Genomic DNA, 72089 nt, shown 5'->3' on the forward strand with positions numbered 1-72089 from the left:
TAATCCCTTATGCCATCAGTCTCGAAATTTTGGGCTTGGACAATCTGTAACTGTGCCACCTGTGGTCGGACCTAAGCATAGTGCGCAAAATTGTCTACTACAATATCCTACTTGTCAACGACTACTTCAGCTTCAACCACAATAATACACAGGCAAACAATTGATACAAACTCAAGGTAAACCGTCCAAATGCTCTATCTGACTCCATTATTACATCCTCAAACCCTCACAGTTTCAACTTTAAACTGTCTACTGTGGACCTCACCCCATTCCTAAGAGGGGGCGTGTCCTACTATCCCCATTTATTTTTATTCATTTCCTTTGTTCATGTCCATGTTCATACTTATACTTGCTATCTTGTACATGTTTGACAAACTAATAAATAAAATAAAATTATGATTCATCAATTGTTGTTGTAGCTTATGATTTATGACCGACACGTATATTCACCTTCATTCATGATTTATGATCTATGACTTATCACTTTGTTATTTGTATGTGTGCACTGAGAGCTTATGCACGGACACAAATCCCTTGTGTGTCCAGTCACCCTTGGTCAATAAATACTATTTCTTAATGGCGGCCCAGTTTTGCAACGTTCAAAATTCCAATGTTGAAAAAAACTTTATGATCAGTCCTTTCACCTTTCACTTCATAACATCCCTGCAGTCATAAGATTGAAATTCAAGCACTTTGCAACCAGCAGCTGTCTGCAATCATTGCAGTGTCCTGCAGTCATGCAATCATCATTCGCACAGTTCTAACAAGGCAGCTTCCAACAAGCAGATTAAAAGGAATAGCCTACAGTAAAATTGCAAGTCACACTCAGGTGATATCCCTCTTAACAACCATACCACTTAGCCATAGAATTGCTAGTCCTAGCTGTGGTCCTTAAGCAAGGAATCCCTATAGATTAGAATTGCCAGACTGATCCGCCCAACTAAATGCCCTTCTCAACATTTCAGCAGGACTGATCTGCTTGTTGCATTTTGCATAAACAATGCTAATTTTCACTAGATAGTAGCTAAGACATACAACTGCTTGCCCACTCTTTGCTCACTGGATTTTTTTAAATTAGATGTTCTCATTCAACAAAGTCTACCTCAGCTGTTGTTTTAGACGTATAATTAAGATACAGTGCCATATAAGCCATTTTGAGTGGGTCAGAAACACAAAAAGAAATAACACTGGGAAAATATTTTGTGACTATATTTTCTGTTGATTTAAATAGCTAAAAAAAAGGAATCATTTCTTTCTCCATGACTTCTGTTTCACTACAGTAGTAAGTGGGAATGCAGTTCTCAAGAAGGTACCATTTCAGCTTGAGCAAAAGGAAAAAAACATATCTTAACACAGAGGTTATTTAAGCCATTCAGGATAAGAAACAAAGATCAATTGTGACAATCTGACATTATACGTATTACTTGAACTGGCTCACCAAGAATGAAACGTAGTTCTGTTATCCAATTGGATGAATATTCTGCATAATTGGTTAAACTTCGGCCTTGCAAATACCCATTACATGAGCAGAATATAAATGCTGACACAAATGAAAAAAATGGTGTTGATTTTCCTCCACGGATTAAGAAAGGAAAGATGAATGATCTGTAACATGAAAAATATTTTTTTTACTTAATTATAATTTTGAACATTGCAGAAATATACAGTAATTCACCCACATGCACAGGCATATTTTCGAAAGCAAAACTCTATTATTAGGTCACTTTCCATTTAAAAAAACCTCAAAAGATGAAACATTAATAGTAAATACACATACATACATGTATGCATGGCATGCACATACACATTTTGCACTAATATTTAAGTTTCTGAAATATGTAGTGCATATTGTAGAAGCAGGAGACCCTATACCTGTGATGATGAACCATGGCACGTGTGCCACAGGTGCCACGCGGAGCCATATCAGTGGGCACATGAGCTCAGCTTCGGCGCACATGGGTGTGCTGGCTAGCTGATTGTTGGGCCTTCTGGACCCAGAAGTCAGGAAACAGGCTGTTTTTGGCCTCTGGGGGGGGGGGGAGGCCATTTTTGCCCTCCCTAAGCTCCTAGAAAGGCTCTGGAGCCTGGGGAGAGCAAGAAATGGGCCTTCCAGTCAAACCAGAAGTCGGCAAATGGGCTGTTTCTGTCCTCCAGAGGGTCTCTGCGGGGGTGGGGAAGGCCATTTTCGCCCTGCCCAGGCTCCTAGAAAAGCTCTGGAGCCTGGGGAAAGTGAAAAATGGGCCCACTGTGCCATTGCGCACCAAAAGCAGGTGGAGCACGGGGGTTGCATGCGCAAGGGGAGGGCACATAGAATTATGGGTGTGGACACGCAGTGCCCGACCTCCCCGTGCTCCCCCCCGCTTTTGGCACACAATGGCAAAAAGGTTAGCCATCACTGCCCTATACTATGACTGTCCAGTTTCTTCTTGAAAACCTCCAGTGATGGAGCACACAAAATTTACAATTTCATGATTGAATGTATTGTTTGGAGTGGAAAAAGAACTCTCATCTCAGCCTTCAAGGAATGCTTAATAACTTGTCAACAGTTACTACAATAATAGTAATTTTGTCAAAATGTTGATACAACTAGACCAGCCTGACAGAACAATTTCAGTCATTGACTAATAACAATACAATCAATAAAATGAACAACACAAAACTATCTCCTAATAAGAACTATTAGCAACCATTTTGGGACAAAGTTTAGGCTTAGTATAGCAAAATTTTCTACTTTTGGAGAAATACATTTATCTTGGTTATTTAATAGATAGTGCAAATAAAAGCTGAGTGTCCTAGAAATTTAAATAAAAGAGGGGTAATCAATTATGTGTGAATGCCCCTTTGGAACTAACAATAAACAGAAGATGAGCGATGATTTCTATAGCACCCACATAAGGGCAGTATGGGGTTTCATATGGGTTTTTTTCTACATTTCCATTTCCAGACTTGCTGGGAGGCAAAACAAACATTTTTGGCTGCCAGAAAAAGGAGATAATAGAATCACAGAGGTCTCAAAGTGAATGGTTTGTTCCCTGTAATCAAGAATTTGCTGAAGTGACAAAAAAAATACAATATAAAAGGAAACTGGACAAGGAAACTAGGCTGAGCAACATTAGTAAAGAAGTTTGGAAATGTGGAAAGTTCCCCAAGTCTTGACATCTGACAAATCCACCATATTTTGAAGAAGGTCCTTACATATGAGCAATTGGCTATATGCATCAATAGGGAAAACCATTAATAAGATATTTAGTATAGTTGCAAAATCTAGGTATCGGTTTTATGTTTTCCTGGTACCATTACTCACTCTAATATACTTATGATGCAAGTTAAACAAACAAAAAGTTCAAAAGTTGTATTTCCAAGCACATCTAAATTATATTAAAGTAACCAATATCATTACAATCCCCATGGCATGTCAGAACGTTTGAGCACCCCCAATATTTGGAAATTGAAAGCTGGAAAATTTGATAAGCCCTAATTTGCAGCATGAACAATCATGTCTCTGTAGGAGACGCAGATCTGTATCTTATCTCTTTTTATATGCATCTGTTGATGACTGAGCTCTTCTCTCGACTGTACTTTTTATAGTTTTGAAGAATAAAGTGACAATGATGAAGAGAAGGTAGTGGACAGTAATCTAATCAAGAAAAAAAAGCATGATCCTATTCCAATCAACAAAAATTTAAATAAAGCCAGGATTTAACTTCAGATGTTGAGCTTCTTAGTTAGTTAGTTTCAGCCCTAGCCAAATCCATCTCTGGTAGATGTTGTCATCTATGTTCTCTGCCAAAGGTGCTGTTTTCAAATTCTGCCTATAAATAATTGACCAGAGCCTCATGGGCTGGGGTTATTCTGGCTGATCTTTTTATGTAAAACTGACCTCTATAGCACCTAATTAACCAGTCCCGTTACTGGTTAAACTCATTCAAAGACAATCTCCTTAAAAAAAGCAAGAAATTCCTTTAAAAATAGGTTTTTCAAACCACGCGGCAGAGAGAGACAGAGGCGGAAAGGGAGGGAGAGGGAGAAAATAGTTCAGCCAACCTGTAAAAGTAGTGGACGAGGAAGAGTCCCAGCAGAAAGCGGTTGGGCCAGAAGTTGAGACGGTCACCGTCGCTACACAGCACGAGCATTACAGGGAAAAGGAAGGAAGGCGCTTCTTGCACCATCCAGGCCAGGTTAGCAGGAACAGGGCAGCCGTAAGAGGCTGAAGCGTAGCGGCCGTACGGTGCCCCGGCCCCTTGGAGGACGAACACCACCGCCAGAATTAGAAAGCCCACCAGGGCGTAGCTCATCTGTTTCAGCAACTGCTCCTCCTGCGGACCGGAGACGCGTTGCCAGAAAGCTCGGGAGCACAACAAGCTGCACGCGAGCCCCGCCGCCGACTCCATCGCCACCCAGAAAGAAAGCAGGTAGCGGAAGCGCTAACGCCGCCAGGCTTTTCCTTCAGCACCACGGCCGCTTTGGAAGCCAAGAGCGCCTGTCACTCTCTCTTTCTCTCTCTCTTCCCAGGCTCGGCTGGGAGACGAAAACATTCCGGGCATCATCTAAAGATCTGTGGCGATCCGCGGGGTGGAGTGAGGTGGGGTGAGGTAGGAGCGTCATAAAGGCAGTCGGGAAACTCAGACTCAAGGGGCGGAGCTTATCTCCAGGACTTGAAAACGGTAACAGCGCTAGGAAGTGTCAGTTCAGCCCGTGAGAGTTTGGCTTCGCATCCCTTCCCTTCGTTCCCTTTTCACGGTCGATGAATTGCTCGTGCTGCTTCGAGTTCTGCCGTACCTACGGGAAAGCAGGACACCAACATCTCGCATTATTATCCACTCGCTGTTGTTGCTCAGGCTCTACAAGAAGGGGAGATTTAGCCCTTGGTGCTACCCAGAAGCGAACTTTGAGCAGCTCTCTCTCTCTTGGATTGCTTAATGATCCGGTTCAGTTGTGCGATCCCTCACTGAAGCCGCACTTACCTAGTTTCTGCCAGTAATAGGAAAGTAGTGGGGTTAGGATCCACTGAGGGAGGCTCATAGGGAAAAGGGCCCCCTTGCATCTGGTTCCTCTGTGCTTGCATTGCCCAAAGAAAGAGGATGAGTGGGTCAATAGTCTTGCAGAAGGAAAGAAAATGTTGCTCAAGGAATCCTGAGAGTTAAAGTCCACAAGTCATAAAAGGACCATAGTTCCCCACTCCTCTTCTAAGACATGGGTGTCCAATCTTTTGCTTGCCAGGGCTACATTGAATGAAGAAAGGTTTTATTGGGCCGCTCATACAATATGTAATATAGTTAAAGTTTATAAATAACAAATTTCCTTTAAAAGTCTAGAATCTTGTGGGGCCACATTATGGAATGGACAATCCTGTTTTAGGAGGTCCTGCTAGCACTGATCTATTGGTTATATATATTTATTTATCAGTACAAATACAACACAAATATAAAAAGGCAACATTAAAAATAAAAATATGGTTTTCTGTCTGCATGGTCTTCTGTGATAAGCCGAAGGACAGAAAGAGGGAGTTGTAACACAAATACATACCTATTTCCCTGGCTCAACTGATAAGGAGGCGATCCTGTGGCTTAGTGGCTGATAAGGAGGTGATCCTGTGGCTTAGTGGCTAAGACTCCTGTTGCAATTATTAATCAGCCTGGTGCCTTGTGGAGACATACTTCAGTTTATACAAAAGACTGACACATAGACTTCAAAGAAACACATTTCTCTCTGGCTGTCCTTCAGCAGAAGGGAGTCTATTGCAGATAATATTTTGACATTCCTTTCCTGGCCGTAATGAAGAGGAGGTATTCATCTCTATCTCTGGCTGTGTAACTAAGTTTTATAATCACGTGTAGAGTGTTGCTATGTATGAAATCATAATTTTCCCTTTTGCTATTCCTTTGTTTGCTTTCTGTAACCACCCACTTTTGTAACCAATAAAATGAGCACGTAGGCAAAAGTCTGTGTGCTTCCATCCCGAGAAAACTTTCTCAGAATTGGTTTGTTTCATGGAAGACCCTCCGGTGAATCTTATGCCTAAGATATAATACAGCCCAGGTTCGAATCCCAGTAAGGGTATGGCTAGCTGATGAGAGCTAATTAGCTCGAAATAGATCTATACTAGTCTCCCTTTATTTATTTATCAGTACAAATACAACATATATATATATATATATATATATATATATATATATATATATATATATATATATATATATATATATATATATATATATATATATAAATCTTGTAGTATTTTTAAAAGGGTCTGAATCAGAGGTGGCATACTGCAGGTTCTGACCAATTCTGGAGAACCGGTAGTGGAAATTTGAGTCCTTGAGTGGGGAGGGAATGGAGATTTTACAGTATCCTTCCCCTGCCACTCCCACCAAGTCATGTCACGCCCACCAAGCCATGCCCACAGAACAGGTAGTAAAATTTTTTGAATCCCACTACTGGACTGAATACCTTTTGAATCTACAAGTGCTGGATTTCTTTGATAAGTTGTCCTACAGCAGCTTCTGAGCCAACTCCATATTTAGAGATAATATGCCCCATATTATCTTACGCTAACACCAAAAATGGTTCTTCATTACTGTTAAGCTTAACTCATGATTTTTCCTACTCCTGTTTTAGAATCTGCTCATGCTCCTGAATTGCAAATGCAGTATGATTGTATTTTCAGTAAAACTCTTGGATGTCACTAAACAATCAGAAATGCTGGAATATCTCATTAGCTGAATTATACCACAAGGCTCATGATTAAAACAAAGTCTACTTCAGAATGAAGTATACAATTTTACTGATTCATTGTTAAGTACACAATTTGATTCATTCTTTGTCCTTGCAAATATTCACAATTTCTCATCCAAATTGTGAACAGCTTTCTTGTTATAATGTGGCTCAGTGCTTCCTCTAAATTTGGTATTGAAATATGGTAATTTCATCGTAGCTCTATAATAAAGAATTATAATTATTTAACATACATCCTCTTTCTCTATTCTATTTTTTGAAGCAAAAAATTAAATTTGGCATTTATAGGATAAATTTTGATGCATATTAAAGAAATCAGATCAAACTTTGTGGTGATATAAAGACTGACCATGGCAATAAAAGATTTTATTAATTACAGTGGACAAAAAAATAACTCTGATACATATGCCCCAAAATATCTCTTCATACTGTGAGATCAGGAATTAGTTCTTAGAACTGTATATGCTAGCAAAAGTCAAGCAGCCTGGTCAAGTCATTACTAAATTAGACAGAACTTGGGAGAATTGAACTATTATTGAGTTTGTTCATTTATTTATATCTCACCTTTATTGTTTTTAGAAACAACTCAATTTCTCAGAAACCAGGTTCAAACCTAGAATTTATGATATTTAGTCTCACCTGGGATAAGGTACAGTGCAGGGAAGTTTCTGATCCACATTTGTGAATTTGCCATAGCGGAACAGAGAAGAAATCCCATCAATAACCTTGATATCTAGGCAAAAGGATGGAAGGTGCACTAGAAATAAGCTCTGCAATTAGCAACGCAACTTGGAGTTGCAAATCTTGCAATCCACACTCTAAACATAGGGTTGAGTAAGCCAATATGTCAAAAAGGTCACTCAACAGCCCCACCTAGTAATGTAATACCATCGAAAAACAAAAGAGATTTAGTCTCACCTGGGATAAGGTACAGTGCAGGGAAGATTTAGAATTTATGATATTTAGTCTCACCTGGGATAAGGTACAGTGCAGGGAAGTTTCTGATCCACATTTGTGAATTTGCCATAGCGGAACAGAGAAGAAATCCCATCAATAACCTTGATATCTAGGCAAAAGGATGGTAGGTGTACTAGAAATAAGCTCTGCAATCAGCAACGCAACTTGGAGTTGCAAATCTTGCAATCCACACTCTAAACATAGGGTTGAGTAAGCCACTATGTCAAAAAGGTCACTCAACAGCCCCACCTAGTAATATAATCCCATCGAAAAATAAAAGAGATTCATGCAATGAGGGTATTAGACCTTCCCAATTGTCAGGATTCCCATGCCTAGGTAAAAAGAATGTTTCTGCACAGACTTTGGAGAACATTAGAAGAAAATAAAAACAGACTTATTTCCTACAACTTGCATTGATGACTGGCTCAAGCACCTAGGAGAGTCAGAAACATTTTCACACCAGACTTGATCAAAGGTTATTGAGAGATGTCTTTGGTAGACAGTGATAAGGAGAACCCAGCTTTCATCAACATTTTGATTTATTGATTTTAACAACTGTATTGATCTTTGGAACAAGAAAAGTGACTTCCAACTTTTCTCGGTGCAGTAAAATACAAAATGCAGTTACAATCTCAGCTTTTTACTTTACGTATTTAGTATACAGACATTTCGATAACAACAAATTAATCATCAAAAATTAAAGTTTCATTTTTTTCTGTTTCAAGCATAAAAGTCTAGAAGTGGTTTCCAAGTAGAAACAAAACTAGACAATTCTTTCCTTTAATTAACGCTGCTAATTTTGCCATCTCTGCCAGCTCCATCATTTTTTCCATCCATCCTTCCATCGTGGGAATTGCCATATTGTTCCATTTTTGCACATATAAAATTTTCACTGCAATCAGCATATTTTTTTCACCTTCAAACATGATTTTCTCACCAAAGTTTCATGGTCTTTTAGTTTCTTCATTAAATATTCCATAGAACTTTTTCAGTCTTGTAGAAACAAAACTAAATCATCAGCAAAATCAGTTTATATATTTCATTTTTAACTTTTTAATACCGACTATTTTTTCATCTTTCTAATATCTCTATTCAAAACTTACAAGACTAAAATAAAAAGCAATGGAGATAAGTGGGAAATGGTTGTCTTACATCTTTTGAATCTCACATGGCTTAGTGAAATCTCCATTGACACTATGCTCATTTGCTGAGATGTATAAATCTATACATTATAAGTCTAGTGATTCTTATATTCTTAAATTGCAAGATCTATTTCCAGACTGATTAGTTGTTTAATAATGATGCAAGTCATTCCAGAGCAATGTTAGAGACTCTGACAACCTAAAGGGGGAAGTTCTTTTTATATACATCTTAAGAGCCCTCCTAACATCCAAGGTGTGCCACTTCTTTTCCAGTGAACTGGAAGGAGTCGGACAGAAGTTCGGTAGGATCAACTCCTGGGCCCTGTGGAACCAGGTGTACACCTTGGGAATGAAGGAGGCAACTAGACAAAGTACTACCCTGTCAGGGTGGAAGATACAGAGGTCCTCCCTCACAGAGAGGGCCTGAAGTTCTGAAATCCTCTTGGCAGAGGTGATTGCTACAAGGAACGTCACCTTAAGGGTGAGAAAGAATAAGGTTACAGTGTGCAGAGGTCCGGTGAGTGAGTTCTTAACCTTGGACAGATCCCAGGTGGGGTATCTGTGCACCACCGGAAGTCACAGGTTGGTTGCTCCCCTTAAAAAGCGGTGTACCATGGGATGCTGTTACAGGGATTGTCACTTCCCGCATGTCAGTACCAAAGATAGTGCCGGTACCTGTCTCCTAAGTGTGTTAGGAGGTCCAGACCATCCTGGAGGAATTCCAATATGTGAGGGACTATCACAGCTGTGGGAGAAACCCTTTTCTCTGTGCACCAGGAAAAAAAAGGTCTGCCGGTGGAGTTATATATACATACCGTGGAGGGCCTGCCGGTGGAGTTATATATACATACCGTGGAGGGCCTCCTGGAGGCCTGGATGGTCTTAATGACCCTGGTGGAGAAATTGTCCTCCCTCAGGACTCTCTAGTCAAGCGCCAAGCGGTCAGCTGGAGGCATTGAGGTTCCAGATGGACCAATGTCCCCTGGCTGAGTGAGATCCTGTCCTGAGGGATTCTCCAGGGTGGAGCCACTGACAGGTCCACGAGATCTGCAAACCACGGCTGTCTGGGCCAGTGGGGAGTGATGAGAATGATGTCCGCTCTATGTAATATCACCTTCTGAATTACCCTCGGTAACAAGGGAAGAGGAAGGAAGGCATACATTAGTCCTGGAGGCCATTGGCACCTGAAAGCATTGACCCTCTCCGCTCTCTTTCCCCAGGGAGGGGAACCTGGCATAAAATCTCCATGATTGGGCATTGTCCTGTGCGGCAAAGAGGTCTACAGTGGGTAGACGTAGGTGGTCGTGATCTCCCGGAATAGGGTCGAGTGCAGGCGCCACTCCAAGTGGTCGACTGCCTCTCTGCTGAGCCAGTCCGTCTGCACAGTGGTGACCCCAGAGATTTGTTCGTCTACATTGGAGAGGCACAGCCCTTTCGCTTCCTGCATGAGCACCCTGGATTGTGTGTCCCCCCTGACGATTGATGTGGGTCTTGGTGGCCACATTTTCTGTCAGAACCAGAATGTGTCTGTCGGACACCGATGCTTGGAACCACCGCAGAGCCAGGTGGATGGCCCGCAACTCCAACGAGTTGATGCTCTGTCTCTGTCCCTGTGACCTCACTGATATTGGGCCATCTGCGATCGAACCCCCCCCCCTGCTGGCGGGCAGTCCTAGACCCAGAGGTTGGGGGCTGAAAGGAAGGCTGGTTGAAGTAAGACGTTGGACGAAAGGACCCCCTCCTGTTAACAGATGGTAGGATCTTCCTCTTGTCTTTGGTCTTGATCAGGAATGGGTTGAGTGTCTCACTGAACAGGAACTCTCCCTTGAAGGGTGACAAGGCCAAATGCCACTTGTGTCAGGCATCAGGTTTAACAGGAGGCCCTGTTAAAGAATGAGGCAGTGGGTTGAAGCGTGCACTGCCCATGCAGCAGCCTGATGTGCCCTCTGGAGTGTTTGTTCTGCCCTCTTGTCTGCTGATTTGAGGTTTTCCTCAGGTTCTCCTGGCATAGTGGCTGGGGTATGTAAGGCTGCTACTGGAGCATACACTCTAGGAGGTTGGAATATCTTTGAAAAATCTGGAGCCACGTTTGTCAACAGCCGATGGAGTAACTGCTGTCCCTGGGGAAGACCACTGTCATTGGACCACATCAAGAAACAGAGTGATGGGATAACCTCTGCTGCAGCGGTTGACTCTGAGAAGTGAGTGGTTGTTGGATCAGGAGGGTTGGTAGCATCTATCTGCATGGAAGTAGAGCCCAGCTTAGCTGCATTCTGAGCCTTAAAGAGAAGCGACCGAAACAGGTTATACTGAAATAGTCTCGTAAAAGCCAGTTGATCTGGCCCCATTTCCTCATCATCTGAGAGTTGCAGCTCTCTTTGCCCTTCCTCTTCCTCCTCAGAAATCTGAGAGGGATCTGGAGATTGTGGCTCAGTAACGCCTTCAAAGTCTCTCTGGCCACGGGGGTGAAGCCCGGCGTCAAGGCCAAAACGGAACTTAAATCCCCTGATGCACACCTAGATTGTTGAAGCCCTGCTGCAATACTTTGCTTTATAGCCTCTGTAATAATGGCCTGCAGGTCACCTGGAGCAGGCTGGACAGGATTAATTTCAGGCAGATGCACAGCTGATGTGGGAGTGACTGTGGGCTCACAAGGAACTTTGTCCCTCTCAGAGGTTTGACTTGAAGAGGCTACAGGAATACTCAGGTCTACAGAGCCCCATAGTGCTGCACTGTTGCTTAGGCGGAATAGAAGAGAGAGGAAAATCCTGCTCTCTGGCTCCCTCTGTTGACAGATGAATTGCAGCTAGTGAGCCAGGATGGCCTGGCTCTGCTCGCCCTTCTGGCAAAGAAGACTGCCTTTTCTCAGCTTTAACGCAGATCTTTTCAAGAGCCCTTAGCCTCCTGCTTTCATCTTTTTGGGCAGCCTTAGATCCTTTAAAGACGCAAAATATCCTTAAAATAATAGCAAAACCCTTCTAACAAAAAGGTGGCAATGGAATGTATTACTCCGAAGGATTACATTGACAATGCTTTAACTTGGATTACTTCACAAAGACCGCTTGCTCTATGATAGTAGGACATTATTTTATCTCGGCATGCAGGATAAGCCATACGAACATCCTATATACAGAAAATGCACCGACATTAACATGAACGTTAAAACAAATATCAGGATAGTTAAACAACATTCGCCACTTGCACCTCAAAAATCAACGTTCAGTTCCGTGATTTTCACTCAGCAAACTTACACAGAAAAAGTACAAGGTCGAACAAGGACAAGTAACCTACCGATGCCTCCCTTTCCCTACCGGTCAGTTAGAACTGAAGAAAGTTCTTGGATGAGAAGAGAAAGGTTTTTCAAAGAAGAAGAAAAATAAAAAAAACCTTTTGGAAAAGCACCTAGAGACAACCATGACCTGAAGGATTGAGAATCTCCATAGATATTGATTTACCGATGCACACATACTTTTTTTGCGTTTGATTTAGCATCGCCAGATTAATTTCTGAAAGGAAACTCGGAATCTGGAGGTCGTTGGAAATCGTGCATACGTCTGCAAGTAGTTTGAGGAACAGGAAACGAGTAAGCGCCTGCGCGGGATGTTACACGCACGCGCGCGACCCATCACCGAATGGGGAGTTTGCTAAAGCGACGGTTTCAGCGCATTGGGTGTGCAGCGGTGGGAATTCTGACTTCGGGCTTGGGCCTGTTTGGGCCCCAAGCCTTGTGGCGGCAGTGTCCGGGGTTCGTGATGGGCCGCAGGCAACGTCGAAGACAGCAGCAGAGCCGCGAGGGAGGCTCCCAGGTGAGTGGCGGCCTTTTGGCCCTCCTTGCCGGCGGGTTAAAAGCGCCGGGTTTTTCGCAGAGCTCTGGTTCTGATGCTCTTGGCCAAGAAAGGCTAAGTGAGCGTCCGGCTTCCTTGCTTCCTCCGCTTCTGCGGGGCCGACACCTTGCGTGCGACCGCTCTGTGCCGATGAGGAATCCCGGTCGTGAGCATGGGACTCGGTTTGAGGCTTCCCTCCTCGCTTGCTCCCCCAGGGCTGGTCCGATGGTGGCTATCCGGATATCGTGAAGGAGAACGCTTCGTTTGAACACTACTATGGGCAGCTTGGCATCGTGCCTCAGGAGGAATGGGAGAGCTTCCTGGCTACCCTGCGGGAGCCTCTGCCAGCCACCCTGCGGATCACAGGCTATAAGAGGTGAGCAGCCTTTATTTGCTGTCTCTTACCGGTAAGGAGTCGGCACTAAGTTCATCTAGGTTGATGGGCCAGATGTGGTTGACATCTAGCCGGGGCACCACTGGAACATATTAGGGCTGTAAGAATTTCCAGAATAGAAAGTTGAAATGCCTCTGAAGAAGCCAATGGCAAATTGCTTTCCTAGGTTTTGGAAGGGAAGGAAGGGGGCTTCACGTGAGATGGCTGGTGATAAAAATGAAATACATGCATTCAGTTCAACTGGAGTGAGATTATCTCTCACCTTAGAGATTTGGGGAAATGCCACGTGTGTTATGTTTTTGTGTGGATGTGTATACTTGTTTTAAATATTTTAGTATGCTTAAAGGGAATTGGAGTGTGATTTTTTGGCTTTTCATCTAAAAGTGTACATCGTTAGTTTATATCTGTTTATGCAATATGTAGGTTCAAAGGCAGAAGGAACTTTCAGTCATTGTATATGTACAAGTATTTTAAAAAATTATATTTGCGTGTTTCAAAATTGAAAAGTAAAAACATGACTTTACAAAGTAAGATCTGTTTGTTTTTGGGGGGATGAGTACACTTGTTTTGAAAAATATAAAAGGGAACTTATTATTTAAGGGTTTAAGTTAGCTGAAGCAAACTGCACTTGACAATTTTACAAGATTGTGATCTTTACAGAAAACAGGAGGCAGCTGGAAAAGTATATGTAGGGGAAGGATCTCAAATTCAGAGATCAATAGCATAGAATTGTAACAAAAGTAAGAAATTTGGTGATTATTAAATATTGTGGTAATTTGGAATTCAATTTGAATTTTTGGCAGCCAGTAAAATAAATGTATGATGTGCTTTTTATAATATTGTAGCTGAAACTAGATAAGATTAAGAATTGAAAAGTAATTTGGTTAGATTGTGATTCACCTTGTTCTGATTGGGTTTCTTTTCATTGTGCAGCCATGCCAACGAAATTCTCCGTTGTTTAAAAGAGAAGTATTTCAAGGAAATGGAGAATCTGGTGGTAGATGGTCAGAAAATTGAAATGCCGCAGCCATTAAGCTGGTAAGTTTGTATATATAATTATTGACTGGCATAATAATTATTAGTAATATAGTTTGAGTATTAACTATGTATAGATTGCATATATTTGGAAGTAGCAATATGTTAATGACATTTCTGGACAATTATTCATGGGCAAAACCATGGTTTATGCTTACTGGTTTCTCTGCTTAACTAATGAGTAATGAAATATTTCCAAAATGTCCATATTTCTATTTTAATGTTTTCTTAACCATTTTTTTGAATTTGTGGATAGATTTAAGTTCTATAGGAATATTAACAAAGAAAAGAAAGAACGTATCTACAATTATCCACACGATGAAGTGTCCCAAATTTAGGCAGTTGTTATTACAGTTAAAACCAAATTACATGAAAAATTGATCATTAATTAATGACAAGTACTGTGCCAATTCCCATTCTATGGTAGAAAAAAATCCGGCTTTAATTTATATGTATGCATACTCCTTGTACTTATTCACATCACGTTAGAAAAGATTGTATAAAGCTCAGATAAATAATTAAGAAGTAAACAAAATGCATTAAAGACAATAATTAAGAAAAAGAGACAGGAAATCTAACTAGATCTATTTATTTATTTATTTTATTTCTTTGCACTTCTAGACCGCCCCCTCTCCCAAAAGGGACTCGGGGCGGTGTACAGTCCACACAGCAAATACATCATCCACAGTAAAATTCATTAAATAGAAAAACAGATGAATAAATGAATAAATATGGAGGAGGTTAAAAGAATTAAAAGAACTGTACAGCAAGAATATAAATATGGCTTTAAAACCCCTAAAATCAATTAAATTTAAAACAATGCCCTTAAAATACCAGTTAAAAGTATATTTCCAGGAGGTAACAGTTATAACAGTTATAATTATGCCAGGCCAGCTAGTCGGAACAGGTGAGTCTTCAATTTTTGTCGGAAGGAGCGGAAGTCCGTGGTGGTTCTAATATCAGGGGGGAGGTCATTCCAGAGGGTTGGGCCCATCACAGAGAAGGCCCTACTCCTTGGCGCCGCCCGCTGGCATTGCCTAGTGGACGGCACCTGGAGAAGCCCCTCCCTGTGAGAGCGAATTGGCCGCAGGGATGTATGTGGGAGGATGCGATCCCTCAAGTAACTAGGTCCTGTGCCATGGAGCGCTTTAAAGATGGTGATCAGATCTAGTTGACATTGTTTACTATATTTTGATACTTTGTTACCTTGCAAACCATCTTTGCTCTCATCATGTTACAAGCATATAGTGGCTTCTTTTTTTGGTATTCTTTGATTTTTCAATTACACAGCAAGCATCATCAATACTATCTCATGTTCCTTGGCTTTTTCTAAAGCCAGCTTGAACATCTGACATCTCTTTTTCTGTATAGGGCTCTAATCTATTGGATGATCCTAAACCTTATTTTGGTAGCATACAAAATTAAAGATATTGTGCAATAGTTTGCACATTTTGTTAAGTCTCCTTTGTTGGTATTCGAATGATGACCATTATGTTCTTCAGATTTGCTGGCATTCTTGATTAGAACCTTTGCTAATTTTGCTTCTGTTGCCATATTTGTTGTGGATATTCTATCTTTTCCTGCACTAGAAGCTCTAGTAATTAAGGAATATCTTCTAAGGCAGTGATGGCGAACCTTTTCGGCACCAAGTTATTTAGTTTAACTTGGAATTTGTTCATACTCCTGTTAGCACTTGGCCATTTCTTTAATGCTATAATTAAGCTCCACCTTCTTTGGCAATACAGATACTTACCACCATTTGTTCAATAACTGTTCAAAGTTCGATGGGCTAAATGAAGCGACTTATGACTGGTCACTGAAGTTATCACTATTGCAATGCCCCCACAGTCACGTGATTACAACTTGGTGCTTGACAAACCATTTTTACTTAAGACCAGTTGCCAAGCACTCCAGGATTATGTGGTCATCATCTGCAACCTTTACTGTCAGCTTTCCCAGAAAATACTCTGAAAAATCCTCACACTTTCCTCAGTATTATGTTAAGTGCCATCCAACTGAGGGCATCATCATCTGGTACAATATTGGTAATCATTGAATATTCTGTTATATACATAGAATGGCATGCTGGTCTAGTGGTGAAAATGCTCACCTCCCACTCGGAAGGTTGAGAGTGGCAGATTCTCTTTCTCTCTTTGGGTGCAAAGAAAAACAATCTGTGAACTCTGCAGGGTATCAGGAAGGTCATCTGACAGTAAATGCTCAGCTCCATCTAGTCACTCCAACTCTACCCCGAATTAAGACATTACAGGGTCATAAAAAAGTTTTATGATGTTATAAACATGTTTTTTTCTTGGTAAAAATATACCATTGTATTTTTTAAAAAATTGCTATTGCGAGTTGGGTAACCTACAGTTTTTAATAAATTATTTATTGTGTGAATGGTTGTCTTTGGCATTGCCATTAAAGTGATAATCTGCCAACAGCGTTGTCCTATAGGTGCTGCTTAACATAGGTGCCTGCTTGTTTTACCCGGGCAACTAGTATGATCTTAGCCAGGGGTGGGATCCTACCGGTTTAACAACCAGTTTGCTGAGCACACACAATCCACTCTGCCGCGTGACTCAGCTGAGAAGATAAAGGTAGGTGGCGGATGGGCCCACTTGCTCATGGGAGCAAACTGGTTTGCTCCCAGCTGATCTTCGGAGCTACGAGTTTGCCCAAAGCGGTCTGAATTGATAGAATCACACCCCTGACTGTAACTCCTTGAGTGACCCTGCTGAAAATGTATAGTCTAGGCCAGTGACGTGCGGTGAGGTTTATGGCTGGTGAGGCTGGTGACGTCATCAGGAAGGCGGGGAATGGGACCACGTGTGCTGGAGGCTGAGGCTGCCTCAGCCTCCAGCACACGTGATCCCATTCCCCGCCTTCCTGAGCGTGCTCCGCCGGATCGCGCTCCGCAGTCCTCGAAAGCGACTGGGGAACGACGAGAACCTTCCTGCCTCTGCTGGACTTTGCGCGCTCCTCGCGACTGCAGTAGACGTCCAGAAGTGGCAAGGGCTGTTGGGCTGGAAGCCCAAACCCCATTAGCCACAAAAGCCGCTTCTGGACGTATATTGCAGTCGCGAGGAGCACGCAAAGTCCAGCAGAGGCAGGAAGGTTCTCGTCGTTCCCCAGTCACTTTCGTGGCTTCGTCATCCGGGAGCGCCGACAACATTTCTGCCTCCGCACCTTGCGGGCGCGGACGGAGGTAGCCAGAGTGGCGCCGAGGCAGTCCGGCGGCGAGCGACCGAGGATCAGGCTGCCTGATCCTCCATCGCTCGCTCGCTCTTTCGTCCGCCCGGACCGCCTCGGCGTCGCTCTGGCTACATCCGTCCGCCCGCGCCTGGCAGCTGCGGAGGCAGAAATGTTGTTGGCGCTCCTGGATGACGAAGCCACGAAAGCGCCTGGGGAACGAACCTTCCCCCAGTCGCTTTCGTGGCTTTGTCATCCGGGAGCGCTGACAACATTTCTGCCTCCACAGCTCCCGGGGGCGGCCGGACGGATGTATATAATATTAAAATATTATATATATAGTATATAATATTATATACTATTATTTCATGAAGAGAGGTGAGGCGAGGCGAGGCTCTGCCTCCCCTGCCTCCCCTGTCCGCACGTCCCTGGCCTAGGCATACACACCTGCACTCATCTTTCTGCCATGCATAGGCTGCATAGCAGGACTTGGCGGGGGAAGGAATATGTGTGATGTACCATACATACTTTTAGGTAACTTGTACTGACTTTATTCAACTTACTTTTATGCTTCTCCAGAGATTAATCTCGTGGGTAAAATTATCATTTTTTAAAAAACAAAGATTGATTCCTTGCAGCAATCTATGCACTTAACTTCTACTTTGCTGCAAGCATTTGCTTGTCTTAATTTTCTTTTTTCATTTTCCCATCTGTAAGGAAAATTAAGCAACTAATTTTCCCCATAACATTTTTCTTTTAACACATTAACATCAATATTCTTAAGCACATTGAAGGGAGGTTTTTTTATGCAGTCAATTTAAAATGCAGTTGCAATTTCTTATGCCAGTTCAGACATTCTGTGGATACTTTATTCAAGATGCTTTATTTTATTAGGTATCCTGAGGAGTTGGCATGGCATACAAACCTAAACCGAAAAATCTTGCGGAAATCTCCCCAATTAGAAAAATTTCATCATTTTCTTGTTAGTGAAACTGAATGTGTAAGTATTACCTCACTTGCTGTTTTTACTTTTCATTATGGGCTTCATATGATTTCTTGCATTCAAGAAACTTTTTATTCAGAGTTTGTGGGCAAGCTATCTTTCATATTTCTAATAAGTTTGGAATAGAAACACTATTGAAGTATCATTTCTTTAGATAAAAAGCCTCCATATTATTTTTAAATCCTAACCCTTGAATTTTTTTCAAATTTGAAAAAAAAAGATTTTGTTCATATTAGTACTTCAATATCTTACATTTCTGACTAACAGACTATATAATAATATAGCTCGTTCATAGCCTTGTTGTAAACAGTGCTTTATTAAATTTCATTTTTGAAATGTCAAAGTTTTGTTTTGAGAAGTAATTATGACAATAATTTGACTTTGAGATAGGGTTTAATATTGGGAACATGCGTAGTCTTTTGAACTATCTTTATATACTGTATAGAGCCAGTTTAGTCTAGTGGTTAAGGCATCAGAATAAAATGTGGGAGAGCATGAGTTGAAATCCCACCTTAACCATGAATGCCAGCTGGGTGGCCTTAGGCTAGTCACTCTGCCTCAGCCCAATTCACCTCACAAAATGTGGTGAGAAAAATAGGAGGAAGGTGTGTTGGAAATGTTTACCATTTTGAGTTATTTTTAAAATAATAGAAGGGGCAATATAAATAAATATGAACAAATATATATATTGCATGCAAATTGAGGCTTTGGAAATGAATTTTCCACACCCTTCCTATTCAAAGACTAGACCTTCAGCATTGAAAATACAAATTAATGGCAGCAGCTACTCAGTGGATTGAAGACCTTATAAATTAATTGTTTATGGGGGTTGATATGTATGGATATCACAGTAAAAAAAGACCATATTGTGGCTAAAATATTGAATAAAACTTCATTTCTGATCATTTTTATTTTATCATCTCTACAAGTTGAGTTCATCTCTTATTCATTTTGTGGAAACATATGTATAGTTTTCTTAGAAGTATATGGAAGTTTTAACCTCTTAGAGATTTTTTTAAAATTGACAAGTCTAGTCTATAATTTTGGAATTTTCTGGAAGTTTTCAGGGGATTATCTAAATTTAAGATAAATAAATAAATAAATATATCTTTTGGGTAGATATGGTTTAGGTTTGTTCCATGTATATAAATATAAGATGAAAGTGGAATTGTACACTGTATTTATTTTGTTTTAGGGAAATATTAGTCGTCAGGAAGCTGTCAGTATGATCCCTCCATTGCTTCTTAATATTCAGCCTCATCATAAGGTATTCTTGTATTATGATCTATGAAATTATTTTGTGGAAAAAGCATAAAGGAACATACACATTGATACTTAATACTCCACATCAGTATTGAATATCTTTTCTAATTTGGTTAATCAAAATTCATTGTAAAAGAAATGAATGCAATGTAGCCTTCTCTCTGCTTTAAATATCTAAACATAAAATTTTACACTTGTCTTATCTTTGCCCTGATTTAACAGGGAAATGTTTGATATGTTTCATTTTTATGTTTGTAATTATCCATGTGTTGAAACACCTTCCATCTATCTTTTCTCCAATCTTCAATGTAAAGTGCTATTTCACATTCAATTTTTTTAAAAAATATAATGTCTTAGAGGGCTGGAGCTTTCCAGTACACCTATTGCTACCTTCCTATTTTGTTTTAGGTGGCACATTTAGAAAAAAAATGTGCCCCAGACTTTCCCCCATTCTTCTCACATTCTTTCTTATTGTTGGCTTTTTCTGGGTTAGGGTTAAGATGAGATCATAGAAGGAAAAAAAACAGTGTTCCATACCATTTCTAAACCAGGAGGTTCAGACACTTATAGGTTAATTCTATTTGGTCAAATTATTGGGCGGTCTCACAGTATTTTATTCATTTTAAACTTGAAAATATATTAATTGTGGATTCCGCAAACATGTAAGTACAGTAGGTGCCTTTTAAAACATACTTGAATCTCTGATATTTTTTTCTTTGAGATAATTATTTTCAGCTATAATGACTAAATCAGAATTAGAATGCCAGTACTGTAATTGAAAAATGATAATGTCTTGAAGAATTTAATACTGACTTGCTGGATGCAAGACCCTTAATTCTGTAAGTTTCCTTCCCAAATCTCTTTACAAATACTGTTACATATAAACATATATGCTTTAAGTTTGTTAAATAATATTAATCTCTCTTTCTGTTAAATATCTTAATCTTGATAGATTCTAGATATGTGTGCTGCACCTGGATCCAAGACTGCCCAACTTATTGAGATGCTTCATGCAGACATGAGTATTCCTTTTCCAGGTAAGTGAAGGAAAAAATTAATTTAGTAATCCAGATGGAAGCAGCATAAAAGTAGGTGTAATAAATAAATTTTAATTATGGTGTTTTGAGAAATGCAGTTGGCTTACTGAATTGATTATTGACGTCCTCTTAAAATCCCATCTTATTTCAACATGTATCTTGCACTGGACTTATCACTATGTGAGTAGGTGGTTCACTCACCACTAATGTGAGTAAACAACATTTTAATAATGTTTACTCATACTACTAAAGCCAGGGGCAAAGTTCAGAAGCAGATAGACAAAGCAAAAGAAATTTCTGCAAATAAGAATTGCCTAATGAAACTGTTAATAAATCACTAGTTTCTGTATGAGACATTGGTTCTTATTATGTGTTTGTTACGGCATCGTTGGGAACCTTTACACACATAATGTTAGATGATAAATGTTGTGGATGTCTTTTTCTGTAATAAAATAATTGCTTATGCAACCACCATCCAGTTGCTTTTTCATGGAATTTACTTGCTATTTATACATACGTATCATATTGGGCATCCTGTGCATATTAATAATATAAGAGAGTGTGCATGTGTTCATTGTTTTCATTAGTTGTTTGTGCTAGAACTAATTTGTCATTTGAGAGAATGTCTTTTTTATGGATGATTTGTCCGCATGAAAGGACAAGATTTAGAATTTTTGTTGATAAATTTTTGGTATTCTCCAATTTGTCACCATTTTCTGTATATACAATTTTTTCTGTAAATTGTAGGTGTAAATTCCCATCCATTTTTTCTATCAATATTACTATATTGATGTTCTCACGTTTTAACATTTGTATACTGTCTATTTCTTTGGATTGAAGGCAATTTACAGAATAACGGGGGAAAATGGTAGCTGTGTCACTGCTAGCACTCATATATCCTATGCAATAAAATGGTCCCAAATGTTTGGATATGGACAGAAGTCTTCATTCTGTGAGGTACCTTGTACATTTAGGTGTGTTTGGCCTTAACTTGGCAGGCTTTCAAGAAAACATTAGAACCTATACTTTTTAACCTGGTGTTTCACATCTAGTTTTGGAGATGAATATTGGATGAGCATCAGTTGTGCTTTTGTTTCATAACTGACATTGCCAAATTTTGTTCTGTGCTAATTATTTTGTATGCTAGATCCTTTGAAAAGATAATATAAAATGTTATAAATTAAAGGTAACTCTATAAAATAATTATTTTTTCTTGATTCCACGTAGTTAATATTTTGATCTTATTTGGACTAATAGTTATTGAAAAAAGTAATTCTCCCATGTCCCAAGTGATGATTCTATTTTAACCAGAATATTTTCTATTTTTTTTCCCTAGAGGGATTTGTAATTGCAAATGATGTAGATAACAAGCGTTGTTATCTGCTAGTTCATCAGGCAAAGCGGTTGAACAGTCCTTGTATTATGGTTATAAATCATGATGCCTCAAGTATCCCTAATATACAGATCAATACTAATGGGAGAAAAGAGATCCTCTTCTATGATAGAATATTATGTGATGTTCCTTGCAGGTAAGTTAAACTAGGTTAAATTTAAAGCCAATATGCTGTTTGTAGCAATGCTAGTCTAATGCTAATATTTACGACAGCAAATATGAATAAACACAGAGGTAAAAACTATAAATAAACTGTTGCAGCACAACAATTATGGAATAAATGTATACATCAACTTATAACTTAAAGGAAAATTGTTCTACAGATCTTAAAACAAAATGATCTACAGATTGCACAGTCAATCCTCATTTAATAACCCTTATTGGAACCAGCAGGTCAACAACTACAGGTAGTCATAGCTTATGAAATTTCTGTTGCTACCGTGCTTCCCCCAAAATAAGATCCAACCAGAAAATAAGCCATCACTTGATTTTTAGGATACTTGCAATATAAGCCCTACCTCAAAAATAAGTCCCAGTTAAGATCGTCAGCCAGATGGACACATTTAGTATGTACACATTTGTCTGTTGCAACACACAAGTTCGCTGGGGCCATCATGGGTGGGCGGCTGTCGGGAGGCTCGTCCCGTGTGTGCAGTGGAGCTGGAAGACAAGGGGCCAAGCATGCAGGGACTATGGCATGGCGCTACCCCTGCCCCACCACCTGCCTTGTCTTCCCTTATGGCAGCACCAAGAAGTAGAAGCACAGGGAGGTACGTGACCTGGCCCATCTGACATACTATGCAGCTGCCTGTCTGTTGCAGCTGCAAGCAAGCAAAGACAGATGCGACAAAGTGGCTGGCTGGGCATGCAGTGCAGCCGGCAGTCTGGATCGTGTTCCTAGTCCTATGCCTTTGCCTCTGCCTGCTGTTTGGAGGGCTGGACAAGAGGTCTCAGCACTTGGACTCACCTGTGCTGTGTGGGTTGCGCAGCCCCAGAGTGCACTGGCCAAAGGGCCTTGGCCTGTGGCTGCTGCCGGATACCATTGGCCCCCACGCACGTGCTGCCTCCTTTGCACGCTTGAGAGGGCACCCGGCTGGGCTGGGGCCAGGGTGGCAGGGGCTGGTCCCTCTTCATTTCTGGGGTGGCTCCGTGGGCCAGATATGGGCCAATTCAGCCTGTGGGCTTTATGTTTGACGTGTCTGTTGTACATGTAAAAATAAGACCTCGTCTAAAAATAATCCCTAATGCGTCACTTTGGTGCAAACATTAATATTAGACCCGGTCTTATTTTTGGGGAAACACGGTAATTGATGCGGTCATAAAATGTGATGTCTCATGATCTCCTTACTTAGCAATGGCAATTCTGACAGCTCTCAGTTGCCATCATTAAACAAGTTGTTTAGCAAGGCTTTCATTGTGCTAAAGTGATTAGGAAATAATATACTCATAAATAAAAAGGAAATAGTGACTACTGCTGTATATTCTATGTAGGACTACCCTTGAAGAGTTTTTGGAATCTATAGATAGTCCAAACTTCAGCTGCACAAATAATTATGCCTGAGTCTTTTAAGTCTTTTGATGCTAGTTATCTACAAATGTTTGTAGGACTGCCTGTCTCCTTTGCCTGTATGGTAAGATTGTGATAGGGTTGGCATGCTTTGTATTTCCCCTGTTAACAATGTCATCTTGTTGTATTAGAAGATTTGCTTCTCAGTAATATTTTTCCCTGAACTGACTTGCCTTCAAGAAAGCTTTCTTATATCATCTGTAAGCCACCCAGAATTGCATAAAGCGCTGGCCATTGAAATCCAACTTATAAATAAGTTAGTTAATCAACACCAGGGCTAATTGTTCTATTTCATTTATTTTGTGTCAGTTAAAATTCACCTATGCTTCTCTGGAAACCTAAACACTTATAAACACTACAAACTGGTTGAGGAATGAAGAAGGGGAAAATTAGAAATCTTAATAAGCATAAGGTTGTTTTATCTTACATCATGGAGAATGATTTAGAAATAACAGTTAATATTAACATGAATTCTTTTATTTCTTTATCTTTAAAGATTTAAGATATCGATTGGAGTTTTAATAACCCCTAATCATGGCTATTTAAATACTATTGTATACAATATCATTTGTGTTTTACACATCATAAAATATTAACTTTGAAAAATATAATTACTTAAAAATGCACTACTGTCATTTCAACCTATTTGTATAAAAATCTTATATTGCAACTAGCTTAGAACGTGTAACTTTCATACTATCTTGGAATTAATGTGAAAATGTCTCTTTTAGTGGAGATGGAACCCTGAGAAAAAACATTGATATATGGAAAAAGTGGAGTACACATAATAGTTTGCAACTACATGGGTAAGAAAATATTTTATTATATATTTCTTTCAACTTGTGGAATGTAATTAAGAATATGATTAATGTCTTGACTTTTTTTCTATATACAAGAATAAAAACTTGGATTTTTTATATTTCCACTCTATTCTGTTTGGAAAACTCCAGCCTAAGGACTGCATTGTGCCCAGTTCTCCCCATGTATAGAAATTTGTAATGTCAGGGTCTCCATAAGTAAGTTGACATAAAAATATGCCTCATTTGCATGAATTCCCAGACCCCCTTTAAAAATAAAATATTCCAAGGTATATATTTTGGATAAATTTCAATTTATTTTTATTTTTCTGATTGCCCATTCCACCAAAGGCCACACATTTTATTCTAATATTTCTAATGTGGGAAGTGGACATTTAAGCTATTGAATCCAATCTGCTGCTCAGTGCAACAATCCAAATTAGACCCTATTTGCTATTTGGCAGATTACTCTCCAGCCTTTGCTTTTAATGTATCCAGCTAAGCTAAGGGAAGGTTGCCCCTTCTATTGAGCTGTGATGACTCAGTGGTTAGAACTACTGCAAGCTACTTCTGCTGACTGCTGGTTGCAGTTTGGCAGTTCGAGTCTCACCGTCTCAAGGTTGACTCAGCCTTCCATCCTTCCAAGGTGGGTAAAATGAGGACCCAGATTGTTGCAGTCAATATGCTGACTCTGTAAAACTCTTGGAGAGGGCTGTAAAGTACTGTGAAGCAGTATATAAGTCAAAGTGCTGTTGCTATTCTCTAGTTAATTAGTTGTGCCCCCAAACTTCCCTTACTGCTAGAAGTTTTGCTTTTTATAAAATTTAAATCCAGTGTACAATATCCCATACTCCTGATCATTTTCTGCACAACATACATACTTTTGGGTATTTAAAAGAGTGCTATCACTTAGTTTTTTTCCTCAAGAGTAAAAATGCCAGCCTCCTTCAGTCTTTCTTTAGAGAGCTGTTTCTTGGCCTTCATCCTCTTATTTCTTTCATTTTGGCTGAACTCTTCTTAGCATGGTGCCAGGAATTACTGACCAACACAAAGTGGAACATTTTACTTCTGATTATTTATAACTCTGCTTCTGTTGATACATCTAAAAAACTACTTTTGTCTTATTCGGTAGCCATATTACACTTAGATTCAGTTTGTAATATGCTGTTCCAAGATTTTTTATTTTACAGGTATTTTCTACTCTTTACCTGTGCATTTGATTTTGTTTCCTAAGGGCATAATTTTATGTATTATATTTCATATTTTTAATTTTTATATTCTAACCCCTTTGTCTAAATGTGGGATGGGCATTCTGAATGGCTATATGTGACCCTTATATTACGTTGCATAACAGTGGTTTAATTTCAGCAGCAGTTTAACAAATTGATTTAATTTTAGTGGCGTGATTTGGAGTCATGAGTAGAATGAATGTGGCTTTTAAGAAACCTCCCTTTTCTATTCCTACCCTTTCAATCCCCCCCATCCACCAGAAAAAGATAGAAAAATCAAGCCAGATAGATTCCTGAAACTCCAAAAGGCCAGGAGGACAAAGTTGTGGGCTCTAACTACTCAATCACTTGTTAACTATGCTGTAATCGAGTAAGATTATTTCTATCTTCTATGGTATTAGCTCTCCTATCCAATTGCATGTCACTTTCCAATTCGGTAGATATTTTATTAAAGCCATTAACATTCCCCACTGGAGAGAAGAGAGCTAGAACTAAGCCCTGTGGCACCTGTTCTTTCTAGTTCATTAAGGAACTGTTTTATGAGCATTCTTTGAATGCAATTATTGATGATGCCATATATTCAAATATTCATGTTATCCAACAGCAGTTATTTACTTGATTACAATTTCACAGTTTTATTTTGTGAAATGCTTTATTGAAAACAACAAATACAATTATATTTATATTTACTACAGAAGCTACCTACATGTTAAAATGAGATCATTTTAGCAAGGTTTGTTTCCTGATAATTCTCTTATTTTTTTCTTGTAGTTAAGACAGTGTGTTCAATGGACTTACAGCCTGATTGTTGTTGTTTTTTGATCTCTGGAATGTTTCCATGCATTGATTTCAGAGTGAACAAATTGGTTCAGTTCTTACCTGCCACAGAAAATTAATAGGACAACTGTAGCCCCAAGGACACAAACAATATAATTAATTTCAGATTTCATGCCCTGATAATTAAGTTTTGAACAATGTGTTCTATGCAGACTACAGCTGAGGATTGCAACTCGTGGAGCTGAACAGCTGGCTGAAGGAGGTAGAATGGTGTACTCTACCTGTTCATTGAATCCTATTGAAAATGAAGCTGTCATTAGTTCTCTGCTGGAAAAAAGTGAAGGTGTGTATAGTTTAAAGGGGAAAATGGTATTTTAGTAAAGCTTACTATTTTGCCTGGACCTGTAGGGCAATGTGTTGATTGAAAATCTGGGATAGTTTAATATTTGTTATGTTGGAATTCTAATTTTAATCTAGCTGCTGCTAGCTCATCTTTCTAGAAATTATAGCTGAGTAAATACAGGCGGCATGATATTTTTTTTCTGATTCTAATCTCAAATGAACCAGTTCTGTAGGAACTGATTTTTTTCATCCGGGATGCTTTTAAATGTCAGAACATAACCTATTATAGTTGGTAGCTGGTCTTCACTGTTTGAATGCTATTCAAATGTGTTATTAAAGAAGCCATATAGATTTGATGTGAAAGCCTTATATCATGTTCACTTTCTACATCACCCTATGTTTGTTAAGATAACATACGTACCAAGGATAGTTGCCAGTCTACAGTGCTTGTTTGCTTCATGGATATGTTTAAGGAACCTTAATAATTTCAATATATACTCTTTCTTGACAATTTGGGTCAAAGTTTTAAAGGTTGGTCAGAAGTGTTTAACTTTTCAAGGCATATAAAAGATTTGAATGGGATGTATGAACAATCAAGAAAAAGAATCAGGAAAGGTGTATAAGAATGATGTTCAAATAAGCAAGGGATTTATAAATCCACTGTGGTTTTAATTTTCCAATGTATCGTTAATTAACTCCAACTGAATGTATTATATCATTTTAAAAGACAAAAAATCACTACAAAATCTACACAAAGTATGCATTTCAGCAACCAGGATCAAAGCAGTATGAATCACTGAATGAGACTATGAGCTATAATAACTTCTATCCATATTACTAAAGATAGATTCTGATTTTTAAAATCCGTAAAATTTAAACTGAGTCTAAGCATAAACAGTACAAATATTGTACATGGTACAATCCATGGGTGATTAAAGACCAACCGTAAAAGCAAAATTCAGCAAATATGGTGAATAAAAAAGAAAAAGAAAAATCCCTGATACAATAAAGTAGAGGAAGCACCAGTGGCTTCTAAAAGCCATAGCTATTGATAGGAATTTTGCAGCTTACCTTCTGAGACTTGATCACATAAAACAAGAGCAGTAATCTCATACCCACAGGAGCAGTTAAACTTACTGACAATTACAGTTATGAATGTTGATCATCATTGAGTATTTAGTGGGAATTTTAACAGCACATTGGTGCAGAGTCATCCTCCTTCATCTTTGCACAAGAGAGTGGCTTTTACAGAATGTTAGTGCCTCTGCTAATTGTTCCTCTAATAGGTAGTTCCCCGTTTGTGTCAGAGTAAAGAACCTCCTACAAGGAACATGTACGACATGAAAACCTACTGGTGAATTAGGTTTTGGGGTGGGGGTGGGGGGGCAGTTACACTATTGAAATCATGAGAAGTCCTGATTCTCTCAGTGTGGACAATTAAGTCCCAATTCTCTGTTTCAGTTCACCCAGTTTATCTAACCAAGGGTGAAAATGGCATCGAGGAAAGGCCTCAATATGTTAAGTCATTTTTAATTTATCTCTTCAGGAAAAAACCATGCCTGTTCATCAAGGTGAAGTGGAGAAGGGAAGTTTCCTAAAAGACTTGCTTCTGGCAGAATTGGGGATACAGCCTAATTCTAAACATACTAAAGCATACAAATTTGAATGATGGAAGAATGTTATAATTTTTTAAAATTTTGATTGAATGATTTCTAGGGTCTTAATGGATGTGCAACCATAATCATGATCAGATCTGTAACTTTAAGTAATATAATGGCTGCCAGGGCATAGTTATTTTCAAACTTACTTGCAAATTTAACAGTGACAAAATATGCTTTTGGGGGCTTTTATAAGCAGCTCTCTCTTGAGTTGACCAACTGGTAGGATTATGACTAATCCTAACCTCAATCCATTTCCTGTAACCTAGGAATTATTTATAATACAAATTAAAATCATATCAGGTTTACGGTACTTTTAAGATATGACGTTATTCTAGATAATTGAAAAATAATTTTCATAGCTTGGTTATCCACTATTCCAGTCAAATGACTTTTCCAGTAAAATGCATATAATGTTGACTTTTTTTTGAAGGTGCCTTAGAACTTGCTGATGTCTCTTCTGAGTTGCCAGGGTTGAAAAGGTTGCCAGGCATTACAAAATGGAAGGTAATTTTATAGAAATATGTATTGTATTTAGGGATTCATATCAGATGTGAACAAATAAAATTTCCAAAAGTAAATAGGTTAATTAGTTATCCAGAATGAAATCATTGGTATGAATTGCCCTTTTCAAGTCTCATTGAGGTTTCTTTGTTGCTTAAACATGCTGTAAACAGTGATGCATTAATGTTCTGCTTAGGCGAGCCAGTTTGGTGTAGTGCCGTGATGGCGAACCTATGGCACGCGTGCCACAGGTGGCACGCAGAGCCATTTCTGAGGGCACGCGAGGCATTGCCCTGTCAGCTCCAGTGCGCATGCGCCCACTGGCCAGCTGATTTTCAATAGTTTTTTTTTTTAAATCTCCAGAGGATTCCCTGGAGCCTCCAAAGGGCGAAAAACAGCCCAATGCAAACCAGAAATGAGGAGAGAGCTGCCAGAACAGGGGAAAGACAAGCAGCAAGGAAAGAGGCTTTTTTCACTCGTGCTGGCTGCTCTGTTCCTCCCTCCCTCCCCTGCTACTAAAAAGGATCCTGCCCGATCGCTGGAATCCAAAGGGAAATGAGGAGAGAGCTGCCAGCACGGGGGAAAGACAAGCGGCAAAGAAAGAGGCTTCTTTAACTCGTGCTGGCTGCTCTGTTCCCCCCCCCCCCTGCTACTAAAAAGGATCCTGCCCGATCGCTGGAATCCAAAGGGAAATGAGGAGAGAGCTGCCAGCACGGGGGAAAGACAAGCGGCAAAGAAAGAGGCTTCTTTCACTCGTGCTGGCTGCTCTGTTCCCCCCCCCCCCCTTTGCTACTAAAAAGGATCCTGCCTGATCGCTGGAATCCAAAGGGAAATGAGGAGAGAGCTGCCAGCACGGGGGAAAGACAAGCGGCAAGGAAAGAGGCTTTTTTCACTCATGCTGGCTGCTCTGTTTCCACCACCCCTTGCTACTAAAAAGGATCCTGCCCGATCGCTGGAATCCAAAGGGAAATGAGGAGAGAGCTGTCAGCATGGGGGGAAGACAAGCGGCAAGGATAGAGGCTTCTTCCACTCGTGCTTGCTGCTCTGTTCCCCCCTCCCCACCTGCTACTAAAAAGGATCCTGCCTGATTGCTGGAATCCAAAGGGAAATGAGGAGAGAGTTGCCAGCAAGGGGGAAAGACAAACTGCAAGGAAAGAAGAAAAGAGGCTTCTTTCACTCAACGTGGCTGCTGTTGCCCTTTTCTCCATTTCAATGCTACGCCATCGAGGTTGCCCCACCCACCATTGCCCAGGTCCTCGCTTCTCCCAAGCATTTCTTTGCCTACCTGATTTCCAGCTCCATTGCATTTCTTGCCATCTCTCTGCAGAGAAACAAAGTTTGTGAGGTTGAAAAAAACCTCAATCAATCAATTACAACTTGGGGGGGGGGGAGAGATCTCACAAAGTTGGAATTGATTGATTGAAGGGGTTTTTTTTAGTCCCACAAACTTTGTTTTCCTGTCCAAAACGGCAAGAAACATGATGGGAAAATGCTACAGAGGTGAAATTAAATAGGCAAAGAAATGCTTGGGAGAAGCGAGGACCTGGGCAATGGTGGGTGGGGCAGGCTCCATGGAGTGGTGCTGAAATGGAGAAAAGGGCAACAGAGCAGCCACCTTGAGGGGAAAAAGCTGCTTTTTCTTATTTCCTTGCTGCTTGTCTTTCCCTCATGCAGATAGCTCTCTTCCTCATTTCCCTTTGGATTGAAGCGACCAGGCAGGATCCTCTGTGCTAGCAAGGGAGAGGGGAAAACAGAGCAGCCACCTTGAGGGAAAAAAGCTGCTTTTTCCTCTTTCCTTGCCGCTTGTCTTTCCCCTGTGCCAGCAGCTCCCTTCCTCATTTGTCTATTGACTGTAGTGCCCAGGATCCTCTTTAATAGAAGGGGGGAATTTAGCAACTGGACTCACACCTGCCATAGTAAAAACGGCCCAATCTTTACACAGGAGAATGATGGGAAGGTTTTTTGACACAGGAGCGCACTTGAGTATCCCCCCCACCCCAATCTCTGCCCGTTTGTGGCAGAGCAACTTCTCCCCTCACTGGGTGTTAGCCAAGGGGAAGCAGCCAGAGCAGGGAGTGGCGAGGAAGCCTTGTGCAAAAATGTGTGGTCCACACACAGGTGAGGGGGGGCATTAAGTTATTTGGGTGGGCACTCAAGTTCATGTGATAGCGCGCACGCATGTGCTTTTGGCACCCGAGGCAAAAAAGGTTCGCCATCACTGGTCTAGTGGATAAGGCAGCAGACTGAAATGCAGGACACCATGAGTTCAAGTCCTGCCTTAGTCATGAAAGCCAGCTAGGTGACTTTGGGCCAGTCATTCTCTCTCAGCCCAACCTACCTCATAGGGTTGATGTGAGGAAAATAAGAGGAGGAAGATATGTTGGATATGCTCGCTGCCTTGAGATATTTGTGAAAATGATACAGGCGGGAACCAATTTTTTTTTTTTTAATGGAGTGGGGACAGGGAAGGCCTTTGGTCATTTATATAAATACTGTGGTGGGAGAAGGGAGTGGGAAGCACCTCTTGGCTGGAGATCTTTTAGCAATAATATCACCAAGAGGGTATATTTTCTCAAGATATCTTTTCCCAGATCAGTTTAACCATATTACAAGGCAACCAATTTCTGTATAATTTATTGATGATAGGGTAGTCACTTGGCCCTTGTTACATTTCAACATTAAATTTCATGAGAGAAAGGGATGTGCTGCTTTGATGAGCATATTAATAGTAAGATTTGAAAGACATTGTATTTTCCCACCTAGGTAATGACCAAAGATGGTAATTGGTTTGAAGACTGGAAAGAAGTACCTCCTAGCAAGCATACACAGATCCGCCCCACAATGTTCCCTTTAAAAGATGAACAAAAACTTAAAGCATTACATTTGGAGCGCTGGTAGGTAACATCGTAATCATATTTATAAGGTGGTGTTGAATTCAAGTTCATGTTAACGTTGCCAAGTATGTGTCCAAGTGGGAGACATTTACAGTTAAAAAATTAGGATCAATAGATACATTTTAAGGGTTTAATGAAGTCCTGTAGTATCAGGAACACCTACTTCCTATCCTCCTTCAAAGATATGCATTGAGATGTTTCACCAAAAAGAATGCAAAACGTTAGAGAATTTTTTAACAAGTTGGGTGGAATAGGATTCAATATTTTACATTCTACTTTTGTCCAGCAATTTCCAAATTCTTTATTAGTACTGCAAACAATTATCCACATTAAACTGCTTAACAACCCAATAAAGATTTATTTATTTATTTATTTATTTACCGAGCTTCTAGACCGCCTCCTCTCCCAAAAGGGACTCAGGGCGGTGTACAGTCCATGCAAAATATATCAAAATACAATAAAAAGTTGAATATGTACAGTTGGAATGGAGGAGGGTAAAATGGAATTAAAAGAACTGTACAAAGCCAGTATATATAAATATAAGTTTTTAAACCCCTAAAACACACACAATGAATTAAAAACAATACCCCTAAAATAACCAGTTAATAGTACATTTGCCAGGAGGGACAGTTGTAATTATGCCAGGCCTGCTAAAAGATATATTACTTGAGAGCATATTTTTGCCATGACAATAGAGAATTTAGCAATAGTACTAATGATGTCAACTTAGGTAAATAGGAGGCTGATACAATAGTAATTTGGTCTCCTGTATACTCTGAATTATACTCTTTATACTCTTGTATTCTAAAATACAAGAATTTCATACAGTTGTACATGATAACTTTTTTTGTCTCCTCTGAAGCATAACTCATTCAGATCAGGGAATTTTGAGTATCTCCTCAGTAGAATTGATTGTAATTCATTATGCCATACCCAAAGGTCCGCCCTCAGTTTAGTGTAGATGAGATATGTTTAATTATTTGATCAGTGCCCTTGAAATCTAGGTTGTGCTATTTCAAAGAAATACAGGAACCATGCTTACTGAATGAAGCTGTTCTGGGATGGGAGAGCCCACAGGTCAGCTGTAATTATTACTAAGTTTCAGATCCTGAGTCCCCTTTAATAAGATACATAACTAAAGCAAGCAAATTGGTTATACAAAATCATGCAAAAATTTGATAATGTTTAAAGGTTTTTTTAATCATTTTCTGATCGCAGATTTAAGTAGAGCTCAAGAATATACCTATTGATACAAAATCCATGTTGCTTATCTAGTTTTAGAATTTTACCACATCACCAGAATACTGGAGGTTTCTTCATTGCAGTATTAATTAAAAAATCACCTATGCCATGGAACAAACGTCAGCCCAAGGTAATGTTTAGTATTATTAAAAACATTTTCTAGTATGTTTTAAAAGGATAAGAGTTTAGAAATACCATGAAATAATTATGGATTTCAAATAGCATGCTTCACATGAAATTGCTTTTGAAACTGGATCATAGTTGAATATTGAAGTTGTGATGGAGAGAGATGAAAAACCATCTATAGAAAATTCACCACAAATAAATCCATTGGGCATTCTGAGCCCTTGGATATATATTTAAGCAAAAATAAACAGATTTAATCCAGAACCAAATATGATTTCCTTGTCTAGTCAGGCTAGATTTTTAAGCCTTATACAAGGAATAGGGCTTAAAAAACAGGGAGATGAAATTGGAGATTGGTTAACATCTAGCAAAAGTTGCCTGCTAATGAGAGATCCAATAAAACGGGCAGCACCAAGCAACTACAAGAAACTTGCAATATTTTCAGATGCACCTTTTATGCCATGTTGCAAATAAATGTTTAAATATTTAATACTGACCAGTGCTATCAGTTGGTATTAATTTTCAAATGGCTTTTATCTTTTTTATTTAAAAAGTTTTGAATAAAATAAAAATATAATTTTTGAACTGAATAAGAATAGGGAAAAATAATAATAAAATGAAAAAGAAATAAAGCAAAAAAAATCCATAAAGAAGTAGGTTCTGATCTTTTTAACAGTATAGTCCATTTATTTTTACACTTTCTTGTGTAAGAAAGGTTGTATCAATTTTCCAATGTGTTTTGGAGATAGCAAATAGAGATGATTTTTCTGGAATTGAAGCATTGTTCTGTTTTGGAATAGGTTCAGAATAAGCTGCCTCAGAAGACTGGAGATTTAATGCCTGTAGATGCAGAACAGGATCCTTTAGAAAGTGAAGGTCCTATAATGCAAGATGCAAAAGATGGAGAGACATCAGTAACCGAGAGTGTGGAGAACAAGAAGGATGGAGTTTGTGGGTAAGAAATTGGAAACTAAAGCTGTTGTTGTTAACAGACGTGTGCTGATCTATACTGGTACTTGCCCTTCAGGATAAGAAAATTGTTGGATATCTGAGACATCTAAGGAAAACTCCAAGATCACAATAGATTACATAGAATTATTGATATGTTCTTAATGTCTAGCCTTTTGAAAATCATGTAGTTTTCTGCTAAGAAAACGAAGAATATTTAAAATTCCCTTGATGGTGCAATACATGCTATATGCATGAGAATAAAATCGTGAGAAGTGTATACAAAACACATATTGTAATAATTGGAATGATTTAGCCAAACAGTGAATACACTTTACTTACCACATAAAACCATAATTTGTTTTACCTGGATGTCTGAACCATATCTGGCTGATACCTTAGGTGTCAGTCTCTTGCTCATTCCAAAATAATGCAGAACAAGAGCAATTAAGAAAGTCACCATTCTTCAGTCTAAAACCCTTCTCTTCAGTTACCCTGGCAACCATCCTCTTTCCACCACTAACTACTCCATAGCATAAGGTAAAGGTGAAGCTCTCTGAATCTCCAAATGTCAAACATTAAACCACATACCAAACAAGTCAACAGTTCGCTTATATTTATAATTTATAATCATCAGTAATTATATTATATACATTTATAATATCAGTAATATACATGGTACCATAGTAAACATACAACCTGTATAAAAATGGGTCAGGCACAGAGCAATACATATAACAGATGGTAATAGCGAACATGTCATTGAAAGTTTCTGGAGTTTCAATTAAGCTGTGATGGTTGTAAACATGGGCGTTGGTCACAGAGTTACTCTTTTATCACCGTTATAACTAGAAATATCCAAGGTAGTCATTAAATGAGGATTACTTATATATGAACATGGACAAAGTCTAAAATGGAATCTTCAGAACATTTCAGTACAGATAGTCCGTGTTTAAAAATGGTATTTGTTAAAGAGCTGGGTGGCACCATGGTTAGAATACAGTACTGCAGGCTACTTTGATGGATTTAGAGGTCAGTCATCTCAGAGGGTTCATTCCAAAATGCCTCCCTCCTTTTGGAGGGTTTATTCTTTTTATACAGTTTTTACAAGCAAAGCAATGAACACATAGCAACAGGATTATTATTGGCTTATTCTCCTTGTTAATCTCTAAGAACGTCCCACCCAGGGTAGAATCTCACATAACTCAATAATTCCTGGTAGTGCCTGTTGTTAATTAAGTGAGCTCATAGGTTAAGAGGTAACCAGCCACTGAGATCATGGCAGTGTGCTGCGCATGTCTTTACGTAACCTGTCCTCTATTCCTACACTACTTCTACCGGCTGCCAGCAGTTCGGCAGTTTGATTCTCACCGGCTCAAGGTTGACTCAGGCTTCCATCCTTCCAAGGTGGATAAAATGAGGACCCAGATTGTTGGGGGCAATATGCTGACTCTGTAAACCGTTAGACAGGGCTGTGAAGCGATATATAAGTCTAAATGCTATTGCTAATTAGGATTGGAAACTCCATTGCTGGTAGAATCAATTGTAAAATGTGATGTCATGTGACTGCAGTGCCTTATAACAGCAGTTCCAGTTACCGTTGTTAAGCAAATCTCACACAATTGCTTGGTATGATGTTATGTGATTGCCATTTTTGACAACCTAATGCAGTAATGGCTAACCTTTTTGGTGCCAAGTGCCCAAAGCGTACATGCATGTGTGCATGTGCATGAAACCGCAAAATGCAATGCGAGTGCCTCCTGCATGCGCCAGGCACATGCAACCCCATGCATGTGCGCTCCTGTAATCCTCCCACGGATGCACACGCATCCCCATGCATGCCCCCTGCCCCCCCTCTACCAACCTGGAAGCCCATTTTTTGCTTCCAGGTTGGCGTAAGAGGTTTTCCAAACCCAAAATGGGGCACAGAGGCCCCTCACATAGTGGTCCTGCACCCTGTTTTGGCTTCCAGGTTGGTGCAGGAGGCGACGGCTGGCATGCCCGCAGAGAGGGCTCTGCATGCTACTTGTGGCACGCATGCTATAGGTTAGCCATCATGGACCTAATGGCTTCCCTATTTATGTTGCATGTCAGAAGCCGGTAAATGGCCATCACTTGACTGTGCATGTATCTGTTGTAATTGCAAGAAGGTTGTCGAGCCTCCTAATTGTGATCATGTTACTAGGAATCCTACAATGGCTGCAAATACAAGGACCATCCATAAGTCTCCTTGTTCGCCGCCATTGTAACTTTGAAGGGTAACTTAACAAGTAGTTGTTAAGCAAGGACTACCTTTACTGCCTTCTACTAAAAAGATGTTTATGAGACTAAAATAGATATCCTCCGATTTCTGCAAGTAATGTGTTGTGTTGTACTCTTGGAAAATACATAGTTGACCATATAGTTCAAAGAACTTTGGATGAAGTGACTCACACAAATTGAATAAATAGATCTTGTGTAATATATTTAAGAACTCGGTGTTATGTGAAAGCCATGTTATAATAGAAGAATCTGTAGCAATACTAACTAATCTCAATGTTAAAAGGCTGTTTTGTTCTGCATTTCCTAGGAATTCCTAGGAAATGCCATGGTAATAGACTGCTGACCATGAAAAAAGATATAGTTACGTTGTTGAAAGTGTATATTATTGGCAGTTACTATTCTGAATAGCAATAATAACAAAAACGTTACAATTAAAACCTGCTGAATCAAGCGACTTCAATATACTAAGGCTTTTCCATGTATGTTTACTATGGAGTATATAGGCTAGCCTCTATTGATTGAAATAAGAGATGTTTGGAAATTGCAGAGGTGGGGGGAGAAAGTTATTTAACAATACCAGAACAACGGTAAGCTATGGAGATTTCTGTTTTTCTTGCAGACCTCCACCATCTAAAAAAATGAAGCTTTTTGGATACAAAGAAGATCCATTTGTTTTTCTTCCCACAGAAGATCCTTTGTTTCCTCCTATTCAGTAAGATCTATTTATATTTTCTGTATACTAGTTTGCTTAGTAAATTCTAGAGCTTATGAATCTCATTTAACACATTGAAGAAAATAAAGTGGAATGGAACATAAAATATTTCTATATGAAATGTGTTAATTGGGTGATGTTGGACCAGTCAAACCTACCTCACAAGATGGTTGTTGGGAAAAATAGGAAGGCGTAATATATATGCCTTCTTGGACTCCTAGAATGAAAGTAGAAATCTAATAAATAGATGGATAGTCTGTTGGAACTGAAAGTAAATTCTAAAGATATATGGGGATATGGTTGAAATCTAAAGATGGCTTGATTATCTTTTAATATATATTAAATCAAAATCTCCCCATAGTCCTACTGTTTTTAATTATTTCATATAAGATTCAGTCTGTTGACTGGGTGATTCCTAGGAGGATTTTTTTTAAATAAACAGAGCATCAATAAAACATTAAAAGTAAAAAACATAATAAAGGACAAATATACAAATGAAATGCCATAAGCCAATATTTTTAAAATGCATACTTTGTGCTTTTAATCCTAAGGGATGATACAAAATTTTAAACATCTAAGTAAATATTTCTGAAAGGATTTTTTAAAAATCATAGCTCTGTATCACCGCCCCGAGTCCCTTTGGGGAGAGGGGGCGGTATAAAAATCGAAATAAAGGTAAGGTAAACATGCTTTCTGCTAATAAAAAAGCATTATTTGTTATGAGAAAAAGCATGGAGACTACGTATCAGATAAGAGCTTCTATTTGGATAAATCTATTGTTAGATTTATCTAGCCAGCAAAAGTGCCCTTTCTCTAGTGCATTCCATGTATGTAAGACTGCTATATCTGTTGCGCAGTTTTCATGATGATTTGGTCCCCATATTTTTAGACTGTATTGTAATTCTGTCACCTCCAATTTTCATGGTACTGTACGTTTGCTTCATAAATAGGAAGCTATACTTTGTGTTCACTGAATCCAAATCATTTGATTTTGAAAAGAAAGAAAGAAAATGAGTCCCAATAAAGTAGAATGTATTTTAGTACTTATTTTAAATATACTGCATTTACTCATTCAATTACAGTTGAGTAAGTTCCATTAACATCTTTTCTGAAACCTCCCCCCCCCCACCTCCCTTCCCCAGAATTATCCATGTTATGTAAAATTGCAATAGGATGATTCTATGTAATAATTGTAACTATTTTCAGGAACTTTTACGCACTGGATCCTTCATTCCCTAAGATGAATTTGCTAACTCGTACTCAAGAAGGAAAGAAAAGACAGGTGTATATGGTTTCCAAGGAGATACGGGATGTACTGTTGAACAACAGTGAAAAGCTAAAGGTTTGATTTATATTTATGTTTTCAGTAAAAAATCCTTATTCAAAATGCTATTAAGAGGACTTGAGAATCTTCTCTTGAAAATTGCTGTCTTTCGTTACAATTTATTCCAAAGGTGCACTTTCCCTATTAATTTTAGTGCTGTTGTGTAGAAAGGTTTTTCGCAAAGCTATTCTAAATTCCAAATTGTCTGAGCTGCTACTTGCAGAGACAGGGTCCTCCGTCTCGCAGCAAGCCAAGGGGAGAGCAAATTGGCTCCACTTTCCTCCTGTGTTCTTCGGGAGCTCTGACCGATCCCTGGAACTGCGGGGGTGTCAGGCTCTCCTTCTCGCAGCTCTGCAGGAAGGGCTGCTGGCCGGAGGCTGCGATCAGGTTGCAGGCTATTAATTCAGCTCTGCAAGCCACGCCTGGTCACAAACAGCCTTTTCAAGCTGCGGCTGAAGGAAAAAAGCCGTTTGCAGCACATGGAGCCTTCTGATGGCCATTTTGGAGGCACGCTCGTGGAAGCGGCTATTTGTAAGCCCCGAAAATTACCACTTGCCAGTGTTGGGCAAGCACAATATGTATTATATTCAATATATATATTTAATATAATATTGAATACTTATTGAATATAATCCTTATGTGATTAATGGAACTCTATTAAATGTCGGTTATATATATATATATATATATATATATGTATGTGTATATATATATATGTATGTATGTATGTATGTATGTATGTATGTTGTATTTGTGCTAATAAATAAATAAAGGGAGACTAGTATAGATCTATTTCAACCTATTTAGGTCTCATCAGCTAGCCATACCCTTACTGGGAATCGAACCAGGACTGTATTGCATATTAGGCCGATGTAATTGTCACTAAGCCACAGGCTCTCTTCCTTATCAGCTAGGCCAGGGAAATAGGTATGTATTTGTGTTACAACCCTGGTATGCCCAAATATGGGAGGGAGCTCACTACTCCCCCTTTCTGTCCTTTGGCTCATTACAGAGGACCATCCAGGCAGAAAACCATATTTTTATTTTTAATGTTGCCTTTTTATATTTGTGTTGTATTTGTGCTGATAAATAAATAAAGGGAGACTAGTATGGATGTAATTGTCATTAAGCCACAGGCTCTCTTCCTTATCAGCTAGGCCAGGGAAATAGGTATGTATTTGTGTTACAACCCCTGGTATGCCCAAATATGGGAGGGAGCTATATATATATATATAAAATTGTTGGTGCTGACTCCTGGTATTATAATGCTTAAGTATGCTGAAATATCCTACTTTTTAAAACCCCAAATAGGTTATTAATACAGGAATTAAAGTGTGGTGCCGCAATAATGATGGAGATGGTTGTGCCTTCAGATTAGCACAAGAGGTAAGAATGAATGCATTATTATTACATAATATTTTTCCATAATCCTCCTGGAAACAATAGCAACAACTTGCAGTATTAACTTTTGTCCTGTGTTATTGCTGCATATGCTTTTATATTCACTTCATTACATTATGATTGTTTTTATTATTACTTACGTTACTGTCACTCTTTTGAAGAAACCTAGGGTAACATAATACATGATAGTTGGCAGATATCTTTCTTTTTCTCACATACGAAATAGCCTTGGAGTTCAACAATTTAAAGTAGAAGTTAAAAGTATTCCAGGTAAGTATGGTAATCAATCACAGTGTCACAAATAAGTAACATAATCTTAATATTTTTAGGCCTAAGAGACATGTTTACTGATGAAGTTTTGTTTAGCAACTTCAAACTGCTGGAGTTTTTTCTTTGAAGTTATCTTAAAATAAATTAATGGTTGAGACAAAAACACTTATCTGTAAACAAAAATGGAATAGACTTAAGACTTAAAAGATTTAAAAATAGCAATGTTCGTTCATTCATTCCTTTTATTATTATACCTTTTGTCAAGTATATAAAACAATCTTTGGGGTAAGTTAAGCAGAGAAAAAATAACTAGCTGGAGGTTCCTCAGTAAACTCATGTGGATGGACCTAAAATATAGTCACTACAATGCTAGTTCATCTCCTTAACCATTGCACCATACCACGTTAGAAACCATCAAAATAATATTTCAGTTTCCTGGAACAGTGTCTTGGAGTAAATAGCAGGAGAACTTCATAATAAGATTTCTTTTTAAAGAGAAGTTTTATTTTATTTATTTATTTCCTTTTATTTAGGAAATTTATATCAGCATTAACTGTTTCGTGCTATACAGTGTGTTACATCTTACATACATTTGTAGTAGAACTGACCTCTGTTAACAATGCTTAAGTGTTAAACCAGGACTAAAGTTTAAGTGGCAGTGGAGAGTATTGCTTCTTTCATCATAAAGAAATAGTCTCGGTTTACAATCACAATTGAGCCCAAAATTTCTGCTGCTAAGCGAGACTGTTGTTAATTGAATTTGCCCCATTTTAGTATCTTTCTTGCCATAATTGCTAAGTGAATCACTGCAGTTGTTAAATTAGTAACATGGTTGTTAAGTGAATTTGGCTTCCCTATTGACATTACTTGTCAAAGATGATCACATGATCCTGGGACACTGCAAGCATTGTAAATATGAGTATTGCTAAGCTGTTTAATTTTAATCATGTGACCATAGGGATGTTTGCAATGGTTGTTTGAAAAACAGTTGTCAGTCATTTTTTTCAATGCCTTTGTAACTTTGAATAGTCATCAAATGAACCGTTGTAAATCAAGGATTACCTGTACATGCTAATTGAGAATACCATCTAGTTTAATGAAAAAGAAAAGAAGGACTAGGGGAGACTTGATAGCAGTGTTCCAATATTTCAGGGGTTGCCATAAATAAGAGGGAGTCAAACTATTCTCCAAAGAACCTGAGGGTAGAACAAGAAGCACCTGAGGGTAGAACAAGAAGCAATGAATGGAAACTAATCAAGGAGAGAAGCAACTTAGAACTGAGGAGAAATTTCCTGACAGTTAGAACAATTCATCAATGGAACAGCTTGCCTGTTCCAGTTGTGAATGCCCCAACACTGGAAGTTTTAAGAAGATATTGGATAGCCATTTGTCTGAAACGGTATAGGGTTTCCTGCCTAGGCAGGGGGTTGGACTAGAAGACCTCCAAGGTCCTTTCCAACTCTGATATTGTATTGTGTTGTATTGTATTGTATTGTATTGTACTATATTATATTGTATCTCTGCCTAAATTGCTGTATATTTTTATTGAGGTAGTAGGATTGTTGGAATAGAATGGCAATCTCTTGAGGTTTCTATGTTAGATTTTTAAAAGTATCTTCATTTCAGTGTTTATGGCATTGGACCACAAAAACCAGGAGACTGTCAATTGTAGTCCTAACTTAGATGTGAGTGGGTGACATTAGGCCATCACTGTCTTCCAGCCCTAGGAAGAAAGCAGTGCCAAACCACTTTTGAACAAAAAACCTTGACAGGAAACTGCTGGGACTTGTTTAGGCAAATTTATGCATACGTGCTTGCTTATATGTATGTATGTATATGTTTAATATGAAAGTAATAAATTTGAGGATGTTTTAATTAACACTGTATGGTTAGAAGACTATACAGTTGATGTATTTGATTAATTATCTGTATATTTTGTTCCATACTATTGTATTACACAGCCAGAAAGTGTTGGAAGTTCCAGTCTCTTACTATATTCTATTCAGATGCTGAAAATCTTTCCTTAAAAATAGATTTCTGTTTTGGATTTCGAAAGAAATGGCTGCGTTTTAAAAATCATGTCTTTCACTTCCAGGGCATATATACATTGCATCCTTTCATCAGTGCCAGAACTATTAAGGCTGGCATAGAAGATATTAAAATTTTGTTAACTGAAGAAAATCCATTCTTAAGCAGGTTCAGTAATGAATCACGCAGTCAACTGAATGGAATGGGTAAGTGAGCATTCTTGCTAACTAGTACCAGTAGTTATTTGAGATTCAAGATTTGATTTACATTGTTTATTTAGTTTTAGAGAAGTTGATTTCCAGCTGGTTAACTTTTTTTATATTAATGGTCAAAGCTGATGGCCACTATTCATTTATGCCCATTTGTCAGAAGGTAGCTCTTGAACCCCTCTGAAATCCTTTTTGCTATCCCATCGTTACTGTTTGTGTTTTCACTTGGTCTAAATGACTTGTAGATTATTGCCATCCATGATTTTTATTTTCTAAGAATGCCTCAGAGACTAATGTTGGGCCCAAAGTTACTTTCGGGACTAAAGATAACCCAGTAATTAAGTTAACTATGTGAATGGGAGCTAGTGAAATTTAAAGATTCCTCTATCTGGTGAAGATCACTATCTAAACATTTTTAATAGCAGCTCAAGAATATTAATAATTTCCTAACAACATCTGCTTTGATAGAAAAGATGGTAGTGTTCAGCAAACTATATAGGGAATAACTATATTTGTATAGTAATAATCTGTTGCTTTAAAACATTATACTCTGTTTGTTTCAGCTATGGGGAGCATAGTCTTGAAATATGAACCAGACCAAAGGTAAGTAACCTCTGTGTTCAGTTTATACAAATGTGTTTATTGATGTAGAGATCAGTGGTGGGTTTCAAAAAATTTTTAGAACCTATTCTGTAGGAGTGGCCTATTTTGTGGGAGTGGTTTGGCGATCATGTGACCGGGGTGAGAGTGGCTTGGCGATCATGTGACCGGGGTGAGAGTGGCTTGGCGATCATGTGACAGGGTGGGAGTGGCCAACTTGATGTCACTCAGCAGGAGATGTCATGGATTGGGTAAAATGTGGTGAAGCTCACTTGCTTAGCAACCAAAATTTTGGGGTCAATTGTAGTCATAAGTCAAGGACTATCTGCGTTCCTCTGCATGGCAGCTTTGTCTAGTAAACTCCTTCCCTTTCTGGCAATTTTCCTCTCTGTTAGAGGCACCAAAATAATCCAGACAATGTAAGGTTTCCTGCTGTAGGAGGGGGTTGGACTACATGACCTCCGAGTAGCCTTCTAGCCCTAAATTGCTGTGCGGTTTTTCTTTCTTTCTGCTAACAGAAACCTGACTGAGGCTCATTGCACATTCCTGCCAGATAGAGATAATGAGATAATGACCCTAGAGAAAGAATGGCTTCCATTCACAAGCAGAGAATCATCCAAACCCTTTTAGAAACACAAAGCCCATATTGCACAAGCCCCAAAGCTTCGAAAACATAAAACCATATAACATATAACCATATAACCAATTTGTTGTTCCCTGCACCTTTTCAATTTAAAGCTTCAATTTAAAGTTATAAGCATTAAGATTTGTGGACTTCAACTTCCAGAATTCCACAGCCAGGCATGTTCAGTTCCAATTTAAAACGACAGCATTTGTTTTTCTCCTTTACGAAAGAAATTTCCATCTTTCTTTTTCTTTCTTTCTCTTTCTCCCTTCCCCTCCTTCCTCCCCCTCTCTCTCCTCTGTTCCCCCTTCTCACTCTCTCAAACACACAGAAGTTGGATTGGATTTATCTATCTTCCCTCTCTCACTCTCTCTCAAACACAGCGTGCACACATAGAAGTTGGATTGGGTATCTCTCTCCTACCCCCTTCCCTCTCTCACTCCCTCTCAACACAGCGCACACACAGAGAAGTTGGATTGAATATCTCTCCCAATGGCTTGAAAGCAGCTCCTCTGCCATCCCTCCCATTCCCCCGCTGCCTTCCCCAAACACCTCCCCCATTGCAAATGCAGCATACTGTCTGGGTGGGAAATGCCTGGAACACATGAAAGCCCACCCACTCACCTCCTGCTGCAGGCTAGGGTGAGAGGAGAGCCAGAGAATCCGGAGGAGAGCCTTCTGAAAGAACGGGGCTGGGGTAAAGTGTGTGTACTACAGCATGCCCCTTTGTCTGGCTTCCCTCCTCCTGTGGTCTCCTCAGTACTCATTCAAGCTCTCCCTCCCCAGTCTGGTTTGATTGCAGGTGGAGCCACGCTGCCTTTTCAAACCTGTAGTCAGTGAAGCTGGGCTGGATTTTTGCATAACTTTATCCAGCTGTCGGGGTAGGGGGAATGACTTTCTTCCCAGGCCCCCGTCCGTTTCTTACCCTCCCCCCCCAAGCCGGATAAGGCTATGCAAAAAGCCAGCCCTCACCGGCGCCTAGCTTCACTGACTGCAGGCAGCATCAAACTACATAAGGGAGGGAGAGAGTGAGGGAGAGAGCTTGAACGAGCCAGAGCCCTTCCCTCCAGCCTTTGCCCAAAGCCCCCACTGCACCAGGAGGGTGAAGTTTGAATTCCTCCCCCCCCCCTCCGACCCACGCATACCTTTTCCAGCTGCTTCAGAGAGGGCTTCAATGCTGCTGTTGCTTCGGGTCCTCTGAAGAAGCGCCGCCCTTGCTTCCTTCTCTTTGAGAACCGCCTTGCAAACACGGGCAGGCCAGGGGAGCGTACTGGTACAGGGGTGTGGCCATGCTGCTGTGGAACGGGTACGCAAAAGTACAGCAAATTTCTGACCCCGGTACACCTGTACTGGTACGTACCGGCTGGAATCCACCTCTGGTACAGACCCTTTTGAGTAGAAACTGAACAGAAATAAAAAAGGCTTAATTTAATGCTTTCAAGAAACTGTGATTTCTAGGAATCTAGAACAAACAAGCCAGTAGTATTGTTTAAAATTACTAATGAATCCTTTGAAGAAAGTAAAACTGAAGCATCAATAGATTATGCATTTGTCTATTTGTAGCAAACAAGATTCCCATCAGTGCTCTGTTTTGCTGTGTGGTTGGCTTGGCAAGACATCCCTTCGTGCCTTTGTGCCCAAGAATGAGAGATTGCATTATCTGAGAATGATGGGACTTGAGGTATTCAAAGCAAAAAGGAAAGAAGAAAATGTAGAAGGTCAGCTGGAAGCAGCATCAGGGCAAGTGCTAGAAGAAATGGAACTTGAATATAAAACCAAAAACATCGATCAGTTAACGACAGTAAAAGAAGATGAATTCAATGGACAGCATGAAAAAATATTATTGGAAGCCCGCACAGTAGAAAACCTTTCTTCCACTGACAAAGATGAAAATACCAGAAATATGCAAAGCAAAAGTAATGTTGACATTATGGGGAAAAAAGACTAAAAAGTCAATTTGCATTGACTATTCATGTGCATTTTTTATAATTATGTACTGCAAAGCATTTAAAATAATTTTAATAAAGCATTTCAGTTGTTGAGAAATGTGGTACACAATTATTTTATAAGAGTTTTTCTCCAATCTTTTTAGTAAAAATTGTTTTAACCAAATGAATAGCATATTGCAATCGCTTCAGTGAATTTGTTTCTATCAATGGATTTGAATCACTAAAATGATAGGTCATTTTAGAAATTAAATAGCTTTATTGATACATTAATATACCATAATTTATAAATATGATAATCTTTGGGAGATAATTTTATCTTTCATACACTCTTAGTCATTGTTATTGTTCCTCTGAATTCATGTAATAAAAATGAACTATGTTGACAGTATACAGTAGCCTAGATTTGAGCTGTGTAATTATAAGTCCTAAAATTCAGTTTCAGTTCAAAATTTATGTATTAGTTTTATATCATTTTCTTTTCCCCAAATCTGGATTTTACACCTGATAATTGATTTTAGATTGGAATTCGGAGAAACATCTTAAAAATTAATGTCACTATATTCATCCAAAATGTGGTCATTTTTTTAATGATTGGTTCCACTAACTTTGGGTTGCCACAGTGTATTATGCAGCTTATATTAAAATCACATGTTTCTGCTTACCCAAATTAATGCTAAGATTGTGTACTAGTTTTGTACCACTTTATGCTATGATTGCCTGGATTTTGTATCACCACAATTAAATGTCTTGGTTCAGAGGATATACTTAAAACCCTCAATCTTACTGTATTCACTCAAAATTTAAGCCAGAGTTTAATATTGCATTGGCCCATCAAATACAGGTTTTAGTTCATACAGGCTAATACTTCTGTTTTAGCCACAATAATGATTAATCTGATAGTCAGTATTTTTATGTAGCACAGCTATAGTACCTTATTTTTCATGTTCTTTTGATTTCTGGGGTTTTAGGGTTCCTTCCCCCTCAAGCCCTCCAATCTACAATATAACCTCCCTCCAGATGTTGAATTATATCATTTCTTGAACAATTTTGTTCATTAAATGAAACAACATTACCAGACACATTTAATAAATCCATTCCTTCCAGATTGGACTTCTAGAATATTGCTAATGGAAGTAGCTGTTAAAAGTACATTCCAAATAATTATGTATCTTAACACTGACGTTCTAGTCATTTAGGTTTTAATGTTTGCTGGTTTATTTTAATAACTGCCATCAATTCTTTGTGTGTTTTCATTTGAATTGAAAACTATTCACACATCCCCAACCACAGCAAAATTGCTAATAAGTAAATGATAACAAATAAGTGCTATTTACACTGCATTAAATTGTTTCTACGCAGGTGCTAAGCTTTTGTAGGGGTGTAGTTGAATCAAATACAAAAGTGGGTTTGGTAAAAAAAAATCTACTAATGAAATGTAGGTGATTATTTGGGGTCAGCCCATGTTGGTTTTGAGGTATTCTATAGATCATCAGGACTTCACAGTTGTGTGTGTGTGTGTGTGTGTGTGTGTGTGTGTAAGAGCAAGTGTACATAGCAATCAGTAAAGTTTTATTGTTATTTTAAATTCACTGGGTCTCCATGTATTCCAAAAAACTGGTTGTGACTCAGTGTTTGGTTGAAAATGTGAGGGCTCTGAGTGACAAGCCATCAGCTGAACCTGGGACCATGTGTAACACTGCCCCAAGGTTTTTGTGACTACTCATCCCATAATTCCCCAAACATTGAGAGATTGTCAATGCCTTAATTCATTCATTGTTTATTCTTTCATGTGGAAGGGCAGGGAGTCTCAGGTTAGGCAGAAATTGGGCATGAGAAAAATGGAGCTATCAGAGAAGCGGTTATGGTTCTCTAGAGGGTAAAATCCAGTATCTTCCTGCCATTTGATCAAACCCATCAATGTTTATGCTAACTTGTTTAAACTAATTAAATTAGACTAATCTAACATTATTGTATTTTCAAAAAAATATGTAATATTTTTCATAAAACTGCTTTCTTTCGGTTGATTTTTATTTACAAAAAGGGAACCAAACTTATTTGCTGTAGCAAAGCAAACAAAAGTAAATGTAAAATAAAATCTAAGACTGGAATTTTTATTATGACAATTTTTTTTTTTTGGTCTACAGCCCACTTGGTGGCATAAGTTTTGCGTAAAAAGAAGGTAGGGTAAAATAATAAAAACGTAATTTATATCTGCTATTGCTAATCTGCCCAACAATAAATAGATGAATCAGAGATCTGGATATAATTTAAAAATGACAAGCCAGTATTCTTGTAAATTCAGTTTACAAATGAAAATAGTTTTTGTAATCTAGGACTACTCCAAGAAATAATAATGGGAAGGCATGATTAAAAATTCTAATTCTAATTCTCTTGAAAATGAAATGTTGGCTACATCCAGTGATTTTTCAGAAGGAAGTTTCATCTATATACAAACAATTTTAGAGAGTTTTGGATTTTTTAAATCATTCTTGATTTCAAATATTATATACTAGCTGAATGCCTGTTCTCTGCTACGAAACTATGTGATCAGGCTTGATAAATTGACACAGCTTGAAAATAAATGAGTAGTTACTATTGGCCTCTCCTCTACCCTTCTCTCCCTCAGGCTGGCCCCATTGATCCTCTCCTATCCCCTTCTCTCCCTCAGGCTTGCCCCACAGAGGCCTCTCCTATCTTATCCCCTTCTCTCCCTCAGATTGGCCCCATTGATCCTCTCTTCCTCTTTAGCATCAGAGCATTTTTCCAGTGGGGAGGGGGAGTAAAATGTCTAAACTCCCAGCCTGCAGGCCAGATGAGTCATTCGCTGGCCATGCCCACACCCAAGTGGCAGTTGGAACAGTTCTTTTCAGGTGGGGTGGGGGAGTGGAACGTCTTAACTCCTTAGCATCAGAGCGTCTTAATAATACTATAAGAAATATGTGCCAACTTTCAAATTTGTAGGCTTTACGGTTCTGGAGATTTCGTGATGATGCATGAGTGGTATTTCGCTTATATATATATATATATATAGATTAGAACAGAAGAGGGCAGCACAACACAAGTCAGGAATTTTTTTTTAAAAAAATTGTGAAGTACTGTATATAGATAGTTGCTCTGAATTGAGAGAAACACTCAAATCACAACTTTGGGGATGAAAGTTGTAACTAACAAGAACATACAGTTTGCTTAATGTGTTGTGATCTTGCCATTAAATATTTTGGCTGAAAAAATGGTATTCAGTTTAGAGAATTGTGTTCTTTGTGGAATCACAGAGTTGGATGGAATTTTGCAGGGTACTAAGCTCTCTTGTTGCTTCATATAGGATTGAAATCCACATGAAAGTATCTGTAACAATGACCGTCCAAACTCCAATCTTTTCATGAAGCTCATTATCTGTCTACATTGTTATTACACTATTTGGAAATGAATTAGAACGAACCAAATGAGCCATTCAACTAGAATAATCCTTCTTATAACTTCACATCATTAATCCATGACATACAAGATATTGATTAATAAACTTGAATGTGATGGAGGGGAAAGCATATGGAAAAACCTCACTTTAGAGCAAAGCCATGTGACACCTAGCTATTGAATCCACTAAGATTCTCTAAATCTCTGACAAGCCTTTGAGGGATTCTTTTTTTACCTGAAAATACCAGGGAGGCTTAAACTGGGAACTGTTGCATTGGAAGCATATACTATACTGATATAAAGCCGCCCTGGCTTTACTGGATAGTTGGTTATGCATAAATGCAATATATTCTACAACTGAAATAAATGCAAAAATAAAATGTATATTAGTTGGTGACTGTTAATGGAAAGATGGTTTCTGTTAATGTCTTTTGGCAAAATTATATCTATGCTTATTAATATGTAATATGATCCTAATATCGGGTACAGAAATCTAGGCCTCATAATGTAGCACCAATGAAGTGCCATATTATCAGTGGTGGGTTCCGGATCCCAGTGCAACTGGTTACGATGCAACGGGGCTGCACATCCACCACATGCATGTGTGCAGCGTGTGCATGTGTACTTACCACCCACGGTGCTCCGTGACACTCTAGCTGTTCGGCGGAGCTTCGTGCAGGCGCCGCATCCTTCATGCGCGTGCGTGAAAGCCCCAATCAGCTCAAATACCAGTAAGGATCGCAGGAGGGTGGGCTCTCTGGAGCACCGTACCAGAACGGTACCTTGTGCTCCCAGCAGGCACCGGTATGCCCGTACTGGGGCGCATTGGTCGTATCCCATCACTGCATATTATCCATGGGTGTCAATTTCATTGAGGGCCGCATTAGGGTTGTGTTTGACCTTGGAGGGTCGGGAAGGACATGGGGGGTGGCCATGGTAGGTCATATCAGGGGCACCTGTGGTGGCCAAGTGGTAAGGCAGGATTTCTCTGAGACTCTCACTCTCATTATAATATTCCCTTCTTTCCTCCCTCCCTTCCTTTTCTTTTTCCTTCCCTCTTTCTCCTTTCTTCTTCCTTTCCCTCTTTCCTTATTTTTTCTTCCTTACTTTCTTCCCATCCTTCATTCTTTTTCTTTGTTTTTCCTCTTTCCCTTTCTTCTTTCCTGTCCCTTCTTACATGCTCAAATGCAAAAGGAGAAACATTTCTCCTTTTGTTTTATTTTTACTTTGTTTTGATAGCCCTCTGCCAGTGAAAATGGAGCTTGGGGAGGCGGGGGGGGACGTTTTTGTTGGCAGAGCACTGCGGGCCTGTACTTTGCTGTTTCCAGGCCAGCCCCACAGGCCAGATCTAAGCATCCCGCAGGCCTTGAGTTTGACACCCCTGATCTAATTATCTTGCTCTGAAATATTATAGCACAGTCTAATTATTTTTCATCTTGCGTTGACAAATTATATTTATAAATGGTAATTCAATGAAAACAATTGTGGGATACAAGCAAGGAAAAATTGGCCTGAAGTTGTGATGGCATCTTAGGGAACCAGATGCCATTTAGGGCAAAATGGAAGGTTGTTTATGGTGTTTTTGGCCCATAGGCATCTGTACTTTTGAGACGTGGAAGCCAATCCATGCTAACTGAATATCTAACACAATTCTTCAATATTTTTATCCAACCCTGCGTCCTCTGTACAAATTAGGGCCCAAATGGGTGGGGCAATCTAGCTTGAACAATTAATAATAAAACTGCTGGTGTTTCTGTTTCCCCACTTTCTATGCCGAGGAATGGTGTCCCAACCTCACTACAGGTAAAAAGATTTAGCGAGTAATTGGAAGAACAAAAAATGTGGATAGTGCGATAGTTGCAGTGATCAAAAGTTTCGCTTTTATCTTCTTTCCTTTGCCTCTTTCATTTCGACAGCATACAATGGACACTACAGGATGCAGGAATTTGAATGGCATCTGGTTTAAACTCTTGATCCTTTTTGCCCACCACTTAATTATGTAATCAATAAGGATATCTTCAAATACATTTTATACCAGGGGTGTCAAACTCAATTTGATTGAAGGCCGCATCAGAGTTGTGTTTGACCTCAGGGAGTGCAGGGGGGCATGGCCAGCTTGAGATCACTGTTGTGGCCTGAGTGCCAGCAAAACAGGCTTCTGAGCTCCATTTTCGACTGTGATAGCCACCTGTAGCCTCTCCCAGCGGAAACAGAGCTTGGGAGGGCTGCATGTGGCCCTCGCAACCCCCATTTTCGACTGCGACAGCCTCCTGCAGCCCTCTGCCAGCGAAAATGGAGCTTGAGGGGGGAAACGTGCTGACAGAGCTCCTGAGCTAAGTTTTCACTGGCAGAGGCACTGTGGGCCGGTTCTTCGTTGTTTCCAGGCAGCCCCACGGGCCAGATCCAGTCCACGAGCCTTGAGTTTGACACCCTTGTTCTATTCGGTGTATCTGGGCAATATTCATGTAACTGAATTGTTGATTAATACTCATTAGCCATTTGAATTTATCTGTTGTCAGATACAAACAATTATCAGACAAAATATCCTATGGCACATCCCTTAAAAAAATGGAGATAATTCCTAGATCATATTTGGGAACTAGGGATCTGCAATTTTCTTAAGGAACGTAGAGGAAACAATGTACATGATAAAAGAAGAGAGGTCAAAATAAGTGACAGGATTAGAGACTTGTAATGGGTCTGCAGGCCCCAATCCACCAAATCCTATGAATTCATGTGCCTCAACACAGTGACACATTTTGTATATCCTGCTATGATAGATTCACTTTCAACTTAAAGGGGCTAACTTGTATTTTATTCTTCATGTCTTATGGCTTTATAGTTGAGCAAAGTGTAACCACATCCATGCTTTCTCTCTAATTCTCTTATCTACCGGTAGTGGCTATGCATTGAAAATGCTCTGGTCTGGTATCCTGCAAGAACCAGCCATTTCACTCCCAGTTCCAGCAACCACAATCCCTATTTCTAGGCTTTGGACCAAGAAAATAATTGCTTTGGTGTTCCATCACAGGATGTACCAAAGAAAACTGTGTCTGCTCAGTTGTCCAGAACCTGCAAACAAATGACCTTGAGCTTCAGAAGCATACCCAGGGAATATGGGTGAGGTTAAAGATGTAAAAGTGACATTCCAAGAAGCCTATTTCTATAGTTTTGATATACACTGTGTATTTCTGTTTTACTCATTGTTAGCCACCCAGAATCCATATAAATCTGCATAATATGAGTAAGGGTGTAAGTAAATGAGTAAGGGTGAATGGTCAGGAAAAATTCATTAAAAGCTTCTTTGAGTCCCTCAACTAATAATCACCTCATTCTAATCTTTTTTGTAGGGCTTCAGCAATTTATGCTAGTGACATGTTTTATTGCAAATAAAAATCGTATAAACGTTCCATGGGGCTAAGCTGAAATTAAATTGCTAATCGTGGCACAGCATAGGAAAAATGGCAGAAATCCTTGGAGAAGTAAAGCAAAATATACATTGCTAAGTAAATCATTACTTGGCTGTTGTGAAAGTTCTTCCTCTCAAAAATTCACTCCCTTGGCAGGGGATTAATATTTTTTTAACTGTATAATGAAATAGCACAAGGGCAATTTCTGAACATGGCGCTATATAAGTAAAAAAGAACAAAAGGCTTAAGGATACTTAAGGGGGCTGAGATCATATTAGTATCCACTATTTGTTTTAGAAATTGCCTTCAACATAAAATGTATGACATATTTTAACCATTTGTATGCAACATCATAGAATTGGATGATCCATCAAATCCAACTCTTACTCAAATAAGTATATCCCCAAGAGTTGATTGTTTAAACTTTGCTTGAATAGATGCCACACAGGACAAATCTCCATCTCACTAGGTTATTATTGGTTCCTCTGATGAATTACTATTGCTAGTGAAAATAAATTAATATTTAAGTATTTGCTTTGCTGGGCTTTTATTCCATTCTCTTCTGTGGATACTATTCTGGGAAAAGAAAAGAAAAGCTTACTAGTCAGACAAAAAAAATTCCAAACTTGTATTTTGGATATAGATGTTACCATCTCATAATCCTACATTTTCTCATCAGGCATTTCACCTGTTCTTAGGCTGCAGAAGGATTACTTCAGAGGAGGACCTTCCCTTCAAAATTCTCTCTCTTTCCATCTCCCATACCCTTACATAGTATTTGGAAGATTTCTTAAATGTCCTGAAAGAATATAAGCTTAGGTTAATAGAATGTAACTGGTTCTGTTAGGATATGCATAGACTTAGATGTCTTTATTATTATTTTTAAGTGTACATATATGATGTGCAACCATACCATTCCTAGAGTTGCAAGTACTCTTAAAATATAGCAAGCTTATTGCACCTTTCATAAGCCCTAGTTTCATTTATCTCTGAAAGTAAACTACTTGTGTTCTTAATCCTTTCCTTTGAAGTAAAGGAAATCAGAAGAAAAAAAAACAATACTTATAAAAGAGTAATAATAGGCAAATAAAATGACTGTGCTTTCACTGATTCCATCCTTCTCCTGTGCGCTGCATGGAGAGTCCAAGCATGGGTTAACACAGTCTAACTGCCCTAGGACTGAGTGAGTTTTTTCTTGACCACGCCTCCCTTTGCCTCGTGCAATTCAGTTTTAAAAAGTCAGTCCGCCCGTTTGGACTATAACTGGGGAGCTCCTCAGTCTTAGGGCAGTTACACTGGACTCCCCAAAACTTAAGCAAGTGAAAGAAAGAGATAATACCGGATTGACACGCCTTGCTACAAATTTAATCAGTTTATAAATTGCTGAGAGGGCTGCCAGGTTTCTCCTTGCCTGCTGTGAGTAAACGGAGCGCACGGGGTGGTGAGGCTTGTCTGGCAGCTGCTGGTAAGCTAAGGGGGCGGCGGGAGGCTTATCTCCCCGCTCTTCTCCCCATCGGCGTATATTTGGTGGCCGGGAGGAATGTGGAAGCTCTCCGACGGCAGCGGAGGCCGTTAATTGCCCGGCGGCAGCATCAGCAGCCATGTAAAAGGGATTCACATGCTTTTAGCCACAACCCCAGCTGCTTTGCAAAGAGGAGCTGCGTGCATAGCGGCGGCCATTTTGAAAGGGGGTTTTCGCATGCTTTTTGCTGCAAAACTGGGCCATCCTGAGAAGGAGCTGCGCACGCAGCGGCAACCATTTCACAGCGCTGCGCGGCAGTCCCAGGGATCGAAGCCACGTGGAGAGCCCTCAGCATTTCAGCGCAGAGAAGGGGGAGGCCTGGCCCAGACAGCCAGCGAGGCCTGCCCACGTGACAACAACTAAGGCCACAGCTTGGAGAGGGTCTTGTCCCTTCGGCTTCCCTCTAGCTAGTAGAGCTATCGACGGGCGGTTTTGGACCAGCTGGCCTCTGCCCTTTCATCGCCCCTACAGTCATCGCCTGATCTGTCTGCCCTTACTGAGTCCAGCAGGCTAGTATGGCAGACAAAGGTTTGGGGGCTCAAGAGGTGCAAGCTGGGCCCTCCTCAAAGTGGAGCAAGCTAGACCTTACCCCTAATGCTGGTAGGGGAGGCAGGAATGGATCTAGGAGGTCTTCCCCAGGCCCCTCAGGGGGCCCTGATAAGGCCAAGGAGGGGTCTCGCAGGCAAAAAATTTCACAGGCCCACAGGCATGACAGGTCTCCCGCTCAAGTGGAGCCAGTGCCAGACCCGAACTTGGTTCAGGAGGGTGAAAGGGAACCTGGGTCCCTCCGTAGGGAGAGGTCGCCCCTCTTAGTTGAAGGGATCTCTAGGGATTCTTCCCCAGATGCTTCCTGGGGGTATCCCGACTCTCCCAGCTCATCAGTCAGGGAGGAGTTAGAACCCTTTAAGGGCATGTTCCCTAAGGAGGAGGGACACCCCTTGCAAGGGGTTCTGCCCCATCTACTTCTCGCCCCAGGGAGGACAGAGGTCCTGCCCTGTCCGCTGAGATGAGGGAGGTGATAACGCAGGCCATCTCTCAGGGCATTTCCGAGGGTTTAAGACAGAAGGAGACCCGAGTCACTAGCGTGCCCAAGTCTCGACCTTCCACGGCACAGGCAAGAGACCAAGCGCCACCCTCTCCGGGGACCTCAGTGGCTACTGAGGACTTGGTCTGGGAAGAGGGCAAGATTGATGACTTTGAGTTGTCAGAGGATGAGGATCTTCCTCCAGATAAACCTGCCTTCACTGGGTTGTTCAAACCCTCCTTATTTAAGTCTATCCTTCATAAGGCCAAGGTGGCCACCGACTTAGGTTCCACCCCTAAGGGTGCTACCATCACTCCTCCACCCACTAAGGACCACAAGGAGGGCTTGTTCAAGGAGCCTGCCCCCACAGTTGATCTAATTCCAGTACCAGACTTATTCATGGACGTAGTCCAAAGACAGTGGGTCCAGCCAGGTACTCTCACCAATCCCAGTGGTGGAGATAAGTCTCTTTATGCTGTGGAAAGTAAAATGGAGGAGATGCTAAAATTGCCAGAGGTGGATGCCCCGGTGGTGTCATTAACTTCCCATTCGAACTTACCAGCTGACCTCCTTGAAGGCCTCAAGGCCGAAGACAAGAGGTCTGAGAAGGCATGTCACAAAACACACCAGGCGGCTGCCTGGGCTGTTAGGGCATCCACCTCTGCCTCTTTTTTCACTAGGGCATCCCTACTGTGGCTACGCCAACTGAGATCTAAACCTCCTTCTGGGGGATCTCGTTGGAAACATGACATCAATAAAATAATCACCGCAGTTGAATACTCGGCGGACGCCTCCCTGAATGCGGCCAAGTTCGCGTCCAGGGCCCTGGCGTCGAATGTCACATCTCATCGCCTGCTGTGGCTCCGCCACTGGCAGGCAGACATGAAGGCGAAATGGAAGCTCGCTTCTGCTCCCTTCAAAGGGGGCCAGCTATTTGGGGAGGCCCTGGACAAGTTTGTCATCAAAATGAAGGACAAACAAAAGGTCCTCCCGGCCACACTCAAGAAGGGCAAACGTAAGGGCTCAGGTTCCTTTCGAAAGCAATCTTACAGAGTGCAGGAACCGCCTCAGCCTTCCACCTCTTCCTCTTCTTATCAGAGATGGGGCTTCCCTTGGGACGCATCCGGAGACTGCAGCTAGTTCAGAACGCAGCCACGCGGGTTATTATGGGAAGTACTCGTTACTCCCATGTAACACCTCTCCTGCGCGAGCTGCACTGGCTACCTGTGGCCTTTCGGGTGCGTTTCAAGGTATTGATTACCATCTTTAAAGCGCTCCATGGCATAGGACCTAGGTATCTGCAGGATCGCATCCTACCACACACGTCCCTGCGACCTATCCGCTCACACAGAGAGGGGCTCCTCCTGGTGCCGTCTGCTAGGCAATGCCAGCGGGCGACACCTAGGAGTAGATCCTTCTCTGTGATGGGCCCAACCCTCTGGAATGACCTCCCCCCAGACATTCGAACTACCACCGACCTCCGTTCCTTCCGGCAAAAGTTAAAGACTCACCTATTTCAATCAGCCGGCCTGGCACTTTCTTAGTTTTACCTCCCGGGGATATTTTAATTGGGTTTGGGGTTTTAATAAGCTTTTAATGTACTATATTTATTATTCTATATACAGTCTTGCAACCTCCTCCACCTACGTATTTAATTATTTAACTGTTTTATGTATGTATTTTATAACGCATTTTAGTGACTGTACACCGCCCCGAGTCCCTTTCGGGAGAGGGGGCGGTCTATAAATATGAATAATAAATAAATAAATAAATAAATAGAGGCCCTACTCCCATGCGGGGGATAGAGGCCAGGATAGGACTTCTTACGGGTCAAGGTGGAGGCAACAGCAGCAGCATTCCTTTCGGAAGGCCTTTCGTGGCGGAGCTAACTCCCGCCAATTCCAACCGGGAAAGTGACCATCAAAGCATTCCTCCCATAGGGGGTCGGCTCCAGCTATATGCTGACAGGTGGGAGGAGATAACATCAGACAGGTGGGTTCTCAACACCATCAGGAGGGGCCTAGTCCTGGACTTCCTGGCATTTTCCCCCACCGGACATTCATCCGGTGTCCGATCCCCAAGAACCCCTTGAAGAGGGAACTCATGCAGAAGGAGATCCTCCATCTGTACCAAATAAGGGCCATAGAGCCAGTGCCAAAGGAGCAGGAAAAGCGGGGATTTTATTCCATTCTTTTCCTGGTCCCCAAGGCCTCGGGGGGGTGGAGAGCCATCCTGGATCTGAAGCGTTTGAACCAGTATCTGGCCTACAAACGGTTCAAGATGCAGTCTCTCCACTCCATCATAGACTGCATAAGGCAGGGAGATCTGCTCACCTCCATAGATTTGAGGGAGGCCTATCTGCACATTTCCATTCACGCAGCGCACAGAAGGTTTCTGAGATTCCACTACGATGGGAGGCACTACCAATACAGGGCCCTATCCTTCGGCCTCTTGTCCATGCCCAGAACCTTCACGAAGATCCTGGCGGTGGTGGCAGCCCACCTTCGGAACTGGCTGATCCATCTAGAATGCACCTAGATGACATCATCATCCAGTCATCCAGCCACAGCCAGGCTCTACGGGATGTTCAGGTGACCATAAAGGCCCTTCAGCGCCACGGGTTCTCCATGAACTGAGAGAAGAGCCATCTCGAACCGACCACCCGCATTCAACACCTCGGCGCCGTAATAGACTCAACATCTTGCCAGGTGTTTCTGTCACCAGACAGGCTGAAGAACCTCCGTAGCAGAGTACAGCTGTGACAACGCTCCAAGTCAGTGGTGATCGTCAAGCTCTCCCAACTCCTGGGCATCATGATATTGTGCCTAAAGGTGGTTCCCTGGGCGAGTCTACATGCCAGGGAACTACAGTGGTTTCTCCTCCTGATGCAGAGGGCAAAGACCAGCAACTCACCGCGACGAGTTCAGGTACCATCAAAAGTGATCCGCTTTCTACATTGGTGGTGGTCAAAGGCGGTTCTGAAGGGTTGTCTATTCCAAGAACCCGACAGAATCGTGGTGACAACAGATGCCAGCCTGATGGGTTGGGGAGCGCACTGCCAAGGACAGCTCGCTCAGGGCAAGTGGAACTAAAGGGAGGCCGCTCACAGCATAAACTGGCTAGAACTGAGAGCAGCCCGACTTGCCCTATGTCGGTTTGCACCCCTGGTTGTAGGCCTTCATGTACTGTTACTAACAGACAACGTGGCAACGAAGGCCCACATCAACAGGCAGGGCGGCATGCACTCCAGGAGTCTCATGCTGGAGGCAGAGTCCCTGGGCAGGTGGGCGGAGTGACACCTGGCGTCCATAAGGGCAGATCACATATCAGAATCCAGCAACCAGGAAGCGGATTGGCTGAGTCGACAAACAATCGACCACTCAGAGTGGCAGCTGCACCCGGACCTGTTTCAGCAGATCGTGAGGAGTTTCGGCAAGCCGCAAGTAGACCTTTTTGCCACACACATCAACACACATCTGCCCCGCTTCTTCTCTCATTACAAATCACCTCTGGCGGAGGGGACGGATGCGCTGAGGAGCAAATGGCCCTCAGGACTGCTGTACGCATTTCCCCCCCTTCTGCTCATACCACATGTAGTAGCCAAGCTGCTGACAGAGAGGGCCGAAGTAATCCTTGTAGCACCTTACTGGCCCAGGAGATCCTGGTACGCGGACCTTGTCAGCCTTTCCATTCAAAAACCGTGGAGGATTCCTCAGGAGCAGATCTCCCTCATCCAGGGGTCCATCAGTCATCCGGATCCCCAGTGGCTTCAACTAGCCGTTTGGCACTTGAGGGGGAGCTCCTGAGGAACCAGAGGCTTTCGGACAAGGTGATCAAAACAATCCAGGCGGCCTTCCACTAATAGAATATATGAGGCCACGTGGACTGCATTTTCGACCTGGTGTCAAAAGAGTGGCGTATGAGACATTTCTGCTTCTGTGCCACAATTACTAGACTTTCTCCAGGAGGGTCTGGACAGGGGCCTTGCGCCCAACATGCTCCGCAGACAGGTGGCGGCCCTGTCCACCATTCTCACCTGTAACTCTTCTAGACCCTTGAGTCAACATCCACAAGTCAAGAGCTTCCTGAGGGGTGCGGTGAACATCTGTCCTCAGGTGGTTCATCGTTACCCGTCCTGGAACCTACCTTTCGTTCTGAAGGCTCTGCTGGGGGCTCCTTTCAAACCTATACGGAAGGCAAGCCTTCATCACCTGTCTATTAAGACTGCCTTTCTTATAGCCATCACTTCGGCATGCAGAATATCAGAACTAGCTGCGCTGTCCGTGAGGGAGGTCTTATGCATTGTACATACTGACAGAGTCATCTTGAGACTCGACCCCACGTTTCTACCAAAAATTAACACTCACTTCCACAGATCCCAGGAAGTGATTCTTCCCAACTTTTGTCCCAATCCAGTTCATCCTAAAGAAAAGACGTGGCATAAGCTGGATGTAAGGAGGGCAGTTCCTATTTACGTCAAAAGAACCAAGGAATTTCGCCGTTCCGAATCCTTCTTTGTCTCATTTCACCCTGGGTCACTGGTCACAAGGTATCGTCTCACACGATTGGGCGTTGGTTGCGGGCCTGCATCAAGCTTGCCTACGAACATCAGGGCAAGGTTGCGCCGCGCCGAGTGACAGCGCACTCAACGAGGAGTGCTGCTACCTCAGCGGCATGGGTGAGCCAGGCTCCCATCATTGACATTTGCAGAGTGGCTACGTGGGCATCGCCCACAGCATTCATCAAGAACTACAAAATTGATACCTTTGCCTCGGCGGAAGCCTCTTTCGGAAGACGGATTTTGCAAAAGGTCATGGAGGCTCCGGACTCTCTGAACTCTGCCCGCCCTGGGACACAATAGCTTGGGTATTTCCCATGTTTGGACTCTCCAAGCAGCCCACAGGAGAAAGACCGTTGGCTTACCTGAACGGTTGTTCTCTGGGCACTGCTGGAGAGTCCAACCCCACCCAGGGCCTGATGTACGGCCAGGACTATGACCTTGTAGGAACTAAGGAACGGTCGTCCAGTATGACTTACTTCGTTTTTAAAACTGAATTGCAGAGGCAAAAGGAGGCGTGGTCAAGAAAAAGCTCACTCAGTCCTAGGGCAGTTAGACTGTGTTAACCCATGCTTGGACTCTCCTGCAGCGCCCAGAGAACGACCGTTCAGGTAAGCCAACGATCTATTTGGGTGCAGTCTTGGGTTTTGTTCATGAACCTTATTTCAAAAGATACTGAAATTCATACTAATCAAATTCTGGTGTTAAACTGCTGATGAGCAATTGTTATGAGCAATTGTGTTTTTTAATTATTCTGTAAATTAAAAAGCAGTACCCATTCATCCATCCCTGTGTGATCTTATCAGTGCAAGATACGCTATTGTGCAATAAAAAAAAACACCCAACATATCAGCAGGCCAAAAATTGGAGATGGGATAAAGATGAATTTTGAAACTGCTAATAGAAAATTACTGAGAGGATTGTCTAGGTTTCATATCAGGGCTGCAGTAAACCCTAAGGAGCAGCAAAAGAAGATGAAAATTGCATACTGGATTTTTGCAACTCTGATATGATAACCCTTAGGACTGACTAGTAAAGGCTATTCTACTGTTTAACTGTTTTCTACGCTAATTGTGGAAGGAGGAAATTATGCTTTCCTCTGTGTTGAGATAAGATTTCACTTATCAAATCTTGTGCCACTGTGGAAAAGGAAGTGAACCTGCCCTTCATTTCAAACAATAAAATGTATTATTGAATAAGAGTTGTACATATGCCTGATTGCACACACAGAGACACAAACACATACCTAGACATCCCAAGCTAAATGTGAAAGCATCTCTCAGCATTCTGTTCTTTCAAATTCTAAGGCTTCTAAGATACAACAATTAATTGAACTTAGCCACAGGATTAAATTAATAAATTAATCAGCCAAAGTTGTCATCAATTAAACAGCAGGTGTCCAATTTTCAGTATGAGGATAGGTGGTTTTAATTCAAGGACAAAGGAATTAAGGCAATACACTCTGCCTTTTGTTCTGCTTTAGTAGCTAAATGAAGTATTGAAGCTTACTTTTTGAATGGACTTGTACAATTTCTTTCATAATTTTTACAAAGACATCTGGAGTATTTTATATTTGCAGTGCACACATTTATCTACATTTTTAAAATGAATTAATTAGCTGTACGCTGTCACGTAGACAACAAGAATGAAATTCCTTTATCACATTCATTCTGAATTTAAGGTTTACCACCGGTTAAGTCATACAAGAGATATATAACTGTACTGGCAATAAAAAAAGAACAACAATGGAAAACCTCCAACAATGACACCCTTTTAGACTTGGGGGAGAAGGAACATCATATTATTATAAAATGTATTGCAATGTTAGTATAGAATTGTACTAGGGCACGTGACAAAATCAACTGAGGTTTAAAGAGCTTTCCCTATTGTTTACTGCAAAGGTACTTATTTGGCAGTGCTACTAGCTTTCCTATTGACTAATCTTTCTACATTCTTTGTACATGTGCATTCTTTCTCTAAACTACAGCCTCCCTGCACATGGATAAAAGAGCAGAACTAATACAAGTGTGGAGCCATACCGCGAATGAAGACAAGAGGTTATATTCAGAGGTTCCTATGGTTGCATTGGGGCTTATTAATTTAAAAGATTCAGATCTGCAGAACTGATGTGAGGAATTGCAGTTATAAATGGCTAATCCATTTATTCCATTTGCCCTTTATCTGAACACAGCACCAGAATCAATCAGTTGGGAGCAGAGGTGAGGGAGTAGATCAAGCTGAAATAATCACAGCAGATTGGAGAAACGGTTTTAAACCTAGGATTAATACTCATTTGTGCTTTTCTTTTTAATACAAGTTTCTTCCATTGTTTCTTCTCCCCCAGCTTTCTTCTCTTAAAATCCTAAAATGTAGGTGGATTAATGACTAACTTTGATTTAGATACAACACTCCTGAAGGTCCTAAACAAAACAGAAAACAGGGACTTAAAATATCTTTTCTATCCACCAAACCTTCTCTGCTATTGTTATAAAAATGATTTCCAGTGAAGCAAGCAAAGCATTTTATGTAACAAACCATTATTTGGCTTTAAATGTGAATTAGTTGCTGCTGAACTGTACCAGTTCCACTTACATTGTTGTGGAAAAGACAAATATAAAAAGGCAATTAAGTCTGATGAATAATTGATTTAGCTGATATTATTTGTTTGTATTTTTATTTAAGAGCTCACTTAGAACTTGTTCTCCAAATTGGAAAATGATTAAAAGTCAAAGTGTTTCAAAATGTAAGTATTGATGTATGTATGTATACTTCTATGACGGTACAATCCATTATTGTGTGTGTGTGTGTGTGTGTGTGTGTGTGTGTGTGTGTATCTATATATGTGTATGTATGTGTGTGTGTGTGTGTATATATATATATATATATATATATATATATATATATATATATATATATATATATATATATATATATATATATATATATATATATATATATATATAATTTGTGTTGTATTTGTACTGATAAATAAATAAAGGGAGACTAGTATAGATCTATTTCGAGCTAATTAGCTCTCATCAGCTAGCCATACCCTTACTGGGATTTGAGCCCGGGCTGTATATATCTTAGGCAGGAGTCTTAGCCACTAAGCCACGGGCTCTTTTCCTTATCAGTTGAGCCAGGGAAATAGGTATGTGTTTGTGTTACAACCCCCGGTATGACTAAATATGGGAGGAAGGTCACTACTCCCTCTTTCTGTCCTTCGGCTTATCACAGAAGACCATGCAGGCAGAAAACCATATTTTTATTTTTAATGTTGCCTTTTTTTTATATTTGTGTTGTATTTGTACTGATAAATAAATAAAGGGAGACTAGTATAGATCTATTTCGAGCTAATTAGCTCTCATCAGCTAGCCATACCCTCACTGGGATTTGAACCCGGGCTGTATATATCTTAGGCAGGAGTCTTAGCCACTAAGCTAAGACTAAGCTTAGCCACTAAGCTAAGACTAATATGGTTTTCTGCCTGCATGGTCTTCTGTGATAAGCCGAAGGACAGAAAGAGGGAGTAGTGACCTTCCTCCCATATTTAGTCATACCAGGGGTTGTAACACAAATACATACATATATATATACTATATATATATATAGTGTCACAACCCCTGGTATGCCCAAATATGGGAGGGAGCATACTGCTTCCCTTTTCTGTCTATCGGCTCACCCTAGGAGCCATCCAGGCAGAAAGCCATTTTTTTATGTTGCCTTGTTACATTTGTATTGCATTTGTGCTGATAAATAAATAAAGGGAAACTAGTATAGATCTATTTCAAGCTATTTAGCTCTCATCAGCTAACCGTACCCTTATTGGAAATTGAACCTGGGCTGTATTACATATTAGGCAGTTGTATTAGCCACTAAACCACGGGCTCTCCTCCTTTATCAGCTAAGCCAGGGAAATAAGTATGTATTGTGTCACAACCCCTGGTATGCCCAAATATTTTCTGTTGGCTCACCCTAGGAGCCATCCAGGCAGAAAGCCATTTTTTAATGTTGCCTTGTTACATTTGTGTTGTATGTATATGTATGTATGTATGTATGTATGTATGTGTGTGTGTGTGTGTGTGTGTGTGTATGTATGTAGATAGATAAATAGATAGATAGATAGATAGATAGATAGATAGATAGATGATAGATAGATAGATAGATAGATAGATAGATAGATAGATAGATAGATAGATAGATAGATAGATGATAGATACATACATAGATAGATGATAGAGAGATAGACTGTGTGTGTGTGCGTGTGTTTGTGACTGATAATGCTTCCCCTAGAGCTGTCAGCACTTCAGATTTCAAGGGGACCAAATGATTTGGTTCAAGTGGCAATTGTAGTACCTGCCTGCTATTGTTTAAACTTAGTGTGTCTTGTTCTAGTGTGAAAGAATGTACATTAACCTTTAGATTAAAGAAGGAAGGAATGAATGAACTGTTCAGAGGGAATTTTAAGAAAAGATTACTCAGTTCTGAGAAAGAGTACGGTGTGGAAAAGAAACTCAAAATAATTCCACCTTGATTTTCTTTAGTATGAGGTAGAGAAATGCATGAAGAGGCTATCAAGACGGATGCCAGCCTGTCAAGGTAGGCAGGGTAAAGAAATAGACAATGCCGGGATTCCAAGGAGGGCTCTTTATTATAGTACTGTAGAATTATAATAGGATTCCTCAACCTTGACAATTCCCAGATGTACAGAGTTCAACTCCCAGAATTACCCAGCCAGCACAGCCACTACTGAGAATTCTGAGAGCCCACATATCTGGAAGCCACCCACGTTGAGAACACTGCAGTAGAATACGAGTTTTCTTACCTTCCTTCCTTTTTTTGTTTTTACAATATTGTGTACATAGACCATGCAGCTAATTTTGACTGGAGGGGATAGATCCAAACGTCATCCTCCCTTGTTTAATTTCTATTTCTGTTCTAATGGGATTAAACCACAGAAATAGAACTCTTTATATCAGAAGTGCAAAGATATAGATGCATTCCTCGAGGCATTGGAACTTGCCTACATCTATCTATTTCAGAAAAAAAAATTCCTCTAGGCCGATATGGTGATGGTGAAGAAAGGAGAGACACTATTCTCTAATTTCAAGCATTTTAACTTTGAACCCTCGTGTCCTTACAGATTCTTGTTGTTAAAATATAATGGCAAATGATAGCTTTTTTTACTGTCAAAGAGACCCCAAAATAACAATATTATAATGGGCAGGAGATAGTGGATGAGCAGAGAACTGAAGAAATGCCCGCATGCAATGCTTACTGAAGAGGGAAATGGGGGTTAGAAATTGGGCAGAGCCAATATATAGAAATCAAGGAACATCTAAATTGCTTTGTCAGCTAGGTAGGATGTCTGGTATACTGTAGTGGGTTGGTTTGAAATAAAACACTTAAAAGGACAAATAGTATAGATGCAGCTCCACAAGGAATAAAAAAAAGTGCTGTAAAAAAAGGCTTGTCTCCATGTCATCTATCCTGTACAGAATATAGAGAAAAGCTTTTAACAAACCATTTTAAAAAATCATCATCTGGGCTCAAATGGTTTTACTTCTGATTATTAAAGAGATTGTGGTTCTCTGCCTTTATTCTCTGTTCAGGCCCACTGAGATTTGCTGAAAACTTTTGGCTCAACACTTATAATCAACAGTTCAAAATTAGCCTTGCCAGTATGCAAACTGGCAGGCTGAGCACCTCCCTCTCCAGCTGTGACTCCCCATCAGCTTCAACAGTAATTAGAAATGAAAAAAAAATCCCCATTGGATCCAAGGCAAAGGTTTTCCCCAAGTGCAGGGGAGAAGGTAGAGGAAGGGCAATTTCTTTTTTCCTGGCCCAACACTGTAGTGGTCACTTGTATGCCCATGGGTCTGAAATGAGATTAGTCACTGCTTTTTATAGTAGGATTTGACTTCAAGGAATTTAAGAAGTAAAATCATGGCGAGTGTCAGTGCCTTTAACAATTCAAGTGATTGCTAATGAAGTAGAATAGAGAGCCAACTGGAGCATATGACAAATGAGCAACACTAGTTCTGTGAATCCGTCTGGTCTAGTGGTGGGTTTCCAAATTTTTTACTACCGGTTCGCTCGCATGCTATTGTGCGTTATCACACATGCACGCACACACACACACAAATTCTGCACATGCACAGAGGTTTGTGTGCATGCGCAGAAGCTTCTGGGTGTGTGGGCGGAGCCTACCACCACCACCACTACTATCGGTTTGCCCAATCCGGGCTGAACTGGGAGCAACCTGCCTCTGGTCTGGTCACACAATAAAGTGAAATGTGCAAGGCCCTACTAGCTTGCCCCACCTCTGCCCCAGTTCCCTTTGCCCAGCTGTAGACATCTTCAGAAGGAGTGTTCTCATTTCTTGCTGTACAAGGTGCCTATTGAAAGACAGGCACATAACTGAGGGATGTATGTATGAATAGAAAAAAAAACCTGCTTCCTGTACTTGAATTTTTTTTATAGGACATGAAACTCCACTTCTTAGTTACATGTATTTATTTTTTTGCATTTATTCTACATCTATGCATGTTATGTGTGGGGGGGATTTCTAATATAACTGAGCAAAATGCAAATGTATTTATCAAATTTCAAGGCTGCCTGACTTCTGAATGACTCTGGGAAGCTTACAATTAAAACGTTCAATCATATACAGCTAGAGGCTGTGTTCAAATAGCTCCTTTTCTGTAAATTCTATAAATTTTATACTGAAGCTTGCCATCCTAATCTTATCCATGTGTGCTTAAGTTTATTCCCATACTTATTATTTATTCACTGTATGCAAATGCATCCTTACAAACCTGCCCAGAGACACCAGATGGAGTGGAGTATTGCTTTAATCAATCAATCAATATCCATAAATCTTACCCCAGCCCAACTTTATACAATGTCTATTGATCTCCACCTATGCACATACAGTTCTCTTGGCCCATACATGGTTCAACCCACTGTGGTCCTTCCAGCTCTCTCTTGCAAGACTGGTTATGCTGATGCTCCCCCCCCACCCCACCATCTTTCCATATTGTTAGGCAGATGAATATGTTCAGCTGCTGCTTTGTAACTCTGCCTGGCAGCTGCTGGCCTGAGAGAGGAGTTAATGGACAAACATCTGGCATAGCTCTTCCTACTGACGGCAGCGCTGCCTGTTAAACAAGCACATCCCAGCATTGCAACTCTGCTGCTTTGCTATTACCACGCTGTTCCCTTTCCTCCTCATCTCCTGCAACAAAAGAGGAGGTTGTGGGCAGCTGAAGAAAATCAGCTGGGGAGGGAGCAATACGTTTTCCCCTTATTCTCTCTTCCTAAGTCAGGAATTTATTCGGAAGAATGAGAAATACTGCCCCAGGGCTCAAAATACGAGGATGGAGCCAAGCCAAAGCCATAGAATTTTATCCAAACCCAGTCCCCAATGTGAGGCGGATGAAAAAGCTAATGTGCTGTGGAGGAATACAGTTGATACCGTGTGTTTTTGTATACCTACTTTTCTGTATATAATAAATAGAAAAGATTTTGCTTATATATTATTTTAGATATTTACATTTATTGTGTTGAAAGCCAACAAGATAGATTTTTGTCTGGTGACAACCCGAAGATTTTCAGGTGATACATAGTATCCCTGGAAACAACTTTCTGGTGATAGAATATAGGAATATCCTTTGAACAGGTGAGGCTGAACATTTCCAGAGTAATTGTTTGTTTTGCCTGGAGATGGGGAGAGAATTTAAGAACAGAGGCGAGTGTTACATTTCACAGAAGTTTCATGTTACGATTCCTATCCCAAAACATGCTGCCCCACAAACAGAGCAAGAACCATATCTCCCCCTTCAGTTTAAAGTCCAATGTTGGCAGAGTGATCTTAAGGGGTTTGGAGGGGGCCATCACTGGAAGGGTTATAGGTTGCCCACCCTAAGATATATAAAGGAACGCAATAATGTGCAGACTCTGTTTTCTTTTGAAGTTGCTCACATCAAAGTGTATAATTGAAATGCTGTAATGTGCAGTGGTTTTTGTATGTATGTCACCCAGCTTTCACAACCACACAATGCTGTTTACTTCCATGCTCGACGAGAGGTGGTATTTCTTCAGATGTTTCCCTGCCCCCACTTTGCTTGTTAAGTCGTGATTTCTGGCTATCAGCCAAGAGGATACAATTCCCTTCAGGCAGTGAATTACGCTCCGTATCTTTTAGAGCAGTGGGGAAAAAAATTAAATTTCTTTGCTATAAAGCTTTTCCCAGTATAAAAATATAGGTGTTCAAGCAGAAAGAAATAATATTCAGTATTAATATCAGCAGCAGCAGCAATGGTATTAAGCCATAAGCTTTTTTTTACATATGCATTGCTAAAATCTGTGTAACATGAACAGGTTTTTGCAGACCCAAGCCTCAGCCTGAAATTTACTCATTAGGGTGCATTATAGCTGTAACATTGCCAATGTTACACTGTAGTATAATGATTTAAAGTAGAATGATTTAAATATCAAGACAATCAAATGGTTCAACAGATTTTATTTAGAATGGGTCCAATGCAATTTTCCATTTGGGTTCCACATTTCAGATTCACCCTTTGTATTTCTCAGAACACTATAGGAAGTCTTAAAAATCAGTTTAATATAAGAAGGAATGTGAATCCTTGGTACCTGCTGGACATTTATATACGTTTCTGACACAGGACTCAAATGTATTTGTTTTTTATGTTGTCAAAAGGAAATCCAGGCATGCAAATAATCCTAAAGATGCCTCATTAAAAAAAACCAACTTAGCTTTTGTAACAGGTCTATCATTTCAAGCTGAATACCATGCATTTAAAGTTAAGCCTTCGGCAATCTACTTTTGGCCATTGCAGAAGTGAACAGGAAAATATGCTCACCCTACTGGGAAGATGAGAATTATTTGGCCACCAGTTCCTTGCAATCTCCCACTTCTGGGCTTCTCTAATTTCTATCTGACCTTCATGGGATCAGATCGATTTTACTGGTGAACAATTGCACTCCACATATCACATAGCTAGCACATTTTGATCAACGGAGTGCTTTTCATTTTAAATACTAGTCTTTGTGTCTTTGCCAGAATCCTGACTTTAAAAAAAATGAACATAAGGTCATGTTACAGAGCACAAATGAGGTCTAAAATTCAGCCACAGCAGACCACAGCTCCACAGAAAACACATCTTCAAGGTAGGTTGACCTGCTTTAAAAAAGAGATTAAAAACAGCACAGCAAACATGGATCTTCAATGCACTGTTTCCCTAATTAAATATTAACAGCTTCATTTCACATTTAAATGAATTAAGCATCAATGGATGGAATTTTCACTACCACCAGTTGTTGTTGCTGTGCCATGGGAAAAAGCAGGTGACAATGTGGCTCAGATGGAAGAAGGGGGACATGGTTGATGGGGCAAGTGATCTCAGCATCTGCACTAAAGTGACGTAAGATGATCCATCGATCATTCACCAGTTTCAAAATATAATCTTCTACAGCATTTCCCTTCCTTTCCTTTGTAAACAGATCTGCTCATAAATAATTTGGATGTCTCCATGACATTCATGATAGTTAACAGAAGCTGAAGTAGAAAAGGATGGATGTGGTATACAGCATCGAGAAAATGTCAAAAAGTACTTCATTTGTGTGATTGAGTTGTGTTGTTTAGCGTCTGATGAGTGGGTTGCAAGTTGTATCAGCCGTCAGACACGGGAGGAGTGACCCATCCATATTTTTCATGGGTCTTCACCAAGCTCTTAAAAGTTGCTTCAGCTTCCTTACGACTAAAGGACTTTTTAGATTTTCCAGCTTTTCTGCAGATGCGGCCCTGAATGAAAGAAAATAACCAAGAGAAGAAAATTAGGAATCTGGTATTCCACAGATATTGGCACTAATACCACAATGTAATAGTTATTGGGGCTTTCCATTGGCAAAACTTCTCTTTACCAGAAAATGCATTGATGATTTTTGTGTTTTTTGCCACAAATTTCTCCAACTGTCCCACCTATTACTTTCTGATTCTGGCTAACTTCTGCTGTTTCTCTCCCCCCAACCCCTGAGAAACTGTCAGAAAATGCATGGGAGTACAACTATTTACCACATTTATTTTCTAAGTGTTCCAGAGAGCTATTATTATAAATAGAAAAGAATGCTAGAGGCTGTTATTTTACTTTGTATTATGCCAGTTTCTTATTTGCATATTCTGAAATCCAAATACATGAAATTGGGTGGAAATGCACCCTGTTGCCTATCCTTTTGTAGACTGCTTTGTGTTATTACTGCACAATTGACAAAGATTATGTGGAAAGAATCAGAAGGAAACAACACAGTAATTTAGAACTTTAAAAGCATTTCACCCATATTTCTAAAAAGGCATTAATTCATAGCTCTACCATCTGCCCTGAAAGTCTTTAGTGAAAAGAAGACGTCACACCCCCAACAGTCATCTCCATGCCTCCATGCCTTTGCTTCAATGTCACTATGTTCTGCCCACCTAACACCCATGTTACATCTGCTAGTAACCCACTCAACATTATTCCTCCCTTGGAATGTAAGAACAGGGATAATAAAAACATTATCCCCTTCTTGCTCCTTCAAAATTGTATTTGGAAAAACGGTAAAGGTCTTTAAAATACGCTATCCTCTAATTCTGTGTGCAAATGCTGGTAGTATATGTGAAGATTTCTTAAACTGTAATGTTGGCTTCTTAAAATGATGGCCATTTTTAAGGGGCAGCGTAAGACAATTTTATCTGTGAAATGGAAGTTTCTATGCAAAAGATCCACAGTTGGAATGATAACATCAACAAAAAAAACAATCTTTATTCTTTGCACGTTCTTCATCCCTTGACATCTTTGTAAGCCATTTTTTGCGATGTGAAGGAAGAAGTCTATTTTACTGAAACTTGATCAACTTTCAAGTTTTCTTCTCATGATAGGGCAATGGCTTGCAACCTCCTTTTTTTTAGGATTTTTTAAATGTTAAGTCGAGTCTGCAACCTTGGACCTTCCAGTTGGGGTTTATTCCACTACTAATAAAAGCCAACCTGATTAGCATTCTTCATCAGCTAAAGTCAGATACATGCCACCATTTGGTTCATCAACGAAAACCGTGATGGCCAACCTATGGCACATGGAGCCATTTCTGAGGGCACGCGAGGCATTGCCCTGTCAGTTCCAGCATGCATGCGCATGCTGGGAGCTGATTTTTGGCCCTTTTTTAGCCTTCCAAAGGCTTCTCAATGCGCAAACCGGAAGTTTGGGAACAGAAACTTCCAGAAAGCCAGAAAGCCTCTGGAGCCTGGGGAGGGGGACAAACAGACCTACTGGGTCCACCGGAAGTCGGAAAATGGACTGTTTCTGGCCTCCGGAGGGACTCTAGGGGGCGGGGAAGCCGTTTTCGCTTCCCCAGGCTCCAAGAAAGCCATGCGAGCGTGCACGGGGCAGCAGGGGTGGGTCATGCATGCATGCACAGGGGCCATGGCATGGGGGCATTAAATTATGGGGTGGGCACGCGAGTGCGTGCAATAGCACCTGCTCTCGTTTTTTGGCACCCGAGGCAAAAAAGGTTTGCCATCACTGAACTAAAACATTAAGACACTTGAATATAAAGATTAAGTTGGAAACAGCACCTGGCTAACCTGGTTTGGGTTCTGAAACAACAGTAGGGTCTGTTTTAATACTGGGGGTGGTGGGAGAATTCCAGAGAATATAAAAGTTGTAGACTAAGAAGTTAAACAATCATTCTGGACAAAGGCAATGAAAAAGTGCTTCTTGGGCACATCCATGAAGTCCGAGAGTCAAGGTTTATATAAAGCACACTTTGTTTCATATATGTACACTATTTTAGTCTTATGCCACTTTGAAAGAAACCTGAAACTGTTGTTTGCTAGAATGCAAGAATTTTGTAATGACCCCGGCATCAGAGGTTTACAGTATCCAGAATTCCCCAAGAAAGTCTTATCCTTAAGTCTAACGTGCAGCCATGCCTACTAAATCTATTACAAAGGAGAGATGTTCAGGGACATAAATTTCAGAAAGGAAGGACAGAGTTAAGAAGCAAAGAGAAGGGACAAGTAAATAAACAAAGAAATAGAGTGTAAAACAAAGTTGACCAGCAAATCAGAACTGTTACACATACACATGTACACTGTATGAGGCAATATCCTACAGAAAGTATAGTGGAGAAAATAAATTGAACAAACAGAATGGAGACTATTCCTTCCAGCTCCATTTTTTTGGCTATGGCCAAGGTCAAACCCAGTTCATCTCTGCTTAATCTCATCAAACCCAAAATTGACCTTCCCTGGCACTATAGTTTTAGTTTAACAGAAGCCTGTAGGAAACTCTGAATTTATGAAACCACTTTGTCTCTGTTTGCTTCTTTATGGATCTTTTCCAACTACTGAATTAAATTATTATCCACGGATCCTAATTGGCATAAGGCATGAAATTTCTGTTGCTCACTGTGAATCTGTATTGTTTCTTCGCAGTCACATTTTCCCAGCAATACCACTTTCATCAGGAAATGAAGCCTCATAGATATTCACCACTTAAGGTTGGGTTTAAGGTGTTGGACAGGTTTGGAATAAGGGGGAAAATACTAGTTTAGTGACAGTTCAGTTTATGATAACCTAAGGCTGTTTCCCAAAGGGCTGGAGATGACATCATGGAAATGTGGGAGAAAATTCCTGTTGCCAAGGAGCGTCTGTGTTGTGGGTAGAT

The 72089-nt window shown here is 40.3% G+C and overlaps 3 protein-coding genes across 4 annotated transcripts in view; 1 reads left to right on the top strand and 2 right to left on the bottom strand.

The window, feature by feature from the left end:
* The window catches only part of SRD5A1 (steroid 5 alpha-reductase 1), a 14286-nt gene extending 9667 nt beyond the window's left edge, over nt 1-4619 (bottom strand). The window contains exons 1-2 of one of the 2 annotated variants that reach the window (XM_081952966.1): nt 4045-4619; nt 1439-1605 (exon numbers count right to left, since the gene is read on the bottom strand). In XM_081952966.1, the coding sequence (XP_081809092.1) occupies nt 1439-1605; nt 4045-4391 (514 nt within the window). In that variant the 5' untranslated portion in view covers nt 4392-4619. The remainder of the gene's footprint in view (nt 1-1438; nt 1606-4044) is intronic. The other variant, XM_081952965.1, reaches the window with a different exon arrangement.
* Nucleotides 4620-12436: 7817 nt separating this feature from the next.
* Nucleotides 12437-45536, top strand: NSUN2 (NOP2/Sun RNA methyltransferase 2). The gene is made up of 19 exons (XM_081953364.1): nt 12437-12640; nt 12874-13034; nt 13986-14090; nt 18174-18279; nt 19478-19549; nt 20498-20582; nt 21919-22111; nt 24274-24348; nt 26558-26688; nt 28779-28852; nt 31613-31743; nt 33019-33115; nt 33912-34066; nt 36941-37033; nt 38240-38375; nt 39669-39743; nt 42124-42262; nt 42829-42868; nt 45054-45536. Exons 1-19 carry the CDS (start codon nt 12467-12469, stop codon nt 45436-45438), a joined length of 2427 nt encoding a protein of 808 aa, XP_081809490.1. The 5' UTR covers nt 12437-12466; the 3' UTR covers nt 45439-45536.
* Nucleotides 45537-67881: 22345 nt separating this feature from the next.
* UBE2QL1 (ubiquitin conjugating enzyme E2 QL1) overlaps nt 67882-72089 on the bottom strand; it is a 19833-nt gene continuing 15625 nt past the window's right edge. Inside the window, exon 2 of the mRNA XM_081952624.1 lies at nt 67882-69193. Within this exon, the coding sequence (XP_081808750.1) occupies nt 69062-69193 (132 nt within the window). The 3' untranslated portion in view covers nt 67882-69061. The remainder of the gene's footprint in view (nt 69194-72089) is intronic.

The sequence above is a fragment of the Natrix helvetica genome (assembly GCF_964273705.1).
Source record: "Natrix helvetica genome assembly, chromosome: 4".
Classification (NCBI taxonomy): Eukaryota; Metazoa; Chordata; class Lepidosauria; order Squamata; family Natricidae; genus Natrix; species Natrix helvetica.

Bases quoted from the DNA above. Each gene is read 5' to 3' on its own strand.
- NSUN2 (XM_081953364.1), top strand. From the start codon at position 12,467: ATGGGGAGTTTGCTAAAGCGACGGTTTCAGCGCATTGGGTGTGCAGCG. The intron at 20,583-21,918 runs GTAAGTGAAGGA...TTTTTTCCCTAG, and splicing joins CATGAGTATTCCTTTTCCAG to AGGGATTTGTAATTGCAAAT. The intron at 22,112-24,273 runs GTAAGTTAAACT...TGTCTCTTTTAG, and splicing joins TTATGTGATGTTCCTTGCAG to TGGAGATGGAACCCTGAGAA.